This window comes from Chanodichthys erythropterus, chromosome 20 (genome assembly GCF_024489055.1).
Source record: "Chanodichthys erythropterus isolate Z2021 chromosome 20, ASM2448905v1, whole genome shotgun sequence".
Classification (NCBI taxonomy): Eukaryota; Metazoa; Chordata; class Actinopteri; order Cypriniformes; family Xenocyprididae; genus Chanodichthys; species Chanodichthys erythropterus.
The window spans coordinates 36,076,647-36,148,735 of record NC_090240.1 but is presented as its reverse complement, the minus strand read 5'-3'; the positions used below and the strand labels follow the sequence as shown (position 1 = coordinate 36,148,735).

Genomic DNA, 72,089 nt, shown 5'->3' with positions numbered 1-72,089 from the left:
TCAGAATTGCGAGTTATAAAGTCAGAATTGCAAGATATAAAGTCAGAATTGCGAGATATAGTCAGAATTGCGAGATGTAAAGTCAGAATTTGCGAGATGTAAAGTCAAAACTGCGAGATATAAAGTCAGAATTGCGAGATATAAAGTCAGAATTGCGAGTTATAAAGTCAGAATTGCGAGTTATAAAGTCAGAATTGTGATTTATAAAGTCAGAATTGTGAGTTATAAAGTCAGAATTGTGAGTTGTAAAGTCAGAATTGCGAGATATAAAGTCAGAATTGCGAGATGTAAAGTCAGAATTTGCGAGATATAAAGTCAGAATTGCGAGTTATAAAGTCAGAATTGAAAGATATAAAGTCAGAATTGCGAGTTATAAAGTCAGAATTGCGAGATATAAAGTCTGAATTGTGAGATATAAAGTCTGAATTGTGAGTTATAAAGTCAGAATTGCGAGATATAAAGTCAGAATTGCGAGATATAAAGTCAGAATTGTGAGTTATAAAGTCAGAATTGTGAGATATAAAGTCAGAATTGCGAGATATAAAGTCAGAATTGTGAGTCAGAATTGCAAAATATAATGTCAGAATTGCGAGTTATAAAATCAGAATTGCGTAAAATAAAGTCAGAATTGCGAGATATAAAGTCAGAATTGCGAGTCAGAATTGCGAGATATAAAGTCAGAATTGTGAGTCAGAATTGCAAAATATAAAGTCAGAATTGCGAGATATAAAGTCAGAATTGCGAGTCAGAATTGCAAAATATAAAGTCAAAATTGTGAGTTATAAAATCAGAATTGCATAAAATAAAGTCAGAATTGCGTGAAATTAAGTGAGAATTGCGTGAAATAAAGTCAGAATTGCGTGGAATAAAGTCAGAATTGCGAGATATAAAGTCAGAATTGCGAGTTATAAAGTCGGAATTGCAAGTTATAAAGTAAGAATTGCATGAAATAAAGTCAGAATTGTGAGTTATAAAGTCAGAATTGCGAGATATAAAGTCAGAATTGCGAGATATAAAGTCAGAATTTGCGAGATATAAAGTCAGAATTACGACATATAAAGTCAGAATTGTGAGTTATAAAGTCAGAATTGCCAGTTATAAAGTCAGAATTGCTAGATATAAAGTCAGAATTGCAAGATATAAATGTTACAGTTGTACTGGTTTGAAGAGATGAGGCAGGTACGGATTTCCACAATACATAATACTTTAATCCAAAAGGCAAGAGGAACCAAACATACAACGTAAACATAACATTAAGACGGACGAGGAGTGAAGGGAGTGAGTGCAATATAAAGGGAGTGCAGATAATAGAGTCCAGGTGCAGGTGATCCGTGATGATGAGGAACTGACGAGGGAAGTGAGTGCAGGTGTGGAGAACAGGAGGATCATGGGAAATGGAGTCCAGGGGAACAAGGGATCTGTGACAGTACCTCCCCCTCCCGGTAGGCGCGTCCTCGCGCCGTAAATAGAATAACCGGGAGGGGGGGGCGGGCGCCCTGGAGACCTCATGCAGGTGCCGGGGGATGAGTGGACTGGAGTGGAGGTCTCCAGGGCGGATCCATGAGCCATGGCGGGTCAGGAGCCTTGGCAGGCCACGGCGGGTCAGGAGCCTTGGCAGGCCACGGCGGGTCAGGAGCCTTGGCAGGCCACGGCGGGTCAGGAGTCTTGGCAGGCCACGGCGGGTCAGGAGCCTTGGCAGGCCACGGCGGGTCAGGAGCCTTGGCAGGCCACGTCAGAGGCCCACCCACATGTGTGGCGCCCACATGTCCCCCACCCACGGGTACTTGGCCCCCCCCCAAAAAATACTTGGAGAGGTTAAGGATCATATAGAGGAGTCCAAGGAATAAAGTCAATGTGTGGGTGGAGGAGCATGGAGCTGGCTCGGCGGCGGAGACTGGAGAACTTGGCTCGGCGGCGGAGACTGGAGAACTTGGCTCGGCGGCGGAGACTGGAGAACTTGGCTCGGCGGCGGAGACTGGAGAACTTGGCTCGGCGGCGGAGACTGGAGAACTTGGCTCGGCGGCGGAGACTGGAGAACTTGGCTCGGCGGCGGAGACTGGAGAACTTGGCTCGGCGGCGGAGACTGGAGAACTTGGCTCGGCGGCGGAGACTGGAGAACTTGGCTCGGCGGCGGAGACTGGAGAACTTGGCTCGGCGGCGGAGACTGGAGAACTTGGCTCGGCGGCGGAGACTGGAGAACTTGGCTCGGCGGCGGAGACTGGAGAACTTGGCTCGGCGGCGGAGACTGGAGAACTTGGCTCGGCGGCGGAGACTGGAGAACTTGGCTCGGCGGCGGAGACTGGAGAACTTGGCTCGGCGGCGGAGACTGCTGGAGCGGGAGGCTCGGCGGCGGCGGCTGGAGCGGGAGGCTCGGCGGCGGCTGGAGCTGAGGGCTCGTAGGCGGCGGCTGGAGCTGAGGGCTCGTAGGCGGCGGCTGGAGCTGAGGGCTCGTAGGCGGCGGCTGGAGCTGAGGGCTCGTAGGCGGCGGCTGGAGCTGAGGGCTCGTAGGCGGCGGCTGGAGCTGAGGGCTCGTAGGCGGCGGCTGGAGCTGAGGGCTCGTAGGCGGCGGCTGGAGCTGAGGGCTCGTAGGCGGCGGCTGGAGCTGAGGGCTCGTAGGCGGCGGCTGGAGCTGAGGGCTCGTAGGCGGCGGCTGGAGCTGAGGGCTCGTAGGCGGCGGCTGGAGCTGAGGGCTCGTAGGCGGCGGCTGGAGCTGAGGGCTCGTAGGCGGCGGCTGGAGCTGAGGGCTCGTAGGCGGCGGCTGGAGCTGAGGGCTCGTTAAAAAAGTCAATAAGCCAGTCCAGATCTGGCGGCTCGCACAGGGTTGGAGCGGGCTCTGGAGATACAGGAGCGGGCTCTGGAGATACAGGAGCGGGCTCTGGAGATACAGGAGCGGGCTCTGGAGAGACTGGAGCGGGCTCTGGAGAGACTGGAGCGGGCTCTGGAGAGACTGGAGCGGGCTCTGGAGAGACTGGAGCGGGCTGCTTCCTCCTCCGCTGCTTTCTGGACCCAATTGAGGAGTGTGGGTCCAGCGTTGACCAGGAAATCAGTTCACTGGAGGGATATGCGGAGGGAGAGGCAGGCTGACCAACTGGCCTGGCCACCCGTGTTTCAGGAGAGACTGGACGAGATGAACACATATCCTGAACCTCATCACAATAGAAACTAGATCCGTTTAAATATAAAATTAGATTAATGGTTTCGTTCAGGGAAAAATAATCTTCAGGTTCATAAAAACGGATAGTGTTCTCGTCCAGTCCGTCCAGAAACAGGGTGATTAAACGTGCCTCAGACCAGTTAGTCAGAAAAGCTAGCTCTACGAACTCCTCCACATACCTCTCCAGTGAACGTCCAATCTGGAAGAGCCCGATAAGGCGATCGCCGGATGACAGGGTGAGAGGCGTTGGAGGCGCAGGAGCCAGGGAGCTGGTCAAAGTCTCCATCTTCTTGTGGAAATCCAATGGTATTGGTCCGTCTTTCTGTTACAGTTGTACTGGTTTGAAGAGATGAGGCAGGTACGGATTTCCACAATACATAATACTTTAATCCAAAAGGCAAGAGGAACCAAACATACAACGTAAACATAACATTAAGACGGACGAGGAGTGAAGGGAGTGAGTGCAATATAAAGGGAGTGCAGATAATAGAGTCCAGGTGCAGGTGATCCGTGATGATGAGGAACTGACGAGGGAAGTGAGTGCAGGTGTGGAGAACAGGAGGATCATGGGAAATGGAGTCCAGGGGAACAAGGGATCTGTGACAATAAAGTCATAATTGCGAGATATAAAGTCAGAATTTGCGAGATATAAAGTCAGAATTACGACATATAAAGTCAGAATTGCGAGTTATAATTGTGAGTTATAAAGTCAGAATTGTGAGTTATAAAGTCAGAATTGCGAGTTATAAAGTCAGAATTGCGAGATGTAAAGTCAGAATTTGCGAGATATAAAGTCAGAATTGCGAGTTATAAAGTCAGAATTGTGAGTTATAAAGTCAGAATTGCGAGTTATGAAGTCAGAATTGTGAGTTATAAAGTCAGAATTGTGAGTCATAAAGTCAGAATTGAGTTATAAAGTCAGAATTGTGAGTTATAAAGTCAGAATTGCGAGTTATAAAGTCAGAATTGTGAGTTATAAAGTCAGAATTGTGAGTTATAAAGTCAGAATTGTGAGTTATAAAGTCAGAATTGCGAGATGTAAAGTCAGAATTTGCGAGATATAAAGTCAGAATTGCGAGTTATAAAGTCAGAATTGTGAGTTATAAAGTCAGAATTGCGAGTTATGAAGTCAGAATTGTGAGTTATAAAGTCAGAATTGTGAGTCATAAAGTCAGAATTGTGAGTTATAAAGTCAGAATTGTGAGTTATAAAGTCAGAATTGCGAGTTATAAAGTCAGAATTGTGAGTTATAAAGTCAGAATTGTGAGTTATAAAGTCAGAATTGTGAGTTATAAAGTCAGAATTGCGATTTATAAAGTCAGAATTGTGAGTTATAAAGTCAGAATTGCGAGATATAAAGTCAGAATTGTGAGATATAAAGTCAGAATTGTGAGTTATAAAGTCAGAATTGCAAGATATAAAGTCAGAATTGTGAGTTATAAAGTCAGAATTGTGAGATATAAAGTCAGAATTGCGAGATATAAAGTCAGAATTGTGAGATATAAAGTCAGAATTTGCGAGATATAAAGTCAGAATTACGACATATAAAGTCAGAATTGCGAGTTATAAAGTCGGAATTGCAAGTTATAAAGTAAGAATTGCATGAAATAAAGTCAGAATTGTGAGTTATAAAGTCAGAATTGCGAGTTATAAAGTCAGAATTGTGAGATATAAAGTCAGAATTGCGAGATATAAAGTCAGAATTGTGAGATATAAAGTCAGAATTTGCGAGATATAAAGTCAGAATTACGACATATAAAGTCAGAATTGTGAGTTATAAAGTCGGAATTGCATGAAATAAAGTCAGAATTGTGAGTTATAAAGTCAGAATTGCCAGTTATAAAGTCAGAATTGCTAGATATAAAGTCAGAATTGCAAGATATAAAGTCATAATTGCGAGATATAAAGTCAGAATTTGCGAGATATAAAGTCAGAATTACGACATATAAAGTCAGAATTGCGAGTTATAAAGTCAGAATTGCGAGTTATAAAGTCAGAATTGTGAGTTATAAAGTCAGAATTGTGAGTTATAAAGTCAGAATTGTGAGTTATAAAGTCAGAATTGCGAGATATAAAGTCAGAATTGCGAGATGTAAAGTCAGAATTTGCGAGATATAAAGTCAGAATTGCGAGTTATAAAGTCAGAATTGAAAGATATAAAGTCAGAATTGCGAGATATAAAGTCAGAATTGCGAGATGTAAAGTCAGAATTTGCGAGATATAAAGTCAGAACTGCGAGATATAAAGTCAGAATTGCGAGATATAAAGTCAGAATTGCGAGATGTAAAGTCAGAATTTGCGAGATATAAAGTCAGAATTGCGAGTTATAAAGTCAGAATTGCGAGATATAAAGTCTGAATTGTGAGTTATAAAGTCAGAATTGCGAGATATAAAGTCAGAATTGCGAGTTATAAAGTCAGAATTGCGAGATATAAAGTCAGAATTGTGAGTTATAAAGTCAGAATTGCGAGTTATAAAGTCAGAATTGTGAGATATAAAGTCAGAATTGCGAGATATAAAGTCAGAATTGCGAGATATAAAGTCAGAATTGTGAGTCAGAATTGCAAAATATAAAGTCAGAATTGCGAGTTATAAAATCAGAATTGCGTAAAATAAAGTCAGAATTGCGAGATATAAAGTCAGAATTGCGAGTCAGAATTGCGAGTCAGAATTGCGAGATATAAAGTCAGAATTGTGAGTCAGAATTGCAAAATATAAAGTCAGAATTGCGAGATATAAAGTCAGAATTGCGAGTCAGAATTGCAAAATATAAAGTCGGAATTGAGAGTCAGAATTGCAAAATATAAAGTCGGAATTGAGAGTCAGAATTGCATAAAATAAAGTCAGAATTGCGTGAAATTAAGTGAGAATTACGTGAAATAAAGTCAGAATTGCGTGGAATAAGTCAGAATTGCGAGATATAAAGTCAGAATTGCGAGTTATAAAGTCGGAATTGCAAGTTATAAAGTAAGAATTGCATGAAATAAAGTCAGAATTGTGAGTTATAAAGTCAGAATTGCGAGTTATAAAGTCAGAATTGTGAGATATAAAGTCAGAATTGCGAGATATAAAGTCAGAATTGCGAGATATAAAGTCAGAATTTGCGAGATATAAAGTCAGAATTACGACATATAAAGTCAGAATTGCGAGTTATAAAGTCGGAATTGCATGAAATAAAGTCAGAATTGTGAGTTATAAAGTCAGAATTGCCAGTTATAAAGTCAGAATTGCGAGATATAAAGTCAGAAGTGCAAGATATAAAGTCAGAATTGCGAGATATAAAGTCAGAATTTGCGAGATATAAAGTCAGAATTACGACATATAAAGTCAGAATTGCGAGTTATAAAGTCAGAATTGTGAGTTATAAAGTCAGAATTGCGAGTTATAAAGTCAGAATTGTGAGTTATAAAGTCAGAATTGTGAGTTATAAAGTCAGAATTGTGAGTTATAAAGTCAGAATTGCGAGATATAAAGTCAGAATTGCGAGATGTAAAGTCAGAATTGCGAGTTATAAAGTCAGAATTGCGAGATATAAAGTCTGAATTGTGAGTTATAAAGTCAGAATTGCGAGATGTAAAGTCAGAATTTGCGAGATATAAAGTCAGAATTGTGAGTTATAAAGTCAGAATTGTGAGTTATAAAATCTGAATTGTTAATTATAAAGTCAGAATTGTGAGTTATAAAGTCAGAATTGCGAGATGTAAAGTCAGAATTTGCGAGATATAAAGTCAGAATTGCGAGTTATAAAGTCAGAATTGTGAGTTATAAAGTCAGAATTGTGAGTTATAAAGTCAGAATTGCGAGTTATGAAGTCAGAATTGTGAGTTATAAAGTCAGAATTGTGAGTCATAAAGTCAGAATTGTGAGTTATAAAGTCAGAATTGTGAGTTATAAAGTCAGAATTGCGAGTTATGAAGTCAGAATTGTGAGTTATAAAGTCAGAATTTGCGAGATATAAAGTCAGAATTGCGAGTTATAAAGTCAGAATTGTGAGTTATAAAGTCAGAATTGTGAGTTATAAAGTCAGAATTGCGAGTTATAAAGTCAGAATTGCGAGTTATAAAGTCAGAATTGTGAGTTATAAAGTCAGAATTGCGAGTTATAAAGTCAGAATTGTGAGTTATAAAGTCAGAATTGTGAGTTATAAAGTCAGAATTGTGAGTTATAAAGTCAGAATTGTGAGTTATAAAGTCAGAATTGCGAGTTATAAAGTCAGAATTGTGAGTCATAAAGTCAGAATTGTGAGTTATAAAGTCAGAATTGTGAGTTATAAAGTCAGAATTGCGAGATATAAAGTCAGAATTGTGAGTTATAAAGTCAGAATTGCGAGATATAAAGTCAGAATTGCGAGTTATGAAGTCAGAATTGTGAGTTATAAAGTCAGAATTTGCGAGATATAAAGTCAGAATTGCGAGTTATAAAGTCAGAATTGTGAGTTATAAAGTCAGAATTGCGAGTTATAAAGTCAGAATTGTGAGTTATAAAGTCAGAATTGTGAGATGTAAAGTCAGAATTTGCGAGATATAAAGTCAGAATTGCGAGTTATAAAGTCAGAATTGTGAGTTATAAAGTCAGAATTGTGAGTTATAAAGTCAGAATTGTGAGTTATAAAGTCAGAATTGCGAGTTATAAAGTCAGAATTGTGAGTTATAAAGTCAGAATTGCGAGTTATAAAGTCAGAATTGTGAGTTATAAAGTCAGAATTGCGAGTTATAAAGTCAGAATTGTGAGTTATAAAGTCAGAATTGCGAGATATAAAGTCAGAATTGTGAGTTATAAAGTCAGAATTGTGAGATATAAAGTCAGAATTGCGAGATATAAAGTCAGAATTGTGAGTTATAAAGTCAGAACTCGCAACTGCAAGAAAAGTCAGAATTGCAGAATTTACTTTAGCCTATAACTCGCAATTCTGACTTTTTATCTCACAATTCGGAATTTTTGTCCTTGCAATTTAAACTCAATTGCGAGGAAAAAGTCAGAATTGTGAGATAAAAAGTCACAATTACCTTTTCTTTTCTTTTTTTTTTACTCCATGACGGAATAAAATAGTATTTTACTCAAAAAATTGTCAAAGTTAAATAAAACAAAAATTATTGCAATAAGTTTTATAATAAAATACAATTTCATTCTTTCTACCTCTAAACTTTCTGTTTAATTCAATGTGCTACTTGCCATTTCTTTGTAATTATTTGTGAAATTTACTAGCAATTTGTGAGTGAAAATTGTTTCAAAGCCTACCTTTTCAGTGAGGGTCAATTTCTCCTGGAAAATAATGATAGTAAGTAGAATTTTAAGGGTTAAATAAGTGTAACTGAACTGCAGGTCACCATATGGTGTACCTGATGTGCTGCTCCATGTGCTTGTGACAGAAATCGGCGGCCTGTGGTCCTCCGTGCCCGTCAAACAGAGCGAAGTACAGTACATTATGCGTGAGCTCGCTCACTTGGTAACGGTCCTCGTTGTCACGCCGACGGCCGATGTGGGAGGCGCAGCCCACCTTGGACAGACTGATGTGTGGGATGGGGGTTCCGTAGCGGATGCTGGGTGGCAACAGGATGGGCTCCTCTATCCGGTTATCCCAAATCCCAAAGGAATCCCACGTGGCTGGACGTCCGCTTCCGTCCATGTCCAAACGTGTGCTGTTCCATCGGACTCCAGGAATGGTCGTCTCCCGTGCGCACACGCACCTGGCTGGATGAGCGTTCGCATTCACACTCCGGCCCACCGCGGGCAGGCTGCATCGGAGCAGACGGGAGAACGAGACGGCCGAGACGGACATTGAGGCTTCTGTTCCTGAGCACTCTTCAGATGGGACTCCTGTGATCAAAATTAAAGGGTAACACTTTACAACAAGGTTTCATTTAGTGCTGTCAAATTGATTAATCGCATCTAACATAAAAGTTAGTAAATATATGATATGTGTGTGTGTGTAATATATATATATATATATATACGCACACATATATTTGCACACTTTTATTTTAGATGCGATTAATCACGATTAATCAATTTGACAGCACTTAGTTTCACTTAGCATGAAAAATACTTCTAAAGCATTTATTAAAATTATTGTTAATATTAATTTCAGCATTTACTAATACATTATTAAAATCAAAAGCATAAAGCAACATTGCAAAGTTATGACTCTCAAAGTTCAATACAAAGGGAGATATTTTCTTTTACAGTAATCGCTTTTTAAGGACTACAACAAACGGCTGGAGCTTCTTCCTGGGTTAGTTACATCACAAACCCCAAAATTTACATAAACCCCGCCCCCTGAGAACACACAACAAAGGGGGCGGGGCCATGTTGGGCTGCTTTAGAGAAGAGGAAGAGTTGTTGTAGTAGAGTGTTGTTTTCATGCCGTCATTTTACACCGGACTGCTTCACAAACGACGATCAATTCAACACAAAAGATGAACATGACGACACATGCTAGTGGATGAGTTGAATCAACTCCACAGCAACTACATCAATTTATCCACTAACCATTCAGAAACGTCTAAAAGTTGTAACTTCTTCCTGAGTCTCTCCATCAGTGTCGACTCCGGTTTGAACAATGTTAGGCTGAACACTTTCCTCATTTTGGCTGCGTGAGATTCTCCAGCTTTGTTGTTGTTGAGCTGTTAAAGCTCCGCCCTCTTCTGGAGCAGCAGCTCATTTGCATTTAAAGGGACACACACAAAAACGGCGTGTTTTTGCTCACACCCAAATAGGGGCAAATTTGACAAGCTATAATAAATGATCTGTGGGGGATTTTGAGCTGAAACTTCACACACATTCTGGAGACACCAGAGACTTATATTACATCTTGTGAAAAGGGGCATTATAGGTCTCTTTTAATATTATTAATAAAACTTTACAATAGGGTCCCACTAGTGAATACATTTGTTATAATTAATCTTTGTTAACTTCAGTTAATAAAAATATAACTGTTCGCTGTTAGTTTATGATATATTCATTAGTTATTTTAGCTTATAAAGTTTTAAATATGGATATTTTTCTTACAAAAATGCATCACTTTGCTTCAGAAGGTCTTTATTAACCCCCTATGGATTACTTTTATGATGGATGGATGCGCTCGGCCCCCATTCACTCCCATTATAAAGCTTGGAAGAGCCAGAATATTTTTAATATAACTCCAATTGTGTTTGTCTGAAAGAAGATAGTCTAGGATGCCTTGAGGGTGAGTAAATTATGGGATAATTTTCATTTTTAGGTGAACTATTCCTTTAAGTAATGAGACCTTATTGTAGTGTTACCAATCAAAGTTATAGTTAGTGGTGTTTGATAACTCAAATCAAACCCCAAACCTTTTGTAACGTTTTCAGATGACGCAGACATTGCGAAGATTTCAATGATGGCAATATTGTGATATTATCCTTATACGTTAATCATAACGAGCACAAGCTGTAACTGCTGCATGAAATTAACCACGTAACATCACAGCTGTACATCACTGCCATATGACACACTCACCTCTGGCTGATAACAGAATACTTCCTAAATCATAACTCTGAAACAAGCGTTTTCTGTAAAGCTGCCTTGAAGCAATATGTATTGTGAAAACCGCTACACAAATAGACTTGAATTGAATTGAACCTGGGACCTGTAAGATGTGAGGTCTACCACGTCCTCCAGAAAAGTCAATGCATCTATCAGGTAACCAAACATTAAGTTGTGCATTTGAAGGAGAAAACAGTGCATTCTGACCCGCATGACCCTTAGTGACCTCTTCAGGTCAAGTTCACATGATTCTGCTGTGCGTCACTGCTGACCTTTCTGAGACGTGTGTTTCATGTCAAAACAAACACATGCCAGCACAAGTGACATCACTGGGTCATGTGACTTTGACTCTGACATTGATGTTGCATCATCACATGAATATTTCATAATGCATACGCTTGATTTAAACTACTCTCAGCAGTTACGTAAAAAGCACATCTTATCTTTATATATTATTGTTTAAAATATTAATATGTTTTTGCTTTTGGTGATTTTAAATGTATTGTATTGTTGATTCATGATACATTTATGCTTTTAAACTTTTATAACCTTATATACAACAATGCTTTGCAAACAACCCTAGTAAAAAAGTAATATATTTAAAATACATTTATGTCATACTAAATACAATTTAAATCTATTAACATATTTACTGACATATCGCTTTAGACATACTGATAAAAAAAAATTATAATTAAACTTTATTTGGAGTACTACTTGTGCACAATGCACATTTCTTAATATTAGGCCTAAAATGTGTTTTAATGTCAATATTGATGAGGATTGTATAATATTTGAATAATATCGGTCTTTCAATGCAAGATATTTAAAGTGTTCCTAAAGTATACTTGCAATAGTTCCACTTTATCACAATCAAATATACAAATATATATATATATATATATATATATATATATATATATATATATATATATATATATATATATATATATATATATATCACAATCAGCACTACTTCTACACAATTAACATTAAGTACAAAATTAGTTGTTCCAATTGAGCAGACTTTTAAGTATACCAGTTTAGTGTACTAACAGTACAATTGCAGGGTATTTTTATTAAGTACATAATATGTAAATATATTTTTAGTATACTTAGCATGAAATAAATGTATTTCAAATACATTTTACTATATTTATTTTTCACTAGGGAAGTTAATACATATTTAAATAGATCATTAAATCTTAACTTTTTAAAATGAACTTTATGCTTGTAAAACTATTTAAGAAATGACAGAGCACCTTTCATAAAAATAAGTTTATATACAGTATATATGTGTGTGCATATAAATAAATATTATATTATAAATAGTAGTATTTACGAAAGCAAATCTTATTTTAAAAGCTTTATTATTATATTGTATTAAACTTTATTAAAAGTCTTATTTGAAAGATGAACTGAAAATGTATGTTTTAATCGTTTTTACTGAAACACACACAGATTGACTGTCTAATTCTCAGTCCCAACGATGATATAACGCTGTTAAATAAATTTCCAGACCAGTTTTCGTCAAAAAGCACATCAGTTACAAACGCAAATCTCATGAAAACGATTCACAGGAACTTACCTGCGTCAAAAAAGCAGGTTTATCATTTAGTTGACAAAGTTATTGTCTGTCCCAAAAAAGTGCGCTAGGCTCGGTCTCTTGTCCAGCTGGAGTGAGTGACAGAAGGTGTGTCAACAAACACACTAGTTCAGAGGAGAGATACACTAGTCGTGCTCTAGGGGGCGTTGGCGGCTCAAAGGGCGAATCATCCTTTGAGCCGCATTTAAATCTACGGATATATTTTTGTTAGTAGAAAGAGACATTTGTACTCTAAAATCTATAAACGATTAAATCGATTAATTTAAAATCATTCGAACGTGAGCTAATAATGAAAGTACGCGGCAATGTTTACAAACTGAGTTTGAAATAATTCTGATTATAAACACAAACGACTGTGATTGATCGATCCTGAGCAGCGCTGAGAAAAGTAACATACATCAAGTGATATGTTTTGCTTCCGACGCGGTCTGGATAATAATTAATACCTGAATAATGACACAGACACACTTTGATAGGGAATTATACAGTGAATGGGAATTATACAGTGGAGAATGAACAGTTAATAAATAATTATTTATTTTCATTCTACCTGACCAATCAGAGGAAACGTCCGAGCTGCTAAGCCCCGCCCTTCGAAACCAAATCCTATGCGCTTCTTCACCACATTCCAATACACAGATTCTCCAATCACAGGACGCCTCTAACCCTCCGCTCGTCCAATCAGATAAGGGGGTGTGTGAGGTGATGCGCGCCACCGTCCACATTCTCATGCTGACACTGATTCGTTTATTCTTCCTCAAACCAAAGGATGTTATTGATGTTATTTGTTCGTATATGATCCCAACAAGATGATAAGATTTGAGAACATGCATCCCAACCAGAATTATTATGATTATTAAGATAAAATGCCTCTGTGGAACAAAGAAAATGAACTGAAATGTGTTACAATCCCAAATATAGTTGATTTAAACATGTATTAGGGGAACTGGCATTAACACTGTGTGTGTTTGGCCTCTCTCTCATACACATACACACACACACACACACACACACACACACACACACACACACACACACACACAGATGGGTCACAGCATGTTTCCGCTGTAAACACAGCAGAAGTCCTGAATAAAAGATCAGCAAGTACTCAAAACATAGAGATTTTAATACACTATAAATAACTCATTCGGGAGGAGAACGTAAGGTTTTCTTAAGGAAACAGCAGCACTTGCATGGTAGCCAATAAATATGTTATAAGGTTTAGGTTATGCCTACTACAGTACATACTACTGAGCATACTAATAATACAATACTGCACAGTATACAGTAAATTGTAGGCCATTCCATAAAAAACAACAATGAATGGTTAAATTTGCATTTGCAAGGAAGGGCAATTAAAATAAAGTATGCAAATATTAACAAAGAAACACTATATTGCCAAAAGTATTGGGAGTATTGGGGTTGTTTTTCAGGGGTTTGGGCTTGGACCCTTAGTTCCAGTGAAAGGAACTCTTAATGCTTCAGCATACCAAGACATTTTGGACAATTTCATGCTCCCAACTTTGTGGAAACAGTTTGGAGATGACCCTTCCTGTTCCAACATGATTGTGCACCAGTGCACAAAGCAAGGTCCATAAAGACATGGATGAGTGAGTTTGGTGTGAAGGAACTTAACTGTCCTGACCTCAACCCGACAGAACACATTTGGGATGAATTAGAGCGGAGACTGTGAGCCAACATCACTGCCTCACCTCACAAATGCGCTTCTAGAAGAATGGTCAAAAATTCCCATAAACAATTTGAGGCTGTTATAGCTGCAAAGGGTGGGCCAACTCCATATTAAACCCTACGGATTAAGAATGCGATGTCATTAAAGGTCATGTGCACATAAAGGCAGGCGTCCCAAAACTTTTGGCAATATAGTGTATTTTGTGTGTTGAATATTCTATCAATTAAGTCATTGGGAGATTTTCAAACCTTAAATTTCTGAAGAAAAAAAAGTATATACCTTGAACTGAAATTCTACAAATCAAAGTCTGAATGTAGTTTGTGTTATACATACATTTATAAAGAGAGCAAAACAGAGATATGAAAGAGAGCTATCACACCATTTACTGCACAGTTCATTTCTCTAAAGTAAGTAGGGCAGATGCTCCATAGGGTCCATAATGTCAAACGAACACAGGACTCAGTAAATGTACGTGTGTTTGATTTACTCTGAGTGCTGCAGAAACAATATCAACGCTGCACCACCGGCCCGACTGAAATATTTAAAGCTGGACTCAATTCAGACATAATTTAGAACAAAGATAATTCAAGTCAATATCTACGTCTTGCTCCCTCACACGGAAAAGATAAAATATTCAGTAGACATCACTTAGAGCTCTGATGGAAAAACACAAAGACCTCATTCAGTCAAGTCCTGGTACCTTGGTAAAAATAACATGAGATCACACACCAATCACAGTGCTCAGAAAACAAAACCCAGGAGTTTAACATCAGACACAGATCACATCATATAGAACATCACAAGCATTGTTTTATTCCATTAAAGTGCTCTATAGCCCAGCATCATGTGTTTCTAATGGGCTTTTTGCAGTGATAAAGCAACTGAAAGTCATCCTTTTTCAATGAGATTAACATCTACCAGCATTGACTACAACTACCAGTGCTTGAAGTTGTACAGGTGAGTACAAAGTGACTTAGTGTGATTTAGACAGTCATTAACTGTTCTGAGAAAACATTCAATGTTCCTAAAATACAGAAACCAGTTTTCAAAATAGTTCTGAGAAAGATTAAACCTACAAAGTAGATTTTTCTATTAAAAAGTTGTTTTTTAAAAATGTTTAGCTAAACATACAGTGACATTCAGTTTTACACAAGTTAATACTGTGAATAAACAATTTTTCCTGTAAAATTGAAAAAAAAAAAAAAAAACGTCATTGAACTTTCAATAAAGTTACATAAGTGAACAATTCACTTGTCGATTAATGTTTAAGTGAACACATTAACTCAAGTCTAAATGCTAGTTCACATCACTTCAACAAATACCAACACTTCAAGTATTCTAATGTTGGATGTTGGCTTTAAAATGTTGGGAAACACAACTGATATTTCCCAACAAACACAAACTATGTGAACATGCTGATCCAAATCAACGTCTAAAACTATACAAGATTCATTCTTCTGTGTAACACACATCTCGGTGCTGTTTTGACAGTACAAAAGGCATTGTGGTCCAATGTTATTGTGTTCCCAAGGTTCGTTCATCAAAATATCTTCTTTTGAAAGTCTAAAGAAAGTCATGCAAGGTTTAGAACAACATGAGGGTGAGTAAATGATGATAGACTGTTCTTTTTACATTTAATAAACTTCCAGAACCAAGAACCAGTCTGCATCAGTGCAGGAAAAAGTGCCGCTTTCTGAATCATAAAATGACAAATGGGACACTCTACAGTCTCATGCACTTCATAGACATGCGTAGGCCATGAGACATGAAGTTCGCCATTTGGGACTCGGCCATTGACAAGAAGCAATTTCAAGACCTTCCAGTTTGTGAAGAAACAATCGACTACATATTTTTAGACATTTTTAAGTCTGCTATACATTCTCCTTTTATAAAATACATTTACATATAAATTGGTTACACTTTGGTAAACCACTTTAAACACACCACAAACTTTGCAACTACATGTCTACTAACTCTCATTAATTTGCAGCTACATGTCAACTAACTCTCCTTAGTAGACTAGGTTAGAGTTAGGGATAGTAGTAAAGATGTAACAGTAAGGAACCCCCCCCCCCCCCCCAGTGGGGGGTTCCCATTTTTTTATCAATTCGGGGCGGCATTTGCTTGAATGGTGGGTTCATCGTTATTCTTAATGATAAACACAACAGCTAGAAAAACACAACTAATCCTTTGCAGGTTGTCATTAGCATTGGGTTTAAATCCAAACTTTTGCCAAATAGGCACTTTTACATTTCGCTTTGAAACCAAATCTTCCGCTATTGTCTTGTCAGTCAGTTCCTCACTCTCGTGATAAATGAAATCTGACTCCTGCTGCTGATCTGTGCTGCGACTCTCGTTCGGCTCACACTGCATTGAGCAGACATGTTCAGTTTTTAATTATAGTGTCTGTTCTCTAACTGAACTAAATTATTTTTATTTCTCTAAAAAATCAAAACAACGATGGGAGCCAGAGCTGTGGTCGGCAAGTGATGTAACCGGTGCTGTGGCTGAACACCAGTAACACGACTGTTGCAACAAGCAAAGTTAGTAGAATAAGTTGACATGTATTTGCAAAGTTACTGATAGTCAGTACAAGGTCTGGTGGGGGACCATTAAAATAGTGTTAGCACATATTAAAGAGACAGTCTACCTATCTAATGACTGCTAGTTGACATGTAGTTGCAAAGTTACTCATAGTTAGTAGAATGTCTAAAGTGGAAATAAAGTGTTACCGAAAAATAAATCACTTTGGCAGATCTTCTTTGGGTTGTGGTTTCGAGCAGCAATTAGATCCAGCAAACAGTGATCTGAAGACATTGCTCTTCCTCTTTCCTGTCCTGCCCTTTCCGGGCGATTGTTCTGAGAGGCATATGGACTTCCGGAGTGTGCCGATGCGCCGCTCGTGTTCACGGATCTTGCACTGCAGGTGGTTCTGAATGGCAAATCCCAGTGACTCCATATCCAGCGACGCTCCATACACTTCCCACGTCATTCCCTGCTCATCCCAGATGATCTGCTGAGGTGCACCATTTTCCTCCTTTTCTCCATCCACTTCTCCTGTTCTCCCAGAGTCTACCGGCTTTAAGGAGCCCTCGGAGGTCTTGTCCGGCACGCCGGGTGAAAGTTGGTGAGTTGCGTCGAATTCGCTGACAGTGACTTTCGGCGGAACCGAACCAAGAGTTTGTGGCGACTGGCTACAAAGTTCAATCTCTATTTGACACACATGTTGAAGAGGTTTCTGGCTATTGGGAGACTTGTAAGGAGGTGGACCCAGAAATCTAGGCTTCACTACCGTTGTTCTGAGGTCTGGTAAGGCTACAGTTGGCAACCAATCAGAGTCTGAGTTGCTATCGGGGTTGAAATCATTGTGTTGGCCCACTTTAGGGTTGAGGTTAACCTCAGGGTCCAGTTGACGGGGTTGAGAGTCACGGACCGGACTCATGTCTGTTGATCTGCTGCAGACCTCCATGACCGCCTGGACCTCAACATCAACATACACCGGATGCAGATCCACCTGCAGTGCAACATCCTTTGTTTCGGTTACTGGGAAACCTTCAATTGTCAAACAATCATTCAGTTGCTTGGATGTCAGAATCTTATTCTTTTCATCCATCACTGTATCCTTCTTGACCTCAGTTGCCATTTTGTCCTTCTTAATCTCAGCTTCATCCTTTCTCTCTCCTGTCTGTCTCTCCTCCTCTTTTCCCTTCTGTCTCTGACTATTCCCTGAATGTTTCTCTTGGGTCTTGACATTTGCATCAGTCTTGTCTTCAGGCTCTTTCAGCTGTTCAGTAGAGGGGTCTGTTGCTTGTTTCGATGACAGCGAGGAGGCTTGTTTGCACCCTATTGAGCAAATCACAGTGAGGTCTCTTTCCTGAAGGACAGTGTCCTCTCTTTCATCTCCTAGTGTTTCTCCTTCTCTCTCAATCCTGCTATTTATCTCTTGCTCCTGGCGTCCCTGAGGAATCTCTCCTGCTGCTTTCGCCCCCAGTTGCAGTTTGCTCTCCACCACCGTGTCAATCATTTTATCTTTCGGAGAGGTCGATAGCGGTCCCTCTTTGGCTGTAACTCTTCTATTCCGCTCAGTTTTGTCCATTTTGAGAGATGTAGGGTGGGGTAGTTTAAGTTTGGGGCTGGAAGTGGCTCGAGGAATGTGTGAGAGAGACATCCGGTTGTGACTTTTGGGAGAGTCAGTAGAGGAAATCTGGGAAGCAGAAGCTGTTTTTTGAAGTGTCTTTTGTGGGGAGTCTGTGGAGCCCATGATATGAGAAGCTGAGGCTGTCTTTTGGATGTTTTTGGGAAATGTTTTCGCTTGTAGCTTCTTCTCATAGCTTGCATTTGGGGATCTCAGTTTTGGCCCACTGGGTTGAGGTTGACTGGATAAACTTAAGACCTCCACTCCAGATGCAGTTGCTTTGGTTGGTTGATTTGATGCTATTTTATTCATAGCAGTTGTGTTGACTGTTCTCGCAGTTACCTGCTTGGTCATAGCTGAGTGCATGGTGGGTATTCGCGACACAGCTGTGGACGCAGGGAGGGGTTCTGCGGCTGGAATGGCAGCGGTAGCTAATGCTGTGTGTTTTAGTGTTTTTTCTTTGCCAGTTGATTCCCTGGAGTTGGATCTCTCCTCTTGCTCTTTAGCTTCTACTTCAATCCCATGATTCTCTCCAAGTCTTATCCTGGTTCCAGGAGAGATATTTCCCTTTCTGTGCTGTCCTGAGGGCTTGGACTCAGAATCCCAGCATGCCTTGGGCTCATTGTTTCTGGGCGGATGAAGGAAAGCAGGTCGGGATTCCATGAAACCAATCCAAATGAATATCCTTATGGGAGCTCTAATTTAGTGATGTCTTAGTAGTGTGTATGACACATCTGGCATGACAAGAGAAAAACAGCAGATTCAAGATAAAACTATAAATACTAATCTTTCGAGGAAAATTGATATTTGATGGATTTTCAAACCTTTAGTAGTGGGTTTGATCTAATGGGTTCCTCAACAAATCATTTACTATGTCTTTAGATTTTCCCAATAGTTTGATTATTTAGTGTGAAATACCTAAATAAAGTGTCCGAAAAAGGATAAACAAGTGTAATGAATTGTTTTAAGAGCATTGCCATACGTAACCAATTGTTTTCATGGTACATTAAAATGTGCAGAAGCATTTCCAATTCATCAACATAGAGCAGGATAAACAGAATGAGAGAGGAACCAATCATTAAGAGGCCCATCTGTGTCATATCTTCATTGATCAAACTTTTGAATAAACATTAGATGGAAATTACTGCATTTATTGATTTTAAGTCAATTCGGTTATGTACTGTAAATGCATTCCTGATGCAATGACTGTACATTTAAGGCCCTCTACATTTTAAAATGATCTAGCATTGTTTGTTATTGAATGAACTTTTTGTTAAAATTACTATATTGAAGATATTCCAGTCGCATAAATGTTCTTACTGCATGTTAGAATAATCGTATGCATTGAAACAATGTTTTTATAAAAGGAAACACATACAGAACCAATTAAAGCAGGTTTCGTTTCACAAATGCAATCAGTCTGGGGTATTGAAAATGTTTTTTACAAATAATTTATTTATTAGATTTGATCTCAGTTTTATTCTCCGTCTACATTAATAATGTAACATTTAATTCGATTCGAATGTGTTCAAACTATTTAACGCGTGATTCTAATGTACACACAGGTGCGTGTGTATGTTTAAAATGTGAGATATGAAGGGTAATAGTAGTAAATGTACAGAGATTATCGACGCCCATGGCTTGACACAACACAAGACAAGACCATAACACAAGTAAACACTATCGCTTTATATGTCGCTTAATAAAGTAAACAAATGGACCACAAACACGTCTTCTTGAATAAATATTAGACGCACAATTGTACTCACTATGTAATGCCTCCCAAATCGACCAAGACAATGTCCACGGTGTGTGCTCTTCTTCTGAATGAACCTCCGTCCGTGTGGATGCTGAAACTGTGGAGCGTTTTTCCCTCTCATGCTTGAATAAATGACGACGCTGCGTTCTGCATCCGATACGCGCACGAGCAGGCGCGCACTCGAGCTGCAAGAGAAGCAGAGGATGATGACGCGCGGAATACAGGTCCCTTATTGATTTACTTTGATGTGGGTCTCATTTTTCCAAAACATCAACTGCTATTTTACAGTTGTGAGCGCTGGATCGCCAGGTTTTCTTTCCGTTCAGCTGGGAATTCACCAGAAAGCAATTGCATGATGTTCTTGATATGTAAACATATACATGCATCTGCATTTTAAACACTTAACGCTTTAAACCGATTTTAATTCTGTGAACAAAAATATCTAATTTAAAATCGCATATTCAATATCTATTCCAATAGACTGTGAAAAAGAAACGATATAAATTACCTAAAAGTGCCATTTATTCACATTCACAATTTGCAACCTATGCTAAATAAATTGTCATATATTTTTTTTAATTGCCCACAACTCTGAAAGTCTAAGTAATTATGACTATATAGCAAATAAATATTATAATCATCAAACACCACTAACTATGACTATAACAGGATAATGGATTGTCATATTACAAATGCTTAACTTTCTCCTTTTTCAAACTATAACCATACAAATCCATACAGACATTGGCATTTGAAAAAGCAGATCACTCTATTCTGCAGCTTAACAGTTTGTTCCGATCTGATTAAATCTACTTTATCTGTCAAAGTTGTTGCTGGTACAATAGCAGGGCTTTGGCTGCCTAGTAACCACCAATGACTGTCAGCAGCACCTGAGCTGAACACTAGTTTGTATATTTCTGCAGATGTCATAAAGCATAATGAATATATATTCTATGGCATGCATTGACTCCACATAATGCCGCCCAATGTGTGGATATATATATATAAGTTACTACACATTTTCCATTTAAAAATTCCACACTCAAATTTCCAAACATACTTTTTCAAACTTCTCCTAGAGCATCTGTCCAATTTGCACGAAATTTGGTATGTAGCATCTACTCACACTCCAGGCAAAAAGTTATTAAAAGATTTTTGATCGGCCAATCCGATCTCATATATTGCGTCAACGAATTTGATGGCGAGCATGCAAAAATGGATTTGATGCTGTATCTTCGCAATGATTTGGTGTATTGACACCAAACTTGGTATATGTCATTACAGGCATGACTTAAGGGTACATGCACAATATTGTCACAGTGCCACCTACTGGTACTGAGATAGGAAAAATGTCTATTTTTGCTTATAACTTTTGAATGCCTGGTCCTAAAATCACGAAGATGGCATGCCGAGTTGAACAATTTCCAATTTTCTTTGGTCGGCCATTTTGTCATAAAATGCAAAATGCATGAACGTATCGTTACGAAACTCAGTATGATTCATTGAGGCCATGTTCTGAGGGGACCTTTAAAGTTTTAGATATAATGAAATTTATGAAAATGCTTATAACATGTGAAAAATTCATATTGGGTTACACTTTATTTTACAGTGCTGTAGTTACATTGTAATTACTCAAATAATTACAGAGTACTATTAATTAACTAGCGTCCTTGAGCTCTGGAAAGGCGCTATATAAATAAAACTTATTATTATTATTTTAAATACATGTGCTTACTATAGAGTTACAGTTGGGTTTAGGTTTAGTTACTTGTAATTATACATAATTTACTGCTATTACTATACAAGTAAATGCAGTAACGTTTAACTACGGCACTGTAAAATAAAGTGTACCTCATATTGTTATTTAACTTACATCATTAGTTTTTTTGGCTCACCGTGATACCAAATTTGCCATATTCTACCATACTTACTGTCCGCCATAATGAATTTTATTCAAAAACTTTTTCACAAACATTTGTCCGATTTGTACGAAATGTAGTATGTAGCATCTACAGACACAATGACAGATTTTTGATAGACCCAACCAGGGTCAACAAATTTGACTAAAATGGATATGCATGTAAAAGTTTTGTGTATTGACACAAAACTTCATGTCATCATAGGCATGACTGCTCAGAAGCTATAAACCATGTTATTATGTTATAAGTGCTTTAACTGAGGTCATTTAAACAGCTTTATCCTAACATCATGATCACAGATCCTTTTCTGTCCTTATTCGGCTTGACCCCGTAATTGCTGCTTGCAGCTATATTTAGCATTATATTTGGCACATTGTAGTCATCTGTAAGTATTATTTATTTTCAGTTTTTTTTTTTTTTTTGCATTGATTCTCTCAAATAAAAACAGACACAAATGAGTCAATAGTTCAATATAGTCCTTCAATATAATAGTCATAAGAGCAGATCAAATGATCCTGGAAGAATGTTTAAGATCAGTGACTTTTGATGCACAGTTTGGAGAAACATCTGAAAAGCAGAAGTTTCTATTTGTTATGCATCAAATCTTTTAAACTACAGTTTAGGAGAATCATTAGATACATCAAACACAATCTATGGCACAAAAACACCTGACTGTGAGTGCTCTGGTCCAATCACAGCGCGGCTCTGAGGCAGCTGTCCGCTCCATCTGTGTGCTCTTTGTTCGAGTGTTGAGCCGCAGTCCTCTTTAGCTCTGTGAATTTGTTCATGTGTTCACTCTGTCTCTCTCTATCCGTCCATCAGTCTCTCTCATGGCCTCCGAGCGTCCGTCCGCTGAGAGTCGCTCCTCGCACCTGAGCTCGGACCCTTCCGTCGACACGGACGCCACAGCCACCGACAGCATGTGGGAGGAAAGCTTCGACACAGAGAAGTAAGATTCACCTGCTTTACCTTCAAACTGCTACAGTGACCCAAAACTATATTTAAGTCACACTTAAAAATGTTCCTGCAGAGTTTAGTTCCAACCCACCTGGTTAAAATGTACAATTAACCCCCCAAAAAAACAAAAAAATCAAGTTGATTCAAGTGCGTTTAATTTACTCTGCAGGAAAGTGGCTCTTCATGACCAGGAATGATAAAATGCAAGAGTCATTTTGGAAAAAAAGAGCAAAAATATTTTTTTAATACAAAACATTAGACCAAAAGATATTTGTTAGGAAATTATAACACAAATATGCTAAAAATTAAAATACAAGGTGTATTTGGACAATTTTCGTGAACTCAGTTCTTTGATAAAGCAGTCTTAAAGTCACTTATTTAATACTGAATATTCAATATCTTATTCCAATAGAATGTAATACGAAAAATATATCTAATTTATTATCAAATATTCAATGTGTTTATTAATAGAATGTCCTTTTTTTAGCTCTATACTCCTACTTCACAGCAAATACTAACTCATGTGTGTTTGTTTTCTTTTCAGACAAGCATCTGACATCATTTCTTTTGACTCTAGCTAAAGATAGAAATAAGCAGCTTGGATCAGCAAGGGTTTAATACTTGTGCTAAATGCTTAAAAACCCTCAAAGAACTATTTTAAAATCAAACCAAAGCTGAAAAAGCGACACCATCTGAACCGCTGGAGTTTCACGTGATCCTGTTGATTAAAGCTTTCGGATTGGATAGACAGTTGCTTTAATCGTTCATTAGCATTATAAGCCTAATTGATTAATAAAGTAACATTCATATGATTTGAAGAATTTGAAGAACTTTATACTTCAATAATAGTGATGCTTGACTTACACTGCTGCTCAAAATTATGTTTTTAAAAAAAGACATTTTACATTTATTTGATCAAAAATACAGTAAAAATTGTGAAATATTATTAGAATGTAAAGAGCTGTTTTCTATGTGAATATACAGTAAAGTGTAATTTATTCCTGTGATCAAAGCTGAATTTTCAGTGTCACATGATCCTTCAGAAATCATTCTAATATGATGATTTGCTGCTCAAGAAACATTTCTGAACAAGAAACAGTTGTGCTGCTCATTTTTATGTGGGAAAATTTGTTTTCAGGATTCTTCGATGACCAGAAAGTTCAAAAGAACAGCAAAACCTCACACTATTCACACTAAGAGTTCAGTATTATCATGTATTGAGACTCATTGTCTTGATTTGACTGGAAACCGTCTCGGACTGAAATGGATCTGTCATGTCAGCAGAGAGGTGAATATTTCTCTCAAACCTCCTGTCTGTGTTTCAGTCATGGCGTGAGCACTAAGAGAGATTACTCACCCGTGTCCTGGAGCGAATACTTCGAAATGATGGATGATGTGGTTATCGGGTCAGGAGAAACTAAGGATATATCCTTCACTTCAACCTTGAGTGTTTGATATGACAGGAGCCGTCAGTGTGTGTGTATAATGACAGATGTGTGTATGATTATTATTCCTTGACTGAGGTGTGTGTACGTGTTTCGTGTGTATAAGAGCGGTCAGGACGGTCCACTGCTGGTTCTGCTTCACGGAGGAGGACATTCGGCCCTGTCCTGGGCAGTGTTTACGGTACACACACACACACACACACACACACACACACACTTATCATGTAAACTATATGTTGGTTTAGAGCAGCCTAAATCACGATAACATGAAGTGAAGTTTCTCTCGACAGGCAGCGATGACCAGTCGGGTCACTTGTCGGGTTCTGGCCATGGATCTCAGGGGTCACGGTGAGGTCATAGTTCTAGCTTTGGGTTAATGTTAGTATTCATGTGCACTGATCTGAGTAATATCATCACAAACAGGTGCAACACAAGTCAAGCACGCGGACGACCTTTCCACGCAAACCATGTCCAGGTAACACACAGACACACACACAGATATTATTAAGAGGCTGTAGTATTTAAATCTTGTGTAAATTCTAACCAATCCCATCCCTCACTCACAGAGATGTAGCCAATGTGGTGCGAGCTACATACGGAGAGATCCCGCCCCCTATTATCCTGGTGGGTCACAATGTGGGTGGAGCCATCGCGGTGCACGCGGCCAGTGGAACTCTGCTGCCCTCTGTGGTCGGGCTGGTGGCCATCGACGTGGTGGAGGGTGAATATCACTGGAGAATCTGTTCATATGAACAACCATCAGTCAAGATTCCTCCTGCATTTTTGACTCTTTTTTATTACATTTGTACAGACTTTAGCTTTCCCATGTACAATATCTTACCATAGTAATCAGCTTCTGCCAAAATACTTTTTATATATAAGTTTTATATATGATATTATATTATATAGTTACTGTTATTACTGGAAAATAATAAATCAATAGACAAATATACAAGTTTATATTAAATGAAATTATAAAATTAATAAAAATTTAAAAAAATGTATATATAAAAAATGTATATATACATATAATTTTTATTAATTTTATAATTTTATTATATATATATATATATATATATATATATATATATATATATATATATATATATATATATATATATATATATATATATATATATATATATATATACATACATACATACATACATACATACATACATATATACAGTGGGTACGGAAAGTATTCAGACCCCCTTAAATTTGTCACTCTTTGTTATATTGCAGCCATTTGCTAAAATCATTTAAGTTCATTTTTTTTCCTCATTAATGTACACACAGCACCCAATATTGACAGAAAAACACAGAATTGTTGACATTTTTGCAGATTTATTAAAAAAGAAAAACTGAAATATCACATGGTCCTAAGTATTCAGACCCTTTGCTGTGACACTCATATATTTAACTCCGGTGCTGTCCATTTCTTCTGATCATCCTTGAGATGGTTCTACACCTTCATTTGAGTCCAGCTGTGTTTGATTATACTGATTGGACTTGATTAGGAAAGCCACACACCTGTCTATATAAGACCTTACAGCTCACAGTGCATGTCGGAGCAAATGAGAATCATGAGGTCAAAGGAACTGCCTGAAAAGCTCAGAGACAGAATTGTGGCAAGGCACAGATCTGGCCAAGGTTACAAAAACATTTCTGCTGCACTTAAGGCTCCTAAGAACACAGTGGCCTCCATAATCCTTAAATGGAAGACGTTTGGGACAACCAGAACCCTTCCTAGAGCTGGCCGTCCGACCAAACTGAGCTATCGGGGTAGAAGAGCCTTGCAAGACAAATGAAGGACAAGACACCATCTTGGAGTTCTTCAGGTGTTTTTTTAGCCAACTCCATGCAGGCTTTCATGTGTCTTGCACTGAGGAGAGGCTTCCATCAGGCTACTCTGCCATAAAGCCCCGACTGGTGATGGTTGACTTTCTACAACTTTCTCCCATCTCCCGACTGCATCTCTGGAGCTCAGCCACAGTGATCTTTGGGTTCTTCTTTACCTCTCTCACCAAGGCTCTTCTCCCCTGATAGCTCAGTTTGGCCGGACGGCCAGCTCTAGGAAGGGTTCTGGTCATCCCAAACGTCTTCCATTTAAGGATTATGGAGGCCACTGTGTTCTTAGGAACCTTAAGTGCAGCAGAAATGTTTTTGTAACCTTGGCCAGATCTGTGCCTTGCCACAATTCTGTCTCTGAGCTCTTCAGGCAGTTCCTTTGACCTCATGATTCTCATTTGCTCTGACATGCACTGTGAGCTGTAAGGTCTTATATAGACAGGTGTGTGGCTTTCCTAATCAAGTCCAATCAGTATAATCAAACACAGCTGGACTCAAATGAAGGTGTAGAACCATCTCAAGGATGATCAGAAGAAATGGACAGCACCTGAGTTAAATATATGAGTGTCACAGCAAAGGGTTTGAATACTTAGACCATGTGATATTTCAGTTTTTCTTTTTTAATAAATCTGCAAAAATGTCAACAATTCTGTGTTTTTCTGTCAATATTGGGTGCTGTGTGCACATTAATGAGGAAAAAAAATGAACAAATGATTTTAGCAAATGGCTGCAATATAACAAAGAGTGAAAAATTTAAGGGGGTCTGAATACTTTCCGTACCCACTGTATATATATGATTTAGTATTAAAATGAAAAAACTTGACACAAATAGTTACATTATAAGACAAAACTCGTCACAATTAATTCGGGGATTTCCTATGCTGGTCAAAATTTTGGGCAAAACAAGGCAGGATCACTGTTATAATAATAATAATAAAGATATATTAAATAAATAAATATATAAATAAATAAGAAATATACTATATAAATAAAAATAAATATTAATGAGTATTAAAAATGTATTTTTATTTAATGTTACATTTTTGAATTGTTTTAGTGGTGAATAACACCAAACTACTGTAGCTGTATTTTAATAAGACCTTTAGTGCCTATGTTTGCAAAAGCTATGCACACCAGGGTAAATTTTCATTAGTACTGTGCTATTATAGTACTGAAACAGCTCTTGTTAAAATCAGAAATTCTCTTCTGCATGCAGCAGACTCTGGCCTTCTGTCTATTTTTATTCTTTCAGATATTAGTGTTGCCTTTGCCATTATTAATCATTCAGTATTATTAGATTGATCATCTTGAATTGGAGTAGCTGATAATGCGCTTCAATGGTTTTCATGTAAAAACAGTTTGTCCAGATCCAGAAAGCTCAATCAGAGCCCGTTCTCAGTTCCTCACGGTGTTCCACAGGGCTCAGTGCTGGGTCCGCTCTTATTTCTATTATTTATATCAAGATTATTTATATCAAGGATTTAGCTCATATTTAGGTCAGAGATCTGTGTGGCATTATTGATCGTGTGGTTTGCGTTCTCTTACGCAGGCAGTGCGATGGACGTCTTGCACAGCATGCAGAACTTCCTGAGAGGACGACCCAAATCCTTCAAATCCATCGATCACGCCATTGAATGGAGGTCAAAGTCCAGATATCGCTTATTGTTAAAAAGACTCTCATCTGCTGTGCTGAAAACACACACATGACTACAGCGTAGACACATGGCAGAACTTATATTTGTGGAGAAATTTAGTCCAGGTCCATTTAATCCAGATCCTTAAACTTCCTGCTGAACAAACCATCACAAAATATTCACTTTTTTTAAGGAGTGACGATTATAAGACGTCATGCTCTTGGTCTAGACACAGACACCTAAATCCCTACCCTGCTAACTCTAAACCAAAGCATTAACTAACACTAAAATGTTGATGTGAATGTTGTTCAAGCCTGAACATGTCCTATTTAGTAAAATCACAGCATGGTCTGTCAGATTTTTTTACATTTCTGCTCACCAAGGCAGCATTTATGTGATCAAAAATACAGTAAAAATTGTGAAATATTTTTACAATTTAAAATCACTGTTTTCTATGTGAATATATAGTAAAGTGTAATTTATTCCTGTGATCAAAGCTGAATTTTCAGCATCATTACTCCAGTCTTCAGTGTCACATGATCATTCTAATATGATGATTTGATGATCAAGAAACATTGATTCTACATATTCAGACATTGTTTTCTCTAACAATTCTTTTTGCAGTGTAAAAAGCGGGCAGATCAGAAACCTGGAGTCTGCTAAAGTGTCAATGGTGGGACAAGTGAGACGGTAACATCTGGTCACACACGGTTTGCGTTCTCTTCTCAAAGTAAGTGGTTTGAGCTCTCTGAATCGGTCTCTGTGTGTCAGGTGTGAGGTGGAAGACGGAGACGCGGCCGAGCCGGTGAGTCCGGCGACTGAGAGCGTGGCCGAGGGTCACGAGGAGTTTTACGACCTGAACTACGTCACGGATAAAGCCGAGAGCAGCACATCCGCAGAGGTGAGGCTCTCTCAACACACACGCTTTGAGCATTTTAGATTTGTGCCGTGATATTTCTGTGGTATTCTTTGAAGCAGCATGTAAACACCATGGTATATTAATATAAAATCAAATTAACATGGTATTAATATCTGACAGCATCACTGTGCCATGCCTACATACTTTTTAGTTCCCTTATAAATAATACTTCCACATTGCATTATGCAAATTAATGCAGATGGAAAGCCCATTTCCACCACATATGAAAAAAATCAAGTCAACATACTACGTAATAACTATAAATTTCATGATTTCTCATTTTTATCTCATTATTTCTCACTTTTTATCTTCTAATTTTAACTTCATGTCATAATTTCAATGTTTTATATCATAATTGATGTTTTATCTCATCATTATGACTTGGTATTAAATGATTTCAACTTTTAATCTTATAATCTTATGACTTTTTAAAATTTAAACTACTTACTATGGAAAAATTATGTAAAAATTGATCAATTATTTCATAAAATATGACTTTTTATCTCATAATTATAACTTAGCAAGTCATATTTTCTATTTTTAGGTCATTATGACAAACTACATCATTATTATAAAAAGTCAAAATCGACAAAATTCTCATAACTTTTTTCAATGACTTTTTATCTCATAGTTATGAATTATCATAATTTCCCATTTTAAGTCATTATGAGATTATGAGATCATTGAGACTTTTTTCATCTCATAATTGACTTAGTATGTCAATTTCAACTTTATATCTCAATTTTGCTGACCTAATGTCATAATTTTCAATTTCAAGTCATGATATTAAAAGTCACAAATTGACAAATTCTCATGACTTTATCATGACTCAACTTTTTATCCTAATGACTTAAAAATTAAATGATTTTGTGTCATAATTTTCAGTTTTAAGTCATTAGATACATTTTGAATTTGACAAAAAAATTCAACTTGTCACATAATAATGACTTTACAATTTTTAAGTCATAATTATGACAAACATCATAATAATAGTCAGTTATGACACAAGTTGTTTCATTTGTCATTTCATATTTAATAGATAAAAAAAGTCCTAATTTTCCATTTTGAATCTCATAATTTTGATTTACCAAAAGATGCATTTTTTCTTATGTGGCAGAAACTGGCCTTATATTTAACCTTCCCTAACCTTTGACCCATCCATGAGCAACTGAACAAACATGATAAACAACTGAGTGTAATCAACGTGCATGAGTGTGTGTGTGTTTCAGCCTTGCAGTGTGTACAGCTGGAAAATTGATCTGTCTAAAGCCGAAAAATACTGGGACGGCTGGTTTAGAGGGATATCGAACCACTTCCTGTCCTGCAACGTCCCAAAACTCCTACTGTTGGCAGGCAAGAGACACTGACCAATCAAATCACTCATCTGAACCACATGCAATAGACATAGCAGTATAATAACTAGTTATTCTCTAAGGAACAGTCTAAATAATACAAATCTTTGAAAATATTGTCAAAATCAAAGATGCTGATGTGAGTCTCTAGAGAGAATCATTTATGTTCACGTATACATTAAAACGCTCAGTTGTGTCGGAGTTTAATGTGAAATGTGCCCTGTATTCAGGCATTGATCGACTGGACAGAGATCTGACCATTGGACAGATGCAGGGTGAGTCTGTGACGGGTCAATACTGTAACAATCATTCAGTCGTTTAAATCTGGCAGAAGCATTGAAATCCATTTATTTTACAAATGCCATCCAGTAATCACAAACGGCTGTGGTCGACCTGACCAGCACTGAGAAAAGTCTAACACTGATTTACACCTAAATAATGGCAATAATATTAACGGCTACTCTAAATTCAGAGAGACTGTCTGCTATTCTATCCATTTACTCTATTTCTATGGCTTCTGTAGGCAAATTCATGATGCAGGTGCTGCCCCCATGTGGACACGCAGTGCATGAGGACATCCCAGATAAAGTAAGTCTATATATCATATGTACACTATTTTTTTCCTTAAGAATAATTACTTTCATTCAGCAACGATGCATTAAATTGATCAAAAGTGACAGTGATGATTCTATTTCAAATAAATCATGTTTTTAAAACTTTTTATTCATTAAAGGACCCTGAAAAGAAAAGTTTGTAATGATGTTGATAATTCAGCTTTGATTACAGAAATAAACTATATATTCACATAGAAAACTGCTGTTTAAAATTGTAATATTATTTAATTTTTTACTGTATTTTTAATCAAATGCAGATTTTGAACACCGACTGCACTAATTCTAAAGCTAATTCTAAATTATAAATATTAATTACGCACAGATGATTTGATTTTGTTATTCATGTTGATCACTGTTTTAATGTAATATTTGATTTGGCGCCTTTTTCAGGTGGCAGATGCTCTGGCAAGTTTTATGATCAGACACAAATTTGCTGAAGCTCGCAGCGAAACTAAAAGGTGAGTAAATAACCAATAATATAAATAAATAAATAAAGTCTACAGAAACCGTGCATGTCATTCTCTCTCACGTCTTTACCGCAGTTCCTCGTACCCGTTCATGCGGTGAGGAGTCGAGGGTGAGTGACAGTGTTATCTGTTTTTCTGGTCTGTAAATGATTCGTCACTGTGTGTCGTTAGTTGCGTAACATCTTTCTGTTCTGCCTGCGTTCATACGTGCACACTGAACTGAACGTCTAATGTCTCTGTCCCTCAGATGAAGCAGAAGACACTGAGAAACCTCCAGCAGAGCAAAACAGCAAATACTTTCGCTATCAATCCAAAGATTATGTTTCAACTGTCACTATCCTGAGTTTAGAATAAAGCTTAGAATGTTCAGTGGTTGTTTTGGAATGTTCAGTTTAACTGACAAGAAACATTGTGACATTATTTAAATGTGGCGGAATCATGTGACATCATCAGAGGAAACGGATGTGAAACACTGTAAAAATGAGAAGGACAAAGTTTAGCCCAAAAAAAACTGACATTAAAATTTATTAATATTCAAAGCACAGTCTGACTGAAACACGTGCAAAATACTGAGCGTGAAAGGGAACAAACCTCTACTGAGTGTGTGTGTGTGTGTAGTGTGTAATACAGCGAGTGTATGTGAACATACAAACTTGTGACTGAAACCCCAATCTCGAAATGAACTCCAACCTCTAAATACATAAAGTGCATGATGGAAAAACTTGGCAATTAAAGAGAAAACAAACAGCTCTCGTACAGACAAAATTATTCTCCTATTTACAATATACAGTCAAACCGAATGAGGAAGAACGAGTTACGGAAACAGTGCGCCGGAAAATGATCATTTATTCACCCTCATGTCTGAAAGCTGTTTGAATATAGTGCGAACATCATCTGAACTACTTTTATGGTGAGTTTCGAAGAAAGAAAAATGAAAATAAAGAGATTTGGAAGGACATAAGGGTGAGTAAACAATGGCAGAAGGATCATTTCTGGGGCGAACTGTCCCTTTAAACGGAATCCACTAAAATCACAAGTGGACAGGGCATGTGGCATGCACAGCAAACATCACATGTCCCGCTCCACACAATCCAAAGAGCACTTCCTAGAAATCCCACAGTTTTTTCCCCCCACACACAATGTCTGTCCAGGTCTGGCATCTTTGGTGAGGGCCAAATCCCAAAAAACCCTCCAAGAGGAAGGCGTCTAAATACTGCGATACTCTTTTTTTAATACTGCAGAACTCTCGAGCATCGAATGCTTCTCTATAGAAAAATAAACCACTTCTTATCAGATTCAAAATAGTCTTTAAATGCGTTCTTTCAAGTGCGCTGGGATCACGGATTACGCTAAAACAGGCAGCGAACGCTGCAACAGTAGGAGAGGAAGGATCTGATTGTCGAGCAGAGCAGAACCGATCGTCTGCCAAGTGCTTTAGCTCAAGTGCGTTCTGTAGTGTACACTTCGGGGTGATGGTCTACGAGAAAGAACCCTGCTTTTCAGAGAAAACGGAAGTAAGATGAAATGAACGTAACGTCGGCAGGCAGTGTGTTTTAAGCCAAGTCACTGGCCAGAATTCCACTGAGATTAAAGCCCGTTCAACCGGTCTGAGCCCGTCGCCGTGGTCGTCAATTCTGGTGGTCGCTGTGGGCGTGTCTAAATCAGCACTTTGGGTCGTCAGAGGGTGTGTCAATGTCCAAGTGCCCCGCCCCCGTAGCGAGCGACCCCTCTGAACTGCCGCTGGCTATTAACTGTAACTCACCTGTGGAGGAAAAACACTGTCATATTAATATTAATGTCCACATTTGCATGTTTTCCTTACTAATCAACATGCGAGATAAGAATTAGTGTGTCACAAAACAAGCTGTTATACATTGCAAATAGTGTGCCCAAAAGAAGTGTGCTTAACTGTATTGAACGTGCACTTGTAGTGTACTTAAAACCTTAAACGTATATATACACTGCCCTCCAAAAGTTTGGAAACGCACTAGAAAAGTGGGTTTTTGGACAATATTGGCATGAATCCTTTTTAATTTGTGATAATTTTGCTCTGATAAGGGACAACACAAACTATGAAAACATATTTTATTATATAAATAGTTTATACATAGAAAAAACTTAAATTTTCCATTCATCAATAATATCCAGCATTAGCAGCTATCTGACCTACACTGTGTTCTGATTGGTTCATTGTATTCTAAACTTAATTGGCAATCAATTGTTGAAGCTATTAAGGTGTGCTGACCCAAAAATCTTTCACAAACCTGGGCCAAGTTTAATCCAGTAACCAGCATCACAGCTGGCAAAGGGGCGTGTCTGACTTTGACATGTATATATTGCCATTATTATGTAATCAGAATGAAAATTATTATTGCTGGTCTTCAATGATAATGTCAAGTTACTGTAATGTATTTGCACCAAAACAAGGATTTCTGCTGATATTGTCCAAAACCACACTTTACCAGGGGTGTTTCCAAACTTTTGGAGGGCAGTGTGTATATATTTATTAAAGGGAACCTATTTTGCCCCTTTTTACACCATGTAAAATAAGTCTCTGATGTCCCTAGAGCGTGTATGTGAAGTTTTAGCTCAAAATACCCCACAGAAATGTTAAAAAGGGTGAGCAAAAACACATCACTTTTGTGTATGTCCCTTTAAATGCAAATGAGCCCCCTTTTAAGAAAAGGGCGGAGCTTCAAGAGCTCATGCAACAACAAAACAGGACAGTCTCACGCACTGAAACTGTCAGTAGCATTCAGTTCTGGTGCTTACAGAGAATATATGCTGCAACTGAATGTCTGAAAACACTTCCCACTAGAGTATATTCATTATAAGTGTATTATTTCTGTAATAAATACTCAAGGGAGTTTGCTAATTCCATGGGATTTTCTAAATATGTGCATCTGCGCATGCCGTTTTGTACTAATATTACCCACAATGCCTTGCACTACAGAAGAGGAGGACATTGTGGAAATCTCTTTTCGCACACCTACTTTGATCGGTGGGCATGGTGTCCTGGGACAGGGGCTCAGAGTCCAGGAGGACCTGAGGGAGACCCACCATCCTCACACCAGGGTCACGCCCCCCGGCGACATCCCCCGCCATGACATCATCACTCATCACCATGGCGTTGAGAGCAACACCCCCCACAGCGAGCTCGTAGTCCAGAGGAAGCTCGTTCAGACACTCGGCACTCGACTGCACACCAATATAACAGAATTACAATATATTCATAAAACGCCACAGAATTACCTTATATACTGTACAATTTACCAGGGTTATTATAGTTAATAACTAAATCATAAAATAAATGTTCATTACTTGAAATAAAATAATAAAATAATAATAAAGTGCATTTATTCAGACTGTTATTTAACGCTCTGCATTACATGTTAAGTTCATTTCTCTCAACTCATTTGTCTTTCAACTCAAGGAGAACACAAAATTGTGCAAACAGCACATGACACTCGTGTTGGGTCTCATTTGAATTTTGATTCCAATAAAGTAAAATTATTGCAAAACATTTGACTGTAGCTGAATACCATGAACAAGAATCAACAGGCTGAAGACACTTACACAATCATCTTTTGTCTATGGTTTAAAAACACCATAGCAAAAACGACTAGCCTAACTAATATACATTCCAAGCATTATTAAAGACAAGTAAACGCTCAGTAATTAAAAAAAGATAACGATCACAAAAATAAATACAACTGAACAAAGATTCGATTGAAGCGTTTTAAGATTTGCAGGTACAGAAACTGTAATCAAATGTAAAAGAACACTGCACTTTATGAATAAAATATACATTACAAATATAGTTACAAAAGTTAACAGTCAAGAACTTTGTTGTTTGATTAATGTTGTTATAGGATTGGCAGCAGGAATATTAGGCTACTGTCACTTTAAGAGCTGCACGGATCCAATATACTGATACACATGCGTTTTCTTTGTCAACTGTTTACATTCACTGAACAGACTGTGTTTATGAGAATATTTTGACATATTTTTTTGTGTATTTGTCTGTTCAAGTGCAAAAAGGCGTGAAAGAGAACTTCGCGCATTATTCAGTATGAGAGGCGGCTTTCTGTGTGCATGTTTTGGTTGTGTGTGTAGCACAGAAAACAGCACACGAGTCCTCTTGGGCTTGAATGGTTTAAAATAACATAAGCAGAATCGAAATACGCGTTTCTTATCGAATCACCGATTCTTGGAAATTTGGATTCGATACCCATCTCTATGACGCACTAATCTGCCCTCTGTACAGCGATGGCAGAGAGAAAAACACCAACCGTGAGGCCGAGAGCTTTGAGGATGTTCATTTTACACATGGGACACGTGCGATGGTCCACCAGCCACGGGTCAACACAACCTTTATGAAACAGATGCCTGACAGACAGAGAGAAACATGTGATCATCAGTCCAACACAGAATCTTTTACTCTTGCAAGCCGATTGTTTTATTTCAATCAAACAATTTCAATGAATTTGTAAAACATTCACAGCTTCTATTGAGTCATCTAAAAGGTCTTGTGCACTATTTTATATCCATTTTTTGTAGCAAAAAAGAATAATTATTAATTCTGTTGGAGTTTATTGGTTTATTCAGTGTAAATTATGCTACTTAAAAACTGAATATTTAAATTAGTAATATTATATAATTTACATAGACAGTTATAATAGTAATAAATAAAAGTATTTAATAGTATTTAAAAGTATATGTATGCATGTATATATATATTATATATACACACTTTTAAATACTATTAAATGTTTATTTTTTTTAACGGTTTACGATTGTTATCACCATATTTGAGATGCACACTTAAATACTGTTATAATACTGATTATTTAAATTAGTAATTAAATATAATGTATAAGAACTTATAATAATTAAGCACAGTTACAAGGGATGCTCATAATTAACCAGTTAATAGTTAATCAACAGTAATTTTAACAGTAATCAACAATTTTGACCTATCAGTTAAATGGTTTCAAGTAATTTCACTATTCAAGATATTGTACAAACATTTGCTGCATGGTTGAAAAATACAATACATTACATAAAATTGAGCTTCTGAGAGAGAAAAACATAAGCTGCATATACAGTACAGTCCAGAAGTTTGGAACCACTAAGATTTTTAATGTTTTTAAAAAGAAGTTTCATCTGCTCACCAAGGCTACATTTATTTAATTAAACATACAGTGAAAAACAGTAATATTGTGAAATATTATTACAATTTAAAACAACTGTTTTATTCCTGTGATGCAAAGCTGAATTTTCAGCATCATTACTCCATTCTTCAGTGTCACATGATCCTTCAGAAATCATTCTAATATGCTGATCTGCTGCTCAAGAAACATTTAATGTGTACAATTGTACAAAATATTTGTGTACAATATTTTTTTTCAGGATTATTTGATGAATAGAAAGTTCAAAAGAACAGTGTTTATCTGAAATCTAATCTTTTGTGTCTTTACTGCCACTTTTGATTAATTTAATGCATCCTTGCTGAATAAAAGTATTCATTTCTTTAATTTCTTTTCAAAAAAATAAAAATAAAAATTCTTACTGACCCTAAACTTAAATAAATACAGCAGAAACAACTTAAATTACTCCAACATTTATGGTCATACTGATAAGAGTAAAACATCATTAGAAACTGTAAACTTTTATTTGTGTAAACTCACAATAACAACAAAACATTGTGCTTTTGTAAAATAAAGTAAACTCAGCATATACTACTTGTTGCACAGTTTTTTTCTTTCTTTTTGTTAACCCGTTAATGATTTAAGTGACAATCTTGTTGGTTAATGGTTAATGAGTTTCTGTTGTTGGTTAGGGATAAAACCTGGAAAGAACATCCCTAATTAATAGTTACACAATTAAAAACATCAGCTTCAGTGTAGTAGTACTTACTGTACTGCATGAATAACTTGTAGTGTACTTCATTTTATTTTTTGTTGTATTTAGTATTTTTGTTGTAGAAAGTGCAATATAATATATAATAGTCAATAATCAAAGTATATGCTACTAAAACCATCAGCTTCAGTGTAATTAGTGTAGTTAACTGGTCAGGTGTGTGTGTGTATGTTACCTGCAGGGCAAGATTCTCACTACATCATTTGGCTTATAACCTTCGATACACACGGCACAGTTATCAAAATCACTCTCCGTTTCCTAAAGGAAAAACACACAAACACACACACATTACAAAGACAAAGAATTCAGCATCAGCAGAAATCACTGGTTTGAAGTCCAAGATATTCAATGTTTATCACCTGATCGCCTTTCCTGATGGTCCGCACTTGTAATTGGCTGATGGCTTTTTTGGCAGCGTCGCCCAGCCTCCGCTGACCAATCAGAGAAGAGAAGGTGATTAATGAATGCATTTCAGTTTGTTATTTTCGACATCCGTCTCTCTTTGTTTCTTGTTATTATAGTAATGAAGGACTCTGTTGCCTTCAGGCATTTTCCTGTGATGAAAGCCACTTCCTCTGGCCTGTAATCATGTTTTAAGGTCTTGCTCAAACACACACAAACACGCAAACTATGCAATAACAGTGAAGGAGCAGAAGAATGTGGTTTGATCTTACTGCTGCACACACTGGGTGGGAAAATAGATTTTTCTGATGAAATGTGCTTTGTAGGGCTGCACAACTTGGCCAACTTGTTTTAATTTTATAATCATATACAGCTATAAAATAGTAATAATAATTATTGCTTCTACTACTAGAAATATGTAATGTTTCACTGTAAAATAAAAACAATAATTTAAGAAAAATATAATAATTGTTAAAACTGTCAAATTAAACTACTACCACTAATGATAATAATACAAAATAATAATATTATTATCACTAAATAAAATTATAATAATTACTAAATAAAAACAATAATTCAAATGTAATATTTCACTGTAACATAAATTTGAGTATAACAATCTAATAAAAATACTTTTATTTTACATTACAACTGTAAAATTACAAAACATTATTTTTTATTACTACTACTAAATAAAAATATAAAAATTACTAAAAACAAATTATGTATTTACATTTTTATTAAATTTTACTTGTTATATTTATTTCACTGTAAAATAACAAATGTGAGTTTAAAATATATAATTATTTATTTATTATTTAATAATTTTATTTTACATTACAAGAGTAAATTTATTATTATTAATACTAAAAATTATAAAATCTACTAATACAACAAAAGTAGGAAAATTATTTATGTAACATTTAACTGTAAGATACATTTGAGTATAAGAAAAGTATAATAAGAATAATACATTTATTTTTGTTAGTACTACTAAATAAAAATATAAAACTTACTAAAAAACAAAGAAATTTTAACTTATGTAATATTTCACTGTAAAATGCGAGAAACAAGAAATTGTAATTATATTATATATTTACTATTCAATAATTTTATTTTACATTACAACTGTAAATTTATTATTATTAATACTGAATAAAAATATAAACTAATAATAAAACAAAATTAGGAAAATTATTAATGTAATGTTTCACTGTAATTTTTTAAAGAATATATAAGAAAAAAATAATAATTTTATTTTTACATTACAACTGTAAAATTACAATACTAATATTTCTGGCTGTATTAATTGCACTAAAGTCATACTGCAATTTTGGTTTTATTTAAATAAAAAGCCCTATTTGATCTTCACATGGTCATTTTGAGCAAAAATGTGTGTCTAACCAAGAAATGCGATGACTGCAAAAAGTATTTGTAAACTTCAGCTGCACTTTAATCAAAGCATAAATGGAAGTTTATTGGGTTCGGACCTGGTTGCGGTCCCTGGCGTTGGCGTATCTGAACCGCTGGATGTAGTAAAAGACAAGCCAGGCAAGCGAGATGATCATGAGGATGATGAAGGAGATGGAGACGAAGACCACAGAGGTGCGGCTGACGTATTTCTGGAGGTTGCGTGTTCCTATGGTGATGTGCATGTGCAGCGTGATGTTCCTCTCCATCAGAAGAACCAGCTCACGACCCTTCGGCTCGGGGATCATGATGGCGACCGCATCATTCACGCCTGAAACAGAGATCAACAGGTAACAAACCAGAACTAGATCAATTAAGAGCAGCTTTTTCAGATATTTCCTTTCACACAGTGTGTTTGTTTAATTGAGCACTTCCGGGGTGAACGCTGGCGCTACTTGCTGCCGCTACTTGCTGCCGCTGCTCCTGGACAATTTTACTTTTATCGCTGTTTTATAGCCATCATCTATCTGTGATCTGACTACAGCGCGGGAATCTCTGCTTTGGATTACTTAACACATGATCACTCTCCAATAAAGGACCTCTGGTGCATGATTTGCTGTCTGACTGTAAGTTTGATTTCCTCTGTTCAGGCATGTGACGTATCAAATTTTCATGTTGCGATAATTTCTTAAGCAATTATCACGGTATACGGTATTATCACGATGTTGAAATAAGTTGCAAAAAAGTGTTATCATAGGTTTAAGAATTATTTTTCTCATAACAATAAGAACTCTGAACATTTAAATACAATAACGCAGTACACAAAAAATAAAGTAAAATGTTTCAAACAGATTAAAGTGTAAAACAATTATAAAGATCAACAGGTATATATACATATATGCATTAAATAAGATTAAGAATGAGCAATTGCTACATTTGTTACAGAAGATATTTTTTGTTGTTGTTAATATTAGTTAAAAATACAACTGATCATTGTTAGTTTTTGGTCCATTAAATAATAATTACAACTTGTGATTTTAGTAATGTTAATAAACATTAACTAGAAATTAACATTAACTAACATTAATAAATTCTGTTTTAAATGCTAATAAATACTATAATAAAAGTATTTTTCATTGTCAGTTTGGTAATAATGAATTAACATGTGAAGTAATGAAGCCTTAGGTCATCAAGCGTTACTGAACAATAATCAGAACATTTCTCATCATTAGGGCATGTTGTAGTCCACATTAAAATATAAAAATGTTTAAGTTACAAAATAAATAGCCTATTAAGTTTTTAAGTATTAAGTATTTGGTGCTGTGATGAACAACACTGAGATTAAGCTGCTTTGTTTGCGGGGTTTCCGGGGTAACCGCTGCATTTCTGCTGTTCCATCAGCGCCTTCTGCTGTCAGAGAGTGAACGTGCACTTTCAATCAGCGCGTCTCCTTCTCTCATTCCACCATGTGCTTCTCACGCATGTTGTGTTCGTTTACATAGTGCGCATGCCTTATTGACGCCACATACATCTGTGTTGTGGATTGTGTACGGTTGATATACTCTTCATTTGAATCTATTGCCCTAAAAATCCTACCATTCTCATGACTATCTACCGCCCCCTAAGAACAATCCCATCTTTTTAACTGAACTTACCCATGTCTCCAAATGTTATCATGCTGGGTGATTTTAACATTCATATAGATAATGTCTATAATACAGTACAAGGGAATTTTTATCTTGTCTGGACAGTTTTGTTATGCAGCAGTTCACTAATTTGCCCACTCATTCTATAGGTGATCCTCGATCTCATTTGCTGTTCTGGCATAATTCCTTATAATTGTCCATATCAGACCATCTGCTGGTGTCTTTTTGCACCCAACTGACAGTCTTTAAGGTAAATCTGTGTTGCTCTATCAAATTTTGGAACATTAAGAATATTGACGTGTCTACTTTTGCTGATGAACTTGCCATCTTTTCCAGCAAAGCTAATTTTTCTGACACTGATGTACTGATTTCGTATTATAATAATGGACTAACTGAGATTTTGGATGTTTATGCACCTGTGAAAACCCGGACTGTTTCTTTTAATCGTCCCGCTCCATGGTTTACCCCAGAACTTCGTCAACTTAAACTAAAGGCTATAGGTTAGAGCGTCTGCATGCCAAATCTAGTCTCACTGTACACAAACAAATGCTTTCTGAACATGTCCAACTTTACAAGGACGCACTAATGCTAAATCTGACTATTATTCTAATTTAATTGGAGCCAGAGAAAGGAACTCAAGATCTCTCTTTTCTGTGGTAAAATTTGTTTTACAACCACTGGATTCTCTGCCATCAGATATGTATTCTACCACACTATCTGATAATTTTATGACTTTCTTGAGTCTAAGATTAAAAATATTCACCAACAGTTACTTGCTAGTAACATAGGTTATGATTTCCGCTGTCCAGTTTTTCATGTGTCCACACTCTGTTTTCTCTACTTCATTACCAACTGATGTGGAGATACTGGGTCTTATCCGGGAATTTAAGTCTGCTACCTGTTGACCCTTTACCAACTCACTTAGTCAAAGCCTGCTTGCCATCTTTATCTACATAAATTACTAAAATTATCCACTGTTCACTTGTTTCTGGCTCTGTACCCTCCTCTTTCAAATGTGCTATTATTACTCCAATCCTTAAAAAAACCAGGGGCTGATCCATCTAACCTAGATAATTACCGTCCAATTTCTAATTTGTCATTCATCTCTAAAGTCCTGGAAAAATGTGTTGGTCTGTGACCATCTTTCCAATAATAAACTGTTTGAGATTTTTCAATCTCAATCTTTACACATACTGCATACTTTCATCTGCGTAATATTAATCGTCTTCGTCCTTCCCTTACAATGAACAATACTGCAGTTCTCATCCATGCACTGGTTACTTCACGTATTGATTACTGCATCGCTCTTCTTACTGGTCTTCCTTCCAAACTTTTCTATAAACTTCAGCTGGTTCAGAACTCTGTGGCTTTTGTTCTTACTAGAAGCTCTTGTACCATTTCACCAACTCTCCAGCGACTTCACTGGCTACCAGTGAAATATCGAATTGACTTCAAAATTCTGCTTCTCACATTCAAGGTACTTCACAGTCTCGCTCCTCCGTATCTTACTGATCTTCATATTTACACCCCTTCACACACACTGTGTTTTAAGCTGTTGTGATGCCAAAGGGATTTGTTTATTGGGTGTTTTAAAAAGCCACTGTTAAATAATAATAATAATGCATTTTATTAAATGATATGCTATATCTATATCTAGATATGCATTTATCAAAACATTTTCATTCACCATCATACTAAACCAGACATGCATTAGCAATCATGCATCAGTCAAAACACAATAAATGCATTGACCGTGACGCATAATAAATATGCATTTGCATAACCAGACATGCATTTACTGTCACATAAAAACACATGTGCATTTACTATCATACTACATATGTACTTATCACTTATATATGCATTTAACAAATCACATATGCATTCACCAGCAGCACACATAACTAGATATGCAATTATGCATTTTTTTTTACACATGCACCAAAACAACTGATGTGCATTAGCCATAATATGCATACAATCGTATATAACCAGGCATGAACTCACCACACATAACCATATATTCATTTATTATCACTCACTAGATATGCATTTAGTTCTTATTTATTTCCAGTAAGTAATTTTAGTGCTTCAACTCAAACTTAATTTAGTTTTGCACATGCATTATTTATATTTTATTTCAGCTTTACTTCAATTAACAAAATGTTAAGAATTTTAGTCTTCGTTAACGATAACGAGGCACAGTGGAATCCAAACAAACCTCCTCAACTCAAATGAAACGCAAACTTCAAAGACGCAAACATGTAAAAGAACAAGAAAGAGAAATGCTGATACACTGATACAGAACAAAGAGAGGAACCCAAACATTTCTGCATCACTTCACAGGGACAGATAAGATAACGCTCACACGCTTCCTCCGAGACTGATGTGACTGTTCTAGTCGAGCCTGAACACAACGTCATGTCTAAAGCTTCGCTCATAACTTCCAGATGTGGAAGAACATACAAACACAGCTGGACGCCTGCAAACTAGTTAGAAACAGTGAAATCACACGTTCAGACGCTTTCCTGTGTGAACTTTCTCATGCAGAGTACTCACAAAAACACCACATTACAAAACCCATGTTACTAAAATAAATCACTAGTTTAATAATGGCATACTTATATTTTACTCAAGACTTGTGCAGTAACATGATGTGAACGTGTTTTAAGAGTAAAACACAGCTTGAAGTAAAGCAACAGGTGAATAATCCCAACTTAAGCTGCCTTTGTTTACAGCAGACATTTCTGAACAGCTGGATCTCATATACTGAACATAAACTCCTGCCTAGCATCACAACCGCATATGCATTCATCATCACACACATAACCATTTAGCACTCATAACTAGATATGCATTTATCATTTTCAAAACACATACGCATTCACCATCACATTTAGGAAGGCATTCATTTATGCATATCATCAAAACACAATCAAATATGCATGACGTGCATTAATCATGATGCATGACCTAATGTGCATTTACAAACACACATAACCAGACATGCATTCACCATCGCATACGCACTTAATATCACACATAACTATAAATGCAATCACATGCACACATAACTATTTATGCAATTACGCATTCATCATCACACATATGCATTAGCCATCACATTTAGGAAGACATGCATTCATCACATATTAACTAAAAAACAATCAAATATGCATGACATGCATTTACCATGATGCGTAACATAATATGCATTCACAAACACACATAACCAGACATACAAACACACATGCACTTAATATCACACGTAACTACATATGCACATAAAATACATATGCTTTCATTAAAATACGCATAGGCCTATGCACTTAATATCACACATATGCATTCACTAGCATTCATAACTAGATATGCAATAATGCATCTGTCATCACACATAATGCCTATTGCATCACTCATAACCAGACGCATGCATCGAGCGCACGTGCATGTTACCTGAATGAGGCATGGTGATGGTCTCATTAGGGTTTGAGGCTCCCACGTTGAATATGACCACAGCTGACGCGTTGTGTGCCACGGCGTGTTTGATTTTATCTTTGAACGTGCAGTTTCCCCTGCTGATAAGCGCGATCCACGCGCCGTGCGTGCGCGGTGTGAATCTAGTGTTGGGGTCGCACGCCAGTCTGTCCTGTGGCGCGGCGGGCATCGCCAACACGCCCCTGGCCTCGCGCTTGAGCGAGTGTTCCCCGTAACGCCCGCACTCCGTCTTCTCAGTCCGGACCTCGGCCGTGTCCGGATCCACGTACGTGATGTTGACGAACGCCGTGTACCATTCCTCCTTCTCCGCCACCGTGAAGTCCAAACACAGCAGATGGACGAAGCAGAAGGACAGAAGCCAGGTGGACAGCGCCAGACTACGACACGCCTGGATCACAGAGACTGCCATAGCAGTATTATTGTTATTGTTATGACGAGTCTAGCGGCCGCGAGTCGCGTTTACTCCATAATCTCCCTCTTTGTGCGTCTTACGCGGCGCAATAACCGACACTCATGAGTGACCTGTATAAAACACTCGATTTAAAAGAACGAATATTTGGATTAATAGACACTAGAGCCTGTTGCATGTACGAGAGGCGCGTTGGTTGGGTAGAAACGCGAGCAGAAGCGGCGCGACGGAGCCATGGTGTCGTATGTTTTCGGCCTTCAGCTGCTGTGACAAAAGCTGAGCGCGAACTCACGAGAAACAGCGACCACTAGCGGCGGAGCGAGGATCTGCGCATGCTCGACACGCTAAGGGAGCGTCGGGAAATTCGAGATTTGTGCTGAAGCGAAGCAACAGTTAGGGAGTGAGATAAATCAGCAAAAAAAAACCATCGAAATGATAGTATTATATTACGATATCGCATTATTATGATGAGTAACGTTACAGTAGCCTAATGGGACGGAGCTGTGCTTTATTGTCATGAAAATAATTTCACGATTTTTTTGTGCAAAATAAAATTTCTCATTTCCTCTTCAAATTTTGGTGGTGAAATATGCAACTGAGAGCCAAATGATGTGAAATGGTATGAAATGGTATGAAATTTGGTGACTTTTGTGGGGGAAAAATGTATGATTTGATTTAAAAAAAAAAAAAAGGTAAATGGATGTAAAAAAAAAAATGAGAAAAATTAGAGCAATTGTTTTTCAGGTTTGACTAGTAAAATTAATGGAACACTTCCAACCAACATTTCAAACAAAAAATGTCTAAACCTTGACAAAAAGTTGTCTTTGAGAATGTTTATATATATATATATATATATATATCCAAAATCACAACTTAATAAAAGTATGTTTTTGTGTCTAAAAACAACTTTAGAGTTTACAAGCCTCTTTATAGAGAGCTATATAAAAAATGGTGGTTACATGGCATTACAGATGGTTTTCTGTTTTTACTCCCACCAGATTGCACTAATCTGCCTTCAAAAAGAGGATTTTAAAGGCCTTGTCTCTGTTTTAATGTGAAATACTACTTTAAATAAAAAATAATTTCATTATTTTTTTTTTCAAATCTTAGATTTTTTAAAAATAATTTTTAATGGGAAAAAGATTGCTCATAATTATTGCATATTAGTAACAATCTATCTATCTATCTATCTATCTATCTATCTATCTATCTATCTATCTATCTATCTATCTATCTATCTATCTATCTATCTGCTTATACTTCTATCTATCTATCTATCTATCTATCTATCTATCTATCTATCTATCTATCTATCTATCTATCTATCTATCTATCTATCTATCTATCTATCTATCTATCTATCTATCTATCTATCTATCTATCTATCAGAGTTCATTGTCACCAGCAGAGAGCGCTGTCTCACACTTTTACACATGCAGACCACACTGTGAAGTTATTAAAGGAGATACAATGTTGCCTGTTTGTTTCAGAAACATTTAAGATCAATGAACTTTAGTTAGTTTGAGAGTAAAATGTGGTGTTGTAGTGTGTTGTTCGGCAGGTCCCTTCAGACAGGGGAATCCCTCAGCTATCTTTAGATATCCTTTATAATGTCACTCATTTCAGGAGTGGGTTTTTAAAGATCACCTCCTCCAGGGAATCCACAACAGATTGTGGTGACATTTTCATACAGAAAAACCAATTCTTTATGATGCACATGAATAAATGACATGCTGGTGTGTGTAAGAAAACTATTAAAATTAAGGCAGGATTACTAACTAGGACACAAGACCACAAGCTTCATTAAAATGCACCATTTTAGCACATTCGGTAGTGGTTGGTTGATTTTGCAGAGCGCATCAAGAAGGTTGATATGAGACAAACTTTACATTTGTGCATTTAAGAGCATTCTTACAAAAGCAGAACTGACAATATTCATAATATTTAATGCCAGGTCTGGGTAGCACCTATAGGTTGAGGAAAACATTACAGTCAGCTTGATTCACCATACCTTGGGAAGCCCCAAATTCCAATTAAAGATGTAAGAAGACATTTCCAAGCTTCCTTTTTGAATGCAATACCAAGTTTTTGAGAGGTAATTGGGTTACTGTAGCCGCTTCGTTTATCCACCAGTAGGGTGGAGGATCACACACCGTAGATGCAACCTAACCCAATCTTTTCCAGCATTTGGGGATCCAAAATGTGTGTATTTCAGTTCGCCTTTCTGAACTGAACAAGAGAATTTCTTTGGGGTACCTAACCTTTGAGTCAGTGATGAGGTGTTAACACAGAGCATCCCTGTGACACAACAACCTTATGATTAACAGCACGATTGATTGAGTATGGAGTAGTGGAACTGTGATGCATTTTTGTAGGCCAAAACCCGAGTTAGCATTCAATGTTTTTTTTTTAATTGAGTTTTTGGTTAAATGGCTGAAATAAGGTCTGTGGTTAATACATGTTTTATTCTATGACGTAAAACACATCAGTATTACCCCACTTGTGATTTTTTTAAAGCTGTTACATGTATTGAAAATGATGGTTGCTAACAAGTGGCTGAATGGGACTACAGATGCTGTTGGTGACATTAAACGTCATCACGACTAACAGGTAAACTCAGTCTGCTTTTACAGCCTTGTTATGCTCAAACTATTCTAACTCAAGCATTCAGGGAAAATGTCTTTAGATAAAAACTGAAAGAGTTGTTGGAAGCTTAGTGGTGATGAAGTTGAACTCATAGGACCTTGGTGTAGTTTGTTTATAGCCTACCTTTAACTTTTTACGTCTGCTGACTACATTTAGGCTTCAAAATTCATAAACGTTGTGAAAATTATCTTGATGGACAAAACATGCAAGTTTCATAAACTTTTGTTGATCCTAGAACATATTTTTTGCGGTCATCCAAAAGCCTATGGCAAAATCCTATTGGGTTTTTGTCAAGGGAACCAGTAGGTCACGTGGCACTAAAAAAATGGCGGACTGCCGACAGCCGATTGGCCTACAAAGTGATGTCATAGTTCCACCACTCTATTACGTCTGGGCCTTTGTTGATAGAGGAAGGTGGATCCACGGGAGACAAACAGAAGCACAGCATGAAGCATAAATTAAGCAACAACTGAATGCTACTCTGCCAGTGAAGATACACTATATTGCCAAAAGTATTGGGACACCCCTCCAAATCATTGAATTCAGGTGTTCCAATCACTTCCATGGCCACAGGTGTATAAAATCAAGCACCTAGGCATGCAGACTGCTTCTACAAAGTGAAAGAATGGGTCGCTCTTGGTACCGTGATAGGTTGCACCTGTGCAATAAGTCCATTTGTGAAATTTCCTTTCTACTAAATATTCCACTGTCAACTGTTAGTGGTATCATAACAAAGTGGAAGCAACTGGGAACAACAGCAACTCAGCCATGAAGTGGTAGGCCACGTAAAATCACAGAGTGGGGTCAGCACATGCTGAGGCACACAGTGCGCAGAAATCGCCAACTTTCTGCAGAGTCAATAGCTACAGACCTTCAAACTTTGTGTGTCCTTCAGATTATCTCAAGAACAGTGTGTAGAGAGCTTCATGGGTTTCCATGGCGAGCAGCTGATCCAAGCCTTACATCACCAAGTGCAATGCAAAGCGTCGGATGCAGTGGTGTAAACTCTAGAGCAGTGGAGACGTGTTCTCTAGAGTGACCAATCACGCTTCTCTGTCTGCCAATCCAATGGACGAGTCTGGGTTTGGCGGTTTCCAGGAGAACGGTACTTGCCTGACTGCATTGTGCCAAGTGTAAAGTTTGGTGGAGGGGGGATTATGGTGTGGGGTTGTTTTTTAGAGGTTGGGCTTGAACCCTTAGTTCCAGTGAAAGGAACTCTTAATGCTTCAGCATACCAAGACATTTTGGACAATTTCATGCTCCCAACTTTGTGGGAACAGTTTGGGGATGACCCTTCCTGTTCCAACATGACTGTGCACCAGTGCACAAAGCAAGGTCCATAAAGACATGGATGAGTGAGTTTGGTGTGGAGGACTTAACTGGCCTGCACAGAGTCCTGACCTCAACCCGACAGAACACCTTTGGGATGAATTAGAGCGGAGACTGTGAGCCAGGCCTCGCCAACATCACTGCCTGACCTCACAAATGCGCTTCTAGAAGAATGGTCAAAAATTCCCATAAACACACTCCTAAACCTTGTGGAAAGCCTACCCAGAAGAGTTGAAGCTGTTATAGCTGCAAAGGGTGGCCAACTCCATATTAAACCCTACGGATTAAGAATGGGATGTCATTAAAGTTCATGTGCACGTTAAGGCAGGCGTCCCAAAACTTTTGGCAATATAGTGTATATCTTCTGATAAAAGGCCTTTTTCCCTTTAACACTAGAAGTCCCAGAGAGCAGCCATTTGGCTTTTCTACCTATAAAACCCGCAGGACAGCCGATGGGCTGGAAGTCTTTAGGCTAATATCCTTAATCAGCTGTGAACAGTTGCTTTTGTTATGTAAACAATGTGGGGCCATGCTGAGCCACTTCAAGGAAACTTGTGTTTCACTTTGCCATCTTAGGGAGAAATCAACACACATGTTTTTTTTTTCCTTTGTTGCTGAGATCTATTGATAAAATAGTACAAAATAAAATAAAGAAACCAACCATTTGTACACATATTTACAAATAATATTAAAAAGTGAGTGAGTACATTCCAGCAATCACTCACAATCCTGGCACTGCCTGGCAATATATTATAAATACATTTTGTATATATTCATTATATATTAATCTTATATTTGAAATACATCATAAGTCCATTTTTAAAAGTGTTTGAAAGATGGGTTCAAGTGTACTACAAGTGGTAACTAAATACATTTTTCTATACAGAGATAGTATGTTAAAAGCACATTTTAGTTCAAATTCATGGTGTCTCAAAATAGCACAGTTGAGTACACTTAGATGTTCTTAAGATTATCTTAAGAAGTACTAAAGAAGAGCTTTTAGTATATTAAGTACAAAATAAGTGCACGGAAATAGAGCACTGGACATTATGGAAGTGTATAAGTGTACTAAAATAAAGTGTATTTTACTGCACTTTTTTTCACCTGGGTAGACACTCCAACACTTTCCGTTTGCATTAAGATTATTTTTATTACCACACTGGCAGATATTGATAATTTTACTTAAGTAAAATGCACTTAATTTAGATCCCCCCAGGAAACAAGACTAAATATCATATATAATTTTCTCATATAGAAAATCCATCTTGATTTAAGATTTTTTTTTTTATTTACTTGAAATAGGATAAAAAAAAAACTTAGTATGAAAAGCATTTTTGCAGTATGAATGAGTGAGTTAACTTTTTAAACATCACTTCATTTCAGGGTTAACATAGTCAGAGTTTTCACTTAACCTCCTTTCTGAAACCGGCCCATGGTCAATCAAGTTCTCTGCTTTTAGCAGCCCTCCCTCCCCCACACATACAAACAAGCCACCAGCAACCATTCACACACACACACCCCCAACCCCCCTGCAGATTGCTCAGGTAATGACCATATTTACACATGAATTGATGCTAATGATAGCCAAAAGACTAGCCAGTTAGCATCCACTTGGCTAAAGGAGAGTTACAAATCTCTGGGACTTCTAGTGTTAAATGGAGAAGAACGGGGAGGTATTTAACAAAGTCTCTTAAGGCAAGACATTTCACTCTTTGAAACGCCTCTCAGGCAGCTATTTCAGTAATGCAAGTAGCATCTCTCTGAATAGGGAAACATCAAATTCTCCAAAGCTGTTCACCAAGCTTTATTGTCAAAATCACCAATGAAATCTGATAACAACTGTCTCATAAATTTTGTTTCTAAATTCTAAAATCATCATGACAAAACAGCATTTTTCAGGTTGGAGCAGTCAATGCACATGTGCACTACTGATGCTGCGTATGAAATCGCATACTGTCTGCGCACTACATTTGAATTGACTTCACAACCATTAAAAGCGCATGCTCTATATAGTATGAATATGGGTACTACACAGCAAAATCCCCAGAGTTAAATCAACTCTGGTCCCTCTCTACATAGAGTTAAAATAACACTGAAGCAGAATTAAAGTTAATGAGATAATATGCTTCTTGTGGAGTTGTTTATTCAGATCTTGAGAGATTTAATGTCTTTTATCTTCAGCTGATTTCATCTAAGACTGTGGCTGGAGGTCATTTGTAGTTATTGTGTTTCTCTTCAGTGATTCTGCTTGTTAACAGCAGGCGTTCATCACTAATGCTCAATCATAACAATGAATCACTTAATTATCTCATTAACTTTAACTCTGCTTCAGTGTTACTTTAACACTATATAGAGAGAGACCATATGAAATCTGAGCAGAGTTGATTTAACTCTGGAGATTTTGCTGTGCATGATTGACATTCGGATGTTCTACATCTGTCATTTGACCTACCAGCATCAGTTACTTCACCTCCATTCATAAATCCTCTCTTGTGGCCTCATGGAATAGTAAAGTGTCCATCGAATACACACTTCCGAGTCTCAGTGAAAGTGTTAGGTCAACTAGGGACTTCTTGCCTACTGTTTTTCGAATACTATGTATTCAGACATAATACTGTTTTTTGCATACTATATAGTATTCGATTTCGAACACAGCATGACTGTTTTTATAGCAACCGGAGCTTCTAACGGCAGCTGCAGTGATGAGAAAACTTTACCAATTGGTAACTGGCTCTTTTATTTAGAAGGCGGGACTTATTCCGACTTATTCTCATATGTGAAAGGTTATCCCATTTCTTCAGGAATTTTAATCAGAAGCTGTGCAATGTTGTGCCATCATTGATTCTTACTGTGAGTGACAACACCCTGACCGCTGCAAGATGGCGTATGCGCCGACGTGTCTGGAGCGGTATCATTACTTTGGCACAAAATGCATTCAGTGACTACAATGCTACCTCCTGTTTGTGTTTTTTAGGTCGTGACAAAGTGTGTTTGTTGAGTGAAACCTTAGTGTTATGAAACAATGGCTTGATTTGAGACCTAAATGAAGTGTTTTGGTAGTTATAGTGCATTTTGAATGTAATAATAACAGCTGTGCCAAGCTGTAAGTTGGTTAGTGTTTAGAGTTATGAAAAAAAAGTATTGAGAAATGTGTCCTAGTGATTGTAAAAAACTGTAATATTGGCTTGGCATCTGTCAAGCACACACATGTATTACATTAATACAGTGAATGTTTATTATAGCCACAAATTATTTTATACAGCATTTGTATACTATTTTTTTTTTTTTTTTTTTTTTTACATACATTTCAACCAATGATTCAATAGTCTTTTTATATACAGTATACAATCTTCATTAACAGCAGATGAAACAAAACTTGAAGTCACACATTTTGCACACATTTGCCAGTGTCAAGTCCACATTTTGAGCAGATATAGTTTGAGTCCGGGTACCAAGGACCCAAAATCTTGACTGTCGCATTAGAGACACACACTATACATGTTGCTTCGGCTCGTCTAGGTTGATTTCAGTGAAGATATCTTCTGCTGATCCTCGCCCTGTAGTACATAAAACACACATAAACTTACAATATTACACATGCAGAGACTCATATAAGAGACCAAAATCAATGCACAGCCACGGTGATCACTGACAAACACTAAATATAATACAGTTGTGGTCAAAAGTGATGATTTGTTTGATTAAACCATTAAAATATGAGGAAAATATTTTATGATCCAAAAAAATAATGCATAGAATAACAAAAAGCTCACAGGAAAAAGCATGCACTGACTACAACATAATCAGTTATTAATATTAATATCAACTATGCAATATGCTTTAACAAATTTTAAATAATGTTTGAATAAAGGGTGAATATGTCAATTTTCCTTGGCCAGACATCACTTTCGGCCACTACTGTACTTATAAAAATGGACTTTCCTTGGTTTTACTGACCAGAATTAGAGACATTATTGTTGTTTTCATTTTGCGGCTCATCGGCGGCATCAGCTGGGGTCAGATCATTCAGGTCAGATTCTCCTCCAATCAGATCCAGGTCCAGGTTAAACTCAACTTTCTTCATAGGCGGAGACAAGCTGGAGTCTGTAGAGAAACTGTTCTCTTCTGGAACATTCTCCTGTTCTTTAAGATAATAGACAGGAGGAATATCATCACAACAAAGTGAACTCAAACAACTCACTAACTCCCCTCCCAGTGAAGACAATACTACATAGGAAAATGGTAACCATCAAGAGATGGGTTTGAAATATAAGTGTATTTGAATTGACATTTCCCTCTGTCTTAAAGTGAATCTGCTCTGCTTTGATTGGTCATGAACAACATGAACCAAACAGTGTTTGAGGGTCAAAGTAGACGTTGTTTGCTGGCAGTCTTAGTTGTTACCATTTTCATTGGTGTCAGGTGTTTGTTCATTTTTCTGTCCTGTGCACCCATTGGCTATCGGGCTGGTCTTTTCCTCAGACTTGTCTTCCTGTTCGTAGTCCAGACACAGATCTGAGCAGAGAGATTAACAGAAATTCACAGGCTGACTCTGAGTTTATGACCAGAGAGAACGCAAATGCATCACACACATTTAAATCAAGAATAATTTCCCCTAAATCTTCATGTTTCGGTGTATTACTAGTTTTTAATTCACACTTGCCTTTGTTGGTTTGTTCATAGCTTATGCCTTGTTGGTCGCTCCTCAGCGGAGTGTCATAATCATTGGGAATTGCGTCAACACGAGTCAGATCAAATGAGTAACTCTACAATGAGAACGGAGAATTATTGACAAAGAATAATCATTTCAGACTAGGTGTGTGTGTATAAAAATATATGAAAAATTCCTGTCAGCGTTCAGTGTTGCTTGTACACCAACTCTGTTGCAAACCTTGGTGAGCTGCTTGAGCAGGTAAATAAATAAATTATATAAAATTAAAATAATAATGTAAAAATTGTGTTAATTTTATTTAATTTTGTAATTTATTTAAAATTTCTATTTTAATTAATTTATTAATTTATTTTATGTTATTTTATAAAATTGTATATATATATATATATATATATATATATATATATAAAGTTTAAAGTTTGGAGTAATTTGTAATAAAGCATCAAATCATCATATTAGAATGATTTCTGAAGGATCATGTGACACTGAAGACTGGAGTAATGATGCTGAAAATTCAGCTTTGATCACAGGAATAAATTACATTTTACAATATATTCACACAGAAAACAGTTATTTTAAATTGCAATAATATTTCACAATTTTTACTGCATTTTTGATCAAAGAAATGCAGCCTTGGTGACACATTCAAACACATTAAACCTCTGAATTATTCAAAACATTGTGTGTCCATATAATAATGTGTTATTTATTACTAAAAAGCCAAATAAAAAAAAAGATCATGTAAGTGAATGAATCGAATCAGTCATGCATGAGCAGGGTCCAAAATGAACAGTCAATAAATTAACTTGATTCCCATATAATGGCAAAAAAGTTTATTTTGAACCTTTCTCAAAACTCACTAGGGATTGTAACAGATCCAAAACGCACAAAATATAAATAACAGAAAATCTTACCCTTCCTTTCTTTCTCAGAAAATACAAAATGCCGAGCAGAAAAAAGATCAGGATGAGGATTATGATCAGAATGATGATACCTGTCAAAAGCATGAAGATCTGTTATTGTGGTCTTTAGTTTATAATGGGGAATTGTTTTAATGTGAAAATAGATTAAATGTGTCAAAGACTAAGACAGGAAGAAAGGATGTTTCTCATGTCTTCCGCATAAAGCAGATGCTGTCGTGTGCAGAGGATCAAGCTCACCTCCTGTGTATGATCCTGAATCATCTGAAACAGAAGAACGCTCACGTTACAGCAAACCAACAAACAGCCGGCAGGGAAACAAATGCCTTAGTTTATCTGAAGCATGCAGTTATGATCAAATCATTTAAATATGAAAAGCTTTGGTGTGAGGCTAAGAGAAGCTGCATGCATGCAAGTGTAAAACGGACAGAGAGAGAGAGATTTTGCTGTTGTGGTAAGCCTGCGTTCAGAAACATGCAGAAGATCACATGCACCCACTCACACTTTAACCACTCAGATCTGAGAGTGACACTGAAACTTCCATTCTCAACGCTGCCATTTTCTCAACTGTTAGAGGCTAAACATGTACGGTTTAGTTACTATTTATAATTATGCTTTTGTTCTTAAGGTTTCTTAAGGTGTAATCTTTACAAAGAGTACTTTAAAAAAAAATTAAGAATATATTTTTTTACATATTTCAAAACACAATAAGAGTTATTAATTGATATGTAGGCTACTAGTGGTCAAAAGATATTTTTAATGCTTTTAAAAAGTCTCTTCTGCTCACCAAGGCTGCATTTATTTGATCAAAAATACAGTAAAACAATAATATTGTGAGATTTTATTATTGTTATATACAAATATGCATTTTTGAAATGTAATTTAATATGATCAAAGTGGAATTTTCAGCATCGTTATGTTATATTAAAATATTAATATTTTTGTGAAAACCATTGCAACCATTCAAAAGTTTAGGTCAGTAAGATTTCAAAAAGAAACTAACACTTTTATTCAGCAATAATGCATTAAATTGATCCAAAAGTGACATTAAAAACATTTATAATGTTATAAAATATTTCTATTTCAAATAAACGCTGTTCTTTTGAACTTTCTATTCATCAAAGAATCCTGAAAAATAAAATGTATGATGGTTTCAACATTGATAACAATCAGAAATGTTTCATGAGCATCAAATCATCATATCAGAATGATTTCTGAAGGATCATGTGACACTGAAGACTGGAGTAATGATGCTGAAAATTCAGCTTTGATCACAGGAATAAATTACACTCTACTATATATTCACATAGAAAACAGTTATTTTAAATTGTAAAATATTTCACAAAATTTACTATATAATAATATAATATATAATTAAATAAATGCAGCTTCGGTGAGCATAAGAATTTTCTTTTTCAAAAAACATTAAAAAATTCCAAACGTTTGACTGGTAGTGTAAATGTGGATGGATCAACAGTTATCTGTTTGATGTCAGAAATGTGCTTCAGCTCAGAGCGAGTCATTTTTGAAGCACTTTTTAAAATGGGTGAATATTTCTGAAAGTTATGTGAACAAAAGGTGATTACTGACTTCAAACCACCATCTTGACTGTCTGTGAGCGTGTTTAGCGCTCATAAAGCTGCTCAACTGCAGTTACAACATCAACAAACACACAACAGAACTTGCATAATAAGAGGTTTAAATTCTAATAAATACTGCAGTAAAGAGACAACAGCTTCCATTGCCCATAATAACCACCTAACAAATTGCTATACATTTCAAAAACCTTCAAACTTTTAACATTATGAAGTTTCCTCTAACCTTTTTTTTTCTCAAGAGAAGGATTCTGCTTTTGCGTGGTGCTCTCAGGACGGGCCACTGAAGGGATCACGTTGGAATTGTCTGATTCGTCTGTTTCCATGGTGTCTTCATAGCTTGAATTTGTAGGCGTCAAACCACTTGACTCTTCATCAGGTGTATCAGGATCCGTGTCATTTTCAAACGTTGTTGATTCTGCCGCTGTCACAGTAGTGTTAGAGTCGGATGAGTTTGATGTTTCAGTAGTGGTCCTCTCTGTAGAAGATGGTGATGGTGATGGTGATGGCGTGGAGAACATCCCATAATCACACAAAAGAAGAACAGCTGAAAACATAATAAAAAAAAGAACAAAACATAATAAATAAAAACAAAACATTTCTTAATTCGGTTTAGGCAGCAAATAAAAACACACACACACATATATAGGCCTATTTATATGCTGTTTAAAAGTTTGGGTAAGATTTTTTGAAATCTGTAAGATTTTTTTTAATGTTTTGAAAGAAGTCTCTTTTGCTGACCAAGGCTGCATTTATTTAATTAAAAATACAGTAAAAACAGTAATATTGTAAAATGTAATTTATTCCTGTGATCAAAGCTGAATTTTCAGCATCATTACTCCAGTCTTCAGTGTCACATGATCCTTCAGAAATCATTCTAATATGATGATTTGATGCTCAAGAAACATTTCTGATTATTATCAGTGTTGCAAACAGGAATTTTTTTCAAATATTTCCAGCATCCAACATTATACACTACCGCTCAAAAGTTTGGGGTCAGACACTAAAGACATTTATAATGTTACAAAAGATTCTATTTCAGATAAATGCTGTTCTATTGAACTTTCTATTCATCAAAGAATCATGGAAAAAAAAAAATCCATGTTGAAAATAATCATAAATGTTTCTTGAGCATCAAATCATCATATTAGAATGATTTCTGAAGGATCATGTGACACTGAAGAGTAATAATGCTGAAAATTCTATACTTTACTATATATTCACATAGAAAACAGCTATTTTAAATTGTAATAATATTTCACAATATTACTGATTTTAAAAAATATATTTTTAATCAAATGCACACACACACACACACACACACACACACACACACACACACACACACACACACACACACACACACACACACACACACACACACACACACACACACCCATAAAGAACCTTTAACGTCCATGGAATCACACATTACACAAAAAGTTCTTTAGATTTTTAGAATGTTTCTTCACACTGAGAAAAAATGATTCTTTTGAGGAACCAAACATGTTTTTTAAACTTACTTTTGGAACCAATATATATATATATATATATATATATATATATATATATATATATATATCTATATATATATATGGATAGTGATACAGGAAGATATTTCATATTTTTGAAAATTCAAAACCAATTATTAAAACAAAAACAGATATTATTGTATTCTCTTTTAACAAAGTTTTAATAAACTTTCAGACAAGATAAATATTCTTGACTAAGTTCAAGCTCAATGCTTGCTCATATACACCAGATCTCATTTAAACAATATCTGATGAAAGAATATAAAATAACTCACCAAAAATGTGTAAAATCACCCAGCGAGTGCTCATCTTTTAGTCTGGTCTTCCTTTTACTTTATACTAACAGTTCAACTCCACCTAAACTGAGTTTTCTGCTCTCTGACACTTTGTCATCATAGCCTTTGAATCATGCAAACCACAATGGGGCCTAAACAGGATGTCAGCAGCACAGACACACACATGCAAACGTGCACCTTTCAACCGTTCAGAGGAAACTCGAGTTGAACTACAAGCACTAATGCAAGACGTGACATCATATCATACATTATATGTTATTCTATTAAAAATGATAATAAAAACAGAACTCTATTCCTTGCCGGATGTATTGCATCTAAGTATGTTTGTATGTGGTTGATGCAGCAAATAGGCTGCAGGTTGTTTATGTATTTTTTAAAATGTTGGGCTGACAGTATAGTTGAATATCATGCTCAGACTTAAGTTTTAGAATTATCATGTGATCATAATTAAATAACTACACACATGTAATGTCCAATGGACTGTTTTGACGTTTACAAAATCTGAAATCAATGCATGCTACTAAAAAAGGCTATAAGAAAGGCAACTACAGTAGTTTCTTAGTGTATGCTACTTTTTTTTTTGCTAAATAGCAACCCCTGGTGGACAACTGCATAATGACCAGACCTTGTTGTCTGAATTTGAAAATAGTCTTCATTTAGACAACAAATTGACTAAAGTAAAGCTACCAGTTAAAATAAAATACTGCAGAAAAACATTTCACAGACATAAAATTTGGCTACACTCTTGGGAAAAAGTTTTAGTGGGGTTTTAAATAGAACCCACAACCTGACCCACAATGACAAGTCCTACTCTGCAAATTAATCCATAGGAAATTAATGTGAAATACACAAAAATATTAAAACATTTTCCCAATTCCTGAACTCTGCAGTAAGGAGTACATGAATCATCTGGTGGATCACTATTACTCAAAGAAAATATATTTCCCTATATATGAGTGATCAATATATTAAATGATTTAAAGGTATATTTGAAAATATACAGAATAATATATTGTGTTAATATATTACAATATATAGAATAATACATAAGGAATTGCAGTTTTTCATATATTGAAAAGTATGTGACAATATATTTACTAATATATCATAATGTTTGTAATTTTTATATTCAGTAATACACTTCATATAGATCTACATGTGATAAGGTATGGTACTGCATGTGTATAAATATATTGCATATACATTTACTCATGCAGTATAAACACACACATATATAGAAATATATAATGTAATATTTCTCATAAACTACATTATAAATGTTACATATTTTCAAGCTAGTTAACAATAGCACATTCACACCTGCATGTAAAAAAAGTAAAGTAAAGTAAAGTATTTAGCAAAGAGACAAAAAAAAAAAAAAAAAAAAAAAAAAAAACCCACAACCATTCCTTTTTAAATAAAATAATTATAGTCATAATTATAGGTATTTGACCAATCATCAACCTAACCACAGGCTCTACTCCTCAGCACAATATAAACTCACACATACCAGAAAACCTTTTAAATCCCAAAATAATACAACATTAAACACTAACAGATCTCCCTCTATATTGATACCAAGCGGAAACACATGAAATAACATTTCATTTTAACATTTACTCTTCTTTAACATATAGAAGCAAAGCATGCTGGGAACCAGAAATCTGCTCATTCTGTAAATGTGTGTATATATGTGTTTACATTAGGGGCGTGATGAGATATCGCCCTCCGAAGGGCACTTCAGAATGAAAACAGTCATGGCCGCCATATTGAAGGGTCGTTCCAAACCGGAGTGCTCAAAACTGGTCACTTCAAAGGGCCCTTCGGAATTGAAAGATTTGACAACTGATGGACACTTCAGACCCCCATGTTCCTTTGCACAGGGAAGTTGTTTGGTGTCACAGAATGGGTACAGGAGGCTCGGAGTTCGATTTTACCTATAAATGTGTATATAGTATTTTTCTATACAACTCTAGTTACATTTGGTACATTATTACGGTCAAAACGACATTGTACTTCAAAAAAAGTACTTTACAGCTCCCTTAATCAGTCCATTCAAATGTTTAAAATACATAGACACAATATACAATATGGTGCGATAAACCAAAAATAAACAATAAATAAACGAACGTTAAACAAAAGGCTCAGCTTGAACAATCTACTCATCGTTCAGAGCGTGTTTTTGAGGGGTTCAACCAGCACACAAAATGCGCGAGAAAGGTGCCTCCTTGATTGTCTCGTTTTTGACCCCTGCACCCTTCATCCCTTCGAAGCTCTCACTCTGGAGGGTAAACCGTTTTATGGGATTAGGGCATTGGGATGAGCCCTTCCGAATGGAACATAGGGTTTGTTGGGGTAATAAGCTGTCTCGTGATATATTAGGGACTTTTAGCAGCAGCTGCTGAAACAACTGCAATAGCATGCTGGTGTACTGTTGCATATGCATGAATTTAACTGCTATTTCTTGACATTCTTCTGTAACCATCAAGTACGGCAGAATAGCCGATTTGCTGTAGTCGATAATACATGGCAGATTAGATAAGTAAATGTTATGTTTTATGGTTATGTGGCATTTTAATTATATGTGTATGTCATTTAATGCCAAAAGCAACCATTCTGTTGCTTTTATTTAAATGTAATTTATTTTTGACTATGTCAAATGATTAAATGATCCTCTAAGCTGTCCTCTTTGTTGTTGCTTAGCGATTTTCACGTTCTTTAGCTACGGCAGTTGACAGTTTACTTCGGTTGCCGTTGCTGTTCCATCAGCAGCTGTTGCTTAAAGTCCCTATTGCCATGACAGAGTATGAGGGTAAAATTTGGATAGAATGTACCACCGCTATGTTTACATTACGCCTCCAATGTTGTTTTGCTTTTTATAGAAATAACCATTTAATTAATTGCATTTAATTCAAAGGATTTGTTACACAAGTGCCAGAGTCGTCTGCTCTCCAATCGCTCTCACAGTACTTTGATGTCATATGCCGATCGGTCTGTGCAGCGCCAATGCATCTCAAACAAGCCTTTCGTCTTGGTTCCTGGAACGCCAGTTCTGCCCTCCCTCCCAAAAGCGTCTGACAAACGTCTTATCTTGTAGAATGCATTCAAACGTGATTTCAATACCCTGAATTTTTGAAACCTAGCAAATGTGTTGGGTGTCATCCAGCCCACAGCTCTACATACATCTGTCAGCGAGGCGAGCACTTCTTGGGTTTGGTATGCCAAAATGATGGCATTCACTATCCAGGGGGCCAACCTCTGCTTGGACACAGCATTTCCCTTCTGCTGGCCTCCATAACAGATGAAGAGCTGCTCTGAGATCCTTATAGAGGCTCAAAGCGCAAATGGGACAGAGCAAAGCTAGGTCATGCTTTCCCAGAGATTTACCATCTACAGGATTGTGATATGCTGCAAATGCAGCAACATACACTTTTAGGGTGGAAGGAAAATGCCTTTGCTCCAACCCTTCCTTATTGGCATCTCCGGGGGTCTTCCCACTAAGAAGAACAGCACTCAATGAACAAGTCATGTAGCATGCTTCATACAGGGTGCTCTTACAGAAGTGATGGTGTCTACCTCCACCTGGGCTAGATCACCTAGGATCTCTGCGCGTCCCATCTAGAGACCACAAGTGGAGGTTCCAGAGATCTGGGCACGGGTGCCAGAGGGTTCCCCAACTCTGAATAAGTAGGTCCCTCCTCAGAGGAATGCGCCAGAGAGGGGCTGTCGTGAGGAGCATCAGTTCTGGGAATCAAGTCCAGTTGGGCCAGTAAGGCACAACTAGCAGGACCTGCTTCTTGTCCTCCCTGACTTTGCACAGTGTCTATGCAAGTAGGCTCACTGGGGGAAACACACATTTGCTTAGTCTGAGGGTCCCTTTGGTCAGGGAGTAAAACAACTGGCAATAGGATGTGTCTGGGGAGGAAAATAGATCTACCTGTGCAGCTCCAAAGTGTCTTCATATCAGCTGGACTCCCTGGGGATGGAGTATCCACTTTCCTGGAAGCACAGGCTGTTGTGAGAGCTTGTTGGCTGCACGATTCAGCAGGCCCGGAATGTGAATGGCATGAAGAGATATCAGATGCTTCTGACTCCATAGGAGGAGATGGCTGGCAAGTTGCAATATACGGCGGGAGCGTAGACCACCTTGGTGGTGGTGGAGGAATCCGTGAAAACAACAGCATGCCTGGACACCTGTACTAGGGGAACTTCTGTCCATACAAATGCAGTGTCCGACCATGGGCTGAAGGTTTGGCTACAGGCCAGAGTGATTGTCACTCGGTGCATGCCACATTTCCACACCTATCTCGGGACTTGGCCATTTTAAACAAAAGATTCTTCACCCGTCCCTCCTCCGGGGGAGGAAGTGGTGCGGTCACCATCTCCCGAAGAGCTGTCCCCTCCTTTTCTGGGTCGCCTGTCTCAGGGCTGCTTGCTTTTACGCTTGCTGCACGGTTTGGCGGGGGCCTGAAAGGGTGGCACCGCCTTCCTGCAGCCAGCTCCCCGCTGTTGCCTAGGTGGAGGCTGTGCCACAGGGGGGTGCCCTCGGCAATGAGCAGGTGGAACAGCTGCTCAGCAAAAATGACACTGGGGCGGGGGGCTGAGAACCAGCCTGGGCCGCCCCAAGATAACAATCCTCCAACCTCGAGGGCTCAGGACAAGGTGGAGGTCTCCACTCGAGCCCGACCCTCTCAGTGGAGATTGACTCGGCAGGTTATGCCCAATTTGATCCTCAGGTCACCCTGGCTGTTCACCAAAGTTGACCTCTTCTGAAGCCCAGAAGATGATCTAGATCAGAGCATAGGTAAGGGGACTCAGCCTCTTTTAAGGTATTGGAGTCTCGACCGCAACACTGTGATGGTCATCTTCCCATACTGGGTACATGACTCATCCATGAAACCATATATATGTATATATATTTTAGGGACGTTCTGCTTTATACCCACGCTACAGGGCAGAGCGCGCAATGCAAATCTTGCTTGCCAATGTGGATTGGCTCATTTAGTTTACACTCCAAGGTGATGAGGCTCTCAGGCAAGATTCCAATTCATCAGGATGTGATGTTGAATATGAAAGACTGAAAGGGAACTACATCCATTAATTGTGTTTGTACTGTTTTAGCCTCTAGAGGATGCTGTGGTAGGTAAACAGTTGACAGTCAAGATCAAGTTTCAGAACTCACTGCCACAAGTGTTGAAGAACTTTTTGTTCCGTAAAAAAGCAGGGGTTTTTCAAACTCGGTCTTGGAGGACCACTGTCCTGCAGAGTTTAGCTCCAACCCCAGTTAAACACATGAACCAGGTAATCAAGGTCTAATTAGGCATACTAGAAACTTACAGGCAGGTGTGTTCAGGCAAGTTGGAGCTAAACTCTGCAGGACAGTGGCCCTCCAGGACCGAGTTTGGAGACACCTGGAATAGAGAGACTGGGAATGCAGAGCATCCGAAAGATCACATATGGGTAAGACTTTCAGCATTTAATTTCATGTTAACAGCTGGAGAGGAGAGAGAAAATGGCATATATTTTTTATTTATTTATTTTTGTCTCAGCTGACAGGTGACACTCTGGCCACTCCTAAACCCCACTTAGTCTTTCCCTTCACCTCCACCTCATAGTAAAATCTCCCTGAACTGAATCCCTCCTTTGCCAGTACACAATAACTCTTATCTATTCTCTTTGGGTTTTTTGGGACGTTCTGCTTAATGTCTCCATGACAGACTTGTTTTCCATCATCAGACAGGATGAGATATGGATGTGCAGTATCAGGATCCAGAATCACATCCACTGAGAAAGATCAGACATTATCAATAAACTTCAGCATTTTCAGATGTACAGTATATAATAAAGTGTATTGTTGTATTGTATATTGAAGAAAATGATGTCAATCACACTGTACCTGCATACTTCTGTACACACTTCAACCCTGTGAACACAGATGACAATATAATGATGAATTATTAATTCATCTATTATTAATAATTCAGTAAAAAATTAGATTTTTGGGCTGTAAAGTGTCTAAATTGTCCTTGTGAGGTGCGAAACTTTTTAGACAGATTATGTATTTTATAGTTTGTATACGGATAGTTGCATCCTTTCCTTGTCATTAAAGTAATACTGCTCTAACATGAATTAACATTAATAGAACTTTACATAGACAAGGTTGTGTTATGATTACATTTATGAAATAGTGCAGACGCGCAGATGGCACTGGGGACGGGGGGGACATGTCCCCCCCAGATTCATAGTGACCCGATCCGTCCCCCCTTACGAACGGGGCAGAGCAAGGTGACACACAATAATAATCTACACCGGTCACTATTAATTTGTAGTCACGTTCTCACTACACGCTGTTCTGCTGTCAATAAACACACGATACCTGACGTTTACGCTCTGTGTGTGTGTGTGTGTGCTTGGCTTGCTACGACTCCTGAGTGACGCCGGGACTCGGGAGGGTTGCCAGGTTACAACAAAACCCACCCAATTGCTACTCAAAACAAGCCCAATCGCGTTTCAGGGGAACTGCTTCCCCGGTAAAAATCACATTTGGTGTTGCTTCAACCCGCAACATGAAAAACAGCCCGTGGAAATAGTGATGAAGTAGCCCAATTCTGCGGGAAAACCCATATGGAAAACCGCGGACTTGGCAACGCGGGGTCCTATGAGGAGCTGGTAGCTGCCTCAATCGTGCCTGTAGGACTTAGAGCGGTAACCATAGTGATCATATACTATGACTGAGCTGACACCGACTGAGTCGGTGATTTCGGAATGAAGAGACAAGAGACAAAAAACAATCACCTCGTTTTTTAAAAAAAACAAACAATGTAAGTATCCTGTGCCTGTTGACTGTTGACTTTCCCATATGTGGCAGGTTAGATTTTTTTGAAGGAGAATAGCTAGTTTGAAATGAACCATGGTTTTACTACAAATAAAACCAAAAAAATGTAGTTAAACCATGTAGTTAAACTATAGTAAACCATGGTAACCACAAATTAACCATGGTTTTGCTACTCTAACCGAGTTTAACCATGGTATTTGTGGTAAAACTGTGGTTATATGAATGGTAGTCAATTAGCCAAACATAATGGAAATAATGTTTTATCTGATCATTTAACCCATTGTACTGTATAAGTTCACTGTCATGCAAGCCACTATAAAAATAATTATAATAAGTAAATGTGTGTGGTGCAAGGTTTATGCAAACAACAAATAAAGGTCTACATAAACTTTTGACATCCTCTTATAGCAGGAAATCTTGTTTTTTTTTTTTTTTTTTTTTTTTTTTTTTTTATGCAACCAGGCATTCAAACTTTAAAAGAACTGGAAAACTCACTCCTGACTCCCATTACAAATAACGCAGCAGTTTGTAAATATCCTGAACTGAACAAGGAAAACTTGAAAGTCCAATTAGCCATGTTTAAAAACAAGTACAAGGTCAGCACAACTGCAGATGCTGTGCATGTTTTGAGAGAAATGCCCCCTGAAGTCAGGGGCCTATTTGATCAGGTAGAGACATTAGTAAGATTGTTGATGGTGGTGCCCATATCATCTGCTGAGGCAGAGCGCAGTTTAAGTGGGTTACGCAGGTTGAAAACTTGGTTGCGATCATCCATGACACAAAAAAGACTCAATGGCATTGCTGTGTGCCATATTCACCAAGAGAGACTTGACAGACTGGACAGACAAGAAATTGCCCAGCAGTATGTTCAGGGTAATGAAAGGAGGAGAGATGTTTTTGGGTCCTTCATTAAGTAAATTTGTTTGGCTGCACTAGACGGAATTTCTCATACTCCGTATACATACTTATTTTTATTTATGTGAATATGTTGTTGTTATTATTATTATTATTATTTTGCACATAGGTTCTTTGCTTTTTTTGTTCATAATGATAGCCTTTCTATGCTGAGATAAGCAAATGTTTAAATAAAACATACTACATACTGCTAAAGACAAATTAAGTTTTGGTGGGTGATTGGCATACTAGTAAATAACAGTCTGATCATGCATTGCTAGTGGTGATCAGGTAGGCCTTTGTTTACCTTTGTTCATTGTTGTTTATCCGTGATTCCAAATAAGAATCCCCCAATGGCTTTTAAATGCAAAGCATTAGCCCAAATTTTGCAAAGTAACTACTTGAGCACAAGTTAAAGCCCAAATTACGCCAAATAACTAATTGAGTTTAAATAATTTGCTGACAGCTTGGTCCCCCACTTTCAAATTGTTTCAAATTGAAAGTACCTTTCAAATGCTGTTAACTAATTTTTCAAATTTGACTATTTTTTTAATTACATTATGTCTCTATAGTACAATTTCTAAAAGACTAGTACAAATAAAATGGTCAATCAGCTGAGAGAGAGTCTGTCTTGTAACATTGTACATGATTAGACAGATGCTCAGACCTGTATGACATGAAGATGATCGTCAGTGTGTGAGAGCTGCTCCAGCTCAGTTATTTCCTGCTGCAGCTCTGTGATTTCCTGCTTCAGCTCTTTAATGAGATCTTCACCCAGTTTCTCTGCTTCTTTCTGCTGTTTCTCCATCATCTTCAGCAGCTCAGATTGACATCTCTCAATGGAGAAGATCAGATCAGTGAAGAGTTCAACACTGGATGATTTCTCTTCCTCTATGTTTCTCTGATAAATCAGATCAATTAGTAGATTCATCTATTAAGTTTTATTCATTTAACTGAGAATATTTTTAAGCAGATTTAATTATAAATGTTACAGTGTTTACAAAACTTCTACTGACCTTTCTCAGCTCTACTGAGTCCTGGATCTCTTCAATCCTTTTTATTCTGTCCTGGATCATCCGATGAACGTCAGTTTGTCTCTTAGCTAAACTAATCAACATACAGAGAAAAACAGATAACTTCATACTCTGAAAAAAAAAAAATCTTATTAAAGGCCAAATGAATTCAAAATTGTGTGTCTTTTAGTTAAAGGGTTAGTTTGCCCAAAAATGTTACACCCAAAAATTATCCCATGATTTACTCACCCTCAAGCCCCCTGGAGCCATATGGATTACTATTATGATGGATGGTTGTGCTTTTTTGGTCTTCAAAATCTTGGTTACTCTTCACTCCCATTATAAACTTTGGAAGAGCCAGAATATTTTTTTAATATAACTCAGATTGTATCTGAAAAAAATAAAGTCATATACACCTAGGATGGCATGAGGGTGAGTAAATTTTAGGATAATTTTCATTTTTGGGTGAACTAACCCTTTAATGTTTTTGAGGATAACATTTTTCTTAAAAGTTGACAAAATCAGCTTTTAGCAGATACAGTAGTAGTCTTGTTTTGTGTTACACTACTATTTTGAGCACCTGCATTCGGCCATCACACACCCCTCCCCTTCAGGAACTTCACTAACAGCATTGTCAGTAGCATTGGCTTTCCCTGGTACATACAGGACAACAAATCGAGGCTGCATGGCCAAGTACCATCAGGTAATTCTGCTTTTTGGGTCCTTCATCCTCTCCAACCACTGTAAAGCCTTATGGTCAGTTTCCAGAATAACCTCTCTCCCAGCAGATAATTTTTTAGAGAATCTAGAGCCCATTTCACATCCAAGAACTTATTTTCCATTGTAGAATATCAGACTTCTCTAGGGAAGAGATTACGGCTAATACAAGCCAGAAGTTTATGTTCATTGGGTGGCCCTTGCAGTAGCATGGTTCCAATGCCTCGTTCAGAAGCATCTGTTTGCACAATAAATGGTTTATTAAAGTCAGGATTATGCAACACAGGGTCCTCACCCTAGGCAGTCTGGATGTCTTAGAAAGCCGTCATTGCTTCCTCAGACCACCTAAGTAAGTTGGGGCATCTTGAGCCCACAATATCTGTTAAGGCTGCTGCTCTGCCAGAGAAAAATCAGTTAATAAAAGCCTACCATACCAAGGAATGACCTTAATTCTTTACATGTTTGAGGTAAAGGACAAAGTTGAATGACTTGGACCTTCTTCATCTGGGGTCTGACCATCCCTTAACCAATGATGTAGCCCAGATATTAAATTTCAGTTCGAGCCACAGCACATTATGTGGATTGATGGTGAGGCCGGTTTGTTTGAATCTCAGAAAAACTTATTGAAGGTATTGTAGGTGCTGTTCCAAGTGTCACTGTAGATAACAATGTCATCTAAATAGGCAGCTGTAAAAGACAAACCATGCAATATCTGGGCCATGAGCCTCTGAAAAGTGGCTGGATCCCCATGCAGGCCAAAAGGAAGGACCTGAAAATGAAACAGCCCCCATGGGGTTCTAAAGGCAGTCAACTCTCTAGATCAGAGGTCTCCAAACTCGGTCCTGGAGGACCACTGTCCTGCAAAGATCCTGGATACTCAGAAAAAAGGTAAGAGTGGCAAAGAGGTCTCACCTGTTAGTCACCTTGTTGGTCCTTTGGCAAATGATCTATATTAAAACATTCTGAGGCTGGTTGAGGCAAATATTGTTCCTTCAGTTCAATATTTGCGTGGGTCCAAGTTTCCACTTGATCTCAAATGGATCATGCCATTTCACCAATAGTTTGCTCTCTTGACTCAGCAACATCTTCAACACTTTCTGGCCAGGGTTAAAACACAAGTTGACCAATCATACCATGATTTCTGGTATCTTAGTGCTTTAGCCATGTGAGTTTGAGCCAGTTTCATCATTGCCTCCAATGTTTCTTCATCTGCACAACATAAGAGATCACATTTACAGGATCCCTGCTACCCTGTTTTCCTTCCAATAGTTCTCGAAGCAGGGTCAAAGGACTTCTCACTTCATGTCCCTATAATAATTTAAAAGAAGAAAACCCAGTGGAGGCATGGGGAATGTCTCTGTATGCAAACAGGAGGTAGGTCAACCACTGGTCCCAATCCTTGTCTGACTCACTGATGAACTTGAGAAGCATTTGTTTGAATGTTTGATTGAAACGCTCTGTAAGGCCATCTGTTTGTGGATGGTAAGGAGTTGTACATAAACTCTTGATACCAAGAAGTTTATACACCAACAATATTCATACCCTCTCAAATGGTGTACCAATGATTGATAGAGGTTGTAGTGGAGCTCTGTAAGGGCTTTTCATGGAGACTTTCTTACACTCAGGGCAATTCTTACAAAATTGAGTTCCACCCTCCTTAGTCCAGGCCAATAGAAGTGTCTTTTTATTTGAGCTGAGGTGTTATGTTTTCCTAGGTGGCTAGCCCAGGGAACAGAATGGCTCAGCTTGAGGAGTACCTCTCAGACACATTGTGGCATGACAAGCTGTTTTGTGGACTCAAAATGGTGATAAAGAATTCCTTGTTGGAATAAATACCTTTCGGCAGAGTCAGTGTCCTCAGCATGCCCTGGTGACTACAACATTGCAAAGCTGTTCAGGCTGCAGTAAATCCAAAAGTACTGGTAGGTCATTTCCCAGAATCACAGGATAAAGCAAATTATCTGCTACCCTGATGTCCAGGAAATAAGTCTCTGTACTTTGATCTAAAGATCCACGGTAGATAACAATTTCTCATTGCCATGGACACAGCATAACAGTTTCTTGTCAGAAGGATTAATCATGGCAGGTGAAACAAACTGTCTATGTAACAAATTCTGGAGTTCTTTACCATTTATTTCTACGGTGGTCATCTTCAAAGACAGTCCACTGTTTCCAGGAACTGCATTAGTTCTGGGCACACAACACACTTGAGAGAGCTTGACAATATTCTTTGGGCAAACATGTTTGATATGACCCTCTTGACTACACAAGAAACAAATAGGAACTTTCTTAAATTATGTCACAGACTCAGATTGTCCTCCTATGGGATGCTTACCAGTGGAGTAGTACTGGGACTGATGATGGACATGCTGTTTACGAGACTCTCTGCCACACTGCCAACTCCATGGCTGGCATAACAAATGTTAATCATAACAAATGTTAATCATACCACAGAAGATATATGTATATGTCGGTGCAGTGTGAATTATCTTTATGAACAGGGAATTTAGTTTTATAATACTTGATTTAAAAAAAAAGTTACACTCAGGGCCAGATTTACTAACAGCTTTGCCAGTGCAAACTCTTTTTTGGCATTAAAAAAACTGTCAGGATATACTAAAGACAGTGAAAAATTGGTGCTGAAAAGGCGTGGACAGGGTTATTTTTTGTGGCTTATCTTATTGCATATGCATTTGTAGGAGTTTCCTTCCATATGCAAAATATATGGGAGGAGAGTGTTCAAATGCATCATGCAAGGTGATTTACTAAGGTTTGCACTAATCAATTTACTGGCAATATTTTGCACCATTTTTTATTGCCCAAAAAAGCATATCTTAGACAAGACGCTAATTTGCTATGCTCTTTGTAGATTGCGTTGGTAATAATGTAAATGAGCCTGCTGAGTCTGTGTTCTTTAATTTGCACGTCGTCAGTAGATAATGAGCAGAACTTTCCACTCCTATCGCTTTTTAGGTATTCCGGTCTAACAGTAATTTGACCTTATTAGTAAATCTGGCCCTTACTGTACCAAAAATAACCAGGAACAGCCAATCATCCTTTTAAGGTTATAAAGCTTATAAGGGTTAAAGTGTTTCATTTTTAAGTCTTTACCTTCTTGTCTTGACTCTCCTCCTCTATAGGAACAGTGTTGTGAGTCCTGTGTTCTCCTTCAGTGCAGGAAAGACAAACACACACCTGATCATCTCTGCAGAACATATCCAGAGCTCTCTCATGTTTCTGGCATATATAATCCTCCAGATTTTCCACAGCGTTAATGAGTTTGTGTTTCTTTAGATGTGGGACTCTGAGATGAGGCTCCAGATGATCATCACAGTAAGAGCTTTGACACGTCAGGCAGGACTTCACAGCTTTATGCTTTCTTTCATCACAGAAGTCACAGAACACCTCAGATTCTTCTAGTTTGAGCTTCTCCTTGAAGTGTTGCACAACCTCTCTGAGTGTTGTATTAATCTTGAAATCAGGTCTTTTGCTGAATGTTTCTTTACAGAATGGACAGAAGCAGGTCTGTGTGTTTGTCCAGCACTCGCTCAGGCAGGTTCTGCAGAAGTTGTGTCCACATGGAGTGGTGACTGGATCAGTGAACACTTCCAGACAGACGAAGCACTGGAGCTCCTTATTTAGTGCTGAACCACTGGAGGATGCCATGACTGAAAAGATAAGTAATGACAATATATCATCCACATTGCTGAAAAGAGCAACTTTCATTATACAAGTTACGGGGGAAACTTTGTTTTCTCCGAATACTGAAGCCTGATTGGTTCATGTCTGTGGACTTGTGTTGCGTCATTGCATCAGTTTAATAGTTTTATTAACGCACTGCAAAATGCCGTGCTACTAGCAGAAAATAGAAGCCATCCTGCAAGGCCATAGCCTGGGGGTGCTTGATGATGGGGGATGTCTGCAAGTGAATTGGAGCAAGTAAGCATCAGTGACTGCTTGGGCTGCTCAATATGAGTAGCGCTTAGCTGGGCACCTCGGGTTCCGCCTTTGGTTAGGGCTGAGCTGGCTTGGTATGCTGCTTAGTCAACGTGAAATGCTCAGCAAAGCCATGCGGAACCGAATACGCCCGAGGGAGAGACAGGGGAGTCAAAAATGGCAGTCTTGTCTTTGTCTTTAAATGCCAAGTTTAACACTCTGAGTTCTGAAAACGCGTCGGCACGTTTTGCAGGGTTTTTTTTACATTGCAGCAAAACAGACTTAAAATACTTCGTCATTTTTTGTCATAGAGACATAAGTAATATATCAATTGAAACTATAGAATATCTTCTTTTATTTGTATACACTCAGAGTAAAAACAAAATGTTGTGCTTTTTGTAAAATAAAGAAAACTAACATGATGCGTGATTTCTCCTCTCCCTCTGAACGAAGTCCAATCTGATAGTTCTCAGAAAATTAACTTAAATTAACTGAATACTATTCACAGAAAAATTACACTTATGTCTAAAAAAACGTTAAGATGTCAGGTTTTAAATCATGTAAGTCAAATCGAAAACAAACCTTCTGTGTTTATGTAATCTGTATGAAAAGAGAGCCATGTCAGAAGTCCGTGATTCAGCTCATTATCCACTAATGCGGCCACGCCCACGGAGCCAGCGCTATTCAGACGCAAATTCAGAGGCAATACTATGGGGTCAGATTCCCGCCAATTGTATTGCAGTCACGGATCAAAAAATAATAAACGTGAATCACAAATTTAAAAACACATGTAAAAATATATAGCACAAACTTGACCCGGAATGGCAAAGAACATGGTCACGGATCAAAATATAATAAGCGTAAATCGAAAAATTAAAAGCACATTTAAAAAAATAACAAGCATGAATCAAAACTTTAAACACATTAAAAATGATATTGCACAAATCTTAAACTTGTGTTTATGCGTTCTTAAAAGTTGTTTTCCTTGCTTTTATTACTCTTTTCTTTCTGCTCTCTTTACATTTTCTGCTTATATTTTACTCTTTTGTGCGCTTGTGCAGTTTTTCTCTTTGCTCTTCTTTCTACGTTCTGCTCTTGCTTTTCCAAATGTTGCAGTTCGAGTTTCATGTAAATTAGGCTGGGCTTAAGCGCCACCATTGGTCCACTAGTTCTAGATGGACAGCTCCTCCTCTAGCCAATCAATCGAAGGGAGGGAGGTGACATCACTTCAATGCGACTCATGGCTACTGATGCTCACACTCATACAGGAGAAGATAACCATCACAGCTGGCAATTTCCGAGCTGTGGTAAACTCTTTCTGTTGCAGGACACTGTTATAATGTATATATATACATTATAACATATGTACATATGTACCTTCATACATATGTACCTGCAACTCGACCTGT

At 37.4% G+C, this 72,089-nt stretch overlaps 5 protein-coding genes across 8 annotated transcripts in view; 1 reads left to right on the top strand and 4 right to left on the bottom strand.

Moving 5' to 3' along the window:
- Positions 1-12,350, bottom strand: part of ppm1ka (protein phosphatase, Mg2+/Mn2+ dependent 1Ka) — a 16,265-nt gene extending 3,915 nt beyond the window's left edge. The window contains exons 1-2 of one of the 4 annotated variants that reach the window (XM_067370598.1): positions 12,249-12,350; positions 8,494-8,971 (exon numbers count right to left, since the gene is read on the bottom strand). In XM_067370598.1, the coding sequence (XP_067226699.1) occupies positions 8,494-8,933 (440 nt within the window). In that variant the 5' untranslated portion in view covers positions 8,934-8,971; positions 12,249-12,350. Of the gene's footprint in view, positions 1-8,392; positions 8,972-9,643; positions 11,459-12,248 lie in introns of those variants that run through there. The other 3 variants (XM_067370599.1, XM_067370600.1, XM_067370601.1) reach the window with 3 other exon arrangements.
- A 3,721-nt stretch (positions 12,351-16,071) lies between these two features.
- Positions 16,072-19,948, bottom strand: gprin3a (GPRIN family member 3a). Its single transcript, XM_067370869.1, has 2 exons — positions 19,861-19,948; positions 16,072-18,825 (listed from the first exon to the last, which is right to left on the bottom strand). The coding sequence occupies exon 2, from the start codon at positions 18,752-18,754 to the stop codon at positions 16,700-16,702; it is 2,055 nt and encodes a 684-aa protein (XP_067226970.1). The 5' UTR covers positions 18,755-18,825; positions 19,861-19,948; the 3' UTR covers positions 16,072-16,699.
- Positions 19,949-22,511: 2,563 nt separating this feature from the next.
- LOC137009013 (protein phosphatase methylesterase 1-like) lies at positions 22,512-31,317 on the top strand. Its single transcript, XM_067370871.1, has 15 exons — positions 22,512-22,718; positions 24,052-24,151; positions 24,260-24,352; positions 24,462-24,519; positions 24,595-24,646; positions 24,738-24,892; positions 27,572-27,662; positions 28,281-28,346; positions 28,428-28,557; positions 29,805-29,928; positions 30,158-30,202; positions 30,451-30,515; positions 30,932-30,999; positions 31,084-31,118; positions 31,256-31,317. Exons 1-14 carry the CDS (start codon positions 22,600-22,602, stop codon positions 31,106-31,108), a joined length of 1,191 nt encoding a protein of 396 aa, XP_067226972.1. The 5' UTR covers positions 22,512-22,599; the 3' UTR covers positions 31,109-31,118; positions 31,256-31,317.
- Positions 31,318-31,505: 188 nt separating this feature from the next.
- rnf150b (ring finger protein 150b) lies at positions 31,506-44,710 on the bottom strand. The gene is made up of 7 exons (XM_067370870.1): positions 43,845-44,710; positions 38,823-39,073; positions 37,290-37,361; positions 37,106-37,188; positions 35,301-35,397; positions 34,002-34,206; positions 31,506-32,770 (listed from the first exon to the last, which is right to left on the bottom strand). Exons 1-7 carry the CDS (start codon positions 44,293-44,295, stop codon positions 32,670-32,672), a joined length of 1,260 nt encoding a protein of 419 aa, XP_067226971.1. The 5' UTR covers positions 44,296-44,710; the 3' UTR covers positions 31,506-32,669.
- Positions 44,711-51,465: 6,755 nt separating this feature from the next.
- LOC137009527 (uncharacterized) lies at positions 51,466-57,395 on the bottom strand. The gene is made up of 8 exons (XM_067371819.1): positions 57,265-57,395; positions 55,684-56,004; positions 54,103-54,126; positions 53,857-53,936; positions 52,934-53,036; positions 52,675-52,785; positions 52,228-52,413; positions 51,466-51,827 (listed from the first exon to the last, which is right to left on the bottom strand). The coding sequence occupies exons 1-8, from the start codon at positions 57,296-57,298 to the stop codon at positions 51,763-51,765; spliced, it is 924 nt and encodes a 307-aa protein (XP_067227920.1). The 5' UTR covers positions 57,299-57,395; the 3' UTR covers positions 51,466-51,762.
- Between the last annotated feature and the right edge of the window lie 14,694 nt (positions 57,396-72,089).

Coding starts and splice junctions, on each gene's coding strand:
- gprin3a (XM_067370869.1), bottom strand. CDS start 18,754: ATGGAATCCCGACCTGCTTTCCTTCATCCGCCCAGAAACAATGAGCCC.
- LOC137009013 (XM_067370871.1), top strand. CDS start 22,600: ATGGCCTCCGAGCGTCCGTCCGCTGAGAGTCGCTCCTCGCACCTGAGC. Junction 28,347..28,427: donor ATGGTGGGACAAGTGAGACG/GTAACATCTGGT, acceptor TCTGTGTGTCAG/GTGTGAGGTGGAAGACGGAG. Junction 29,929..30,157: donor AAAACTCCTACTGTTGGCAG/GCAAGAGACACT, acceptor CCCTGTATTCAG/GCATTGATCGACTGGACAGA.
- rnf150b (XM_067370870.1), bottom strand. CDS start 44,295: ATGGCAGTCTCTGTGATCCAGGCGTGTCGTAGTCTGGCGCTGTCCACC. Junction 37,362..38,822: donor ACGCCAGGGACCGCAACCAG/GTCCGAACCCAA, acceptor CTGATTGGTCAG/CGGAGGCTGGGCGACGCTGC. Junction 32,771..34,001: donor CACCATGCCCACCGATCAAA/GTAGGTGTGCGA, acceptor TTTCCTCCACAG/GTGAGTTACAGTTAATAGCC.
- LOC137009527 (XM_067371819.1), bottom strand. CDS start 57,298: ATGAGCACTCGCTGGGTGATTTTACACATTTTTG. Junction 54,127..55,683: donor TTCTCTTGAGAAAAAAAAAG/GTTAGAGGAAAC, acceptor CTTCTGTTTCAG/ATGATTCAGGATCATACACA. Junction 53,937..54,102: donor TTCAGGATCATACACAGGAG/GTGAGCTTGATC, acceptor TGCTTTTGACAG/GTATCATCATTCTGATCATA.